General features: G+C 46.9%; 3 protein-coding genes and 1 long non-coding RNA gene across 5 annotated transcripts in view; 3 read left to right on the top strand and 1 right to left on the bottom strand.

Moving 5' to 3' along the window:
- Positions 1 to 18084: 18084 nt before the first annotated feature.
- LOC120713703 lies at positions 18085 to 18806 on the top strand. Its single transcript, XR_005691243.1, has 2 exons — positions 18085 to 18378; positions 18525 to 18806. It is a non-coding gene; the product is annotated as an uncharacterized LOC120713703 (long non-coding RNA).
- Positions 18807 to 21296: 2490 nt separating this feature from the next.
- LOC120713702 (COP9 signalosome complex subunit 6) lies at positions 21297 to 25447 on the top strand. The gene is made up of 9 exons (XM_039999653.1): positions 21297 to 21713; positions 22165 to 22253; positions 22952 to 23045; positions 23958 to 24019; positions 24100 to 24178; positions 24325 to 24417; positions 24583 to 24683; positions 24888 to 24943; positions 25058 to 25447. Exons 1-9 carry the CDS (start codon positions 21404 to 21406, stop codon positions 25140 to 25142), a joined length of 969 nt encoding a protein of 322 aa, XP_039855587.1. The 5' UTR covers positions 21297 to 21403; the 3' UTR covers positions 25143 to 25447.
- Positions 25448 to 26088: 641 nt separating this feature from the next.
- Positions 26089 to 29043, bottom strand: LOC120713701 (F-box protein At-B-like). Of its 2 annotated transcripts, none has more exons than XM_039999652.1 (4): positions 28710 to 29043; positions 28378 to 28580; positions 27955 to 28060; positions 26089 to 27635 (listed from the first exon to the last, which is right to left on the bottom strand). In XM_039999652.1, the coding sequence occupies exons 1-4, from the start codon at positions 28941 to 28943 to the stop codon at positions 26388 to 26390; spliced, it is 1791 nt and encodes a 596-aa protein (XP_039855586.1). In that variant the 5' UTR covers positions 28944 to 29043; the 3' UTR covers positions 26089 to 26387. The 2 variants fall into 2 exon arrangements, with proteins under 2 accessions (XP_039855586.1, XP_039855585.1); XM_039999651.1 differs by having other exon boundaries at positions 26089 to 27707; positions 28710 to 29042.
- Positions 29044 to 71261: 42218 nt separating this feature from the next.
- LOC120713699 overlaps positions 71262 to 71471 on the top strand; it is a 1889-nt gene continuing 1679 nt past the window's right edge. Inside the window, exon 1 of the mRNA XM_039999650.1 lies at positions 71262 to 71372. The gene's annotated coding sequence lies outside the window, so the exon portion shown is untranslated. The remainder of the gene's footprint in view (positions 71373 to 71471) is intronic.

Genomic DNA, 71471 nt, shown 5'->3' with positions numbered 1-71471 from the left:
TGACAGGTTTACATCTCGTAACATTGCCTTACGAAATGGCCGTGATCACAATCACACGGCGTGAAATCCGCACTCCATATCAGGCGGCAGATAGCGACAGGCTCGTTTGAATCGAGCCTTATCACCTCCTCGTATGCTCAACATACGGGACCCGCGCACGTATGAAACACGTGGGCTATTCTAAGGACTACCAGAATGCTTACCTTGCTTACCTCAGCGTAGGTGCGTCGTTACCGAAATAAGGTTTAACAAAAAGGAAAAGCTGGAAGTGCTGGAATAAAATAGATACTTAGTTGCCACCTAACTTATATAAAACATAATTAGGGCATACGAACTATCTATTCTATTCCTTAGCGCATCTAGCGTCAACTTTTCGAAAACCCGAAATCGTTGCAAGGTAGTCACCCCAGTGCAATTTAGAGCTCTGATGCCAGCTGTAGCAGCACCGTCCAAATTAAACCGGCTTAAATGCACTAACCATCATCTTAATACTTAATCAAGTTACTGTGCACTTAAAACGGTGTAACCTGACAGGCTGTCGGGTAAAATCCCGATTAAACTACTGTACTCCAGGATCACAATTGCACTTAGACCCGTACAAAGACGAGCACAGGTGTTACCAGCATACAGAAATCTTCAAATTAAATTTACAACACAGGTTTTACATAAAAGGTTTAAATACAAACAACAGAGTTCAAACGCACAGCGGAAGTTTAAAACTGAGTTCGAAATACAATACGATAGCTACGACGACGATAAAAGGTGAGCTCCACATCCTGCCCACCGATGTGATGCCAACCTGCCCAATCTTCACGGGGAAGACGGGGCCCACTCGACGGTCCAACCTGGAGGAAGTGGCTGTCCAATCCAGGACGCACAGATCTCCTCGAAGTCCGCAGGGACGCAACCTGCTCAGAAGGGTTACAACAACAACCCTGAGTATACTAATACTCAGCAAGGCTTACCCGACCTTGGGTATACTTAGCCCATTACCTAGACATGCAAGGCTTTTTGGCTCTGGAGTCCTTTTGCTGAAAGGCTGCTAAAAGTGAATCCTTACTTTCAGTATTTTAGCTCCGTTTAGTATACCAAGTATTACTAAGTTCGCCTATTCATCTAAAACACACATGGTGGAACAGATTATCTTTTAGAACAACAGATACACATTCCATCGCTACCTTTCAAGACTTATTTCACTTCTTACTACGATGTGACAAAGAGATCAAGGCTCTCATAACCGCGAGTCACGGCGAATCGATCCGATTTAACCTTGCAAGGTGGACCTAACTCACACGACACATGCAAGCCCCGTCGGGCCACTCGCGTCAACTGTTTCCACATTACCACGGCATCTGAACTACGCCTGCTAAAACCCAGGTGATGGGCCCCTCGCAGTGAACTCCCGGAGAACCCGGAGGCGGCATCCTATCCAACACCCGCCAACTCCCACGCCCAGCGTAGCATGGCGGAATTCAAATTACCGCTGTAAGGTGGTACACAGCTTACCGGTTTCGACTACCTCCTACTTCCGGTATGTGGTTAGTACTGTTCAATCCTCGATCAGCACTGCCAACAACGGAACGGTCCTCAATCGACACAGGCGGAGCTAACTTTCCATCCATTCCATACCAAAACCGACTCATTTCCGCCCGGTCTCTATTTCTCTTTACTCAACAAATCATTTCAAGCCAAAGCTAAGGGATCAAGATCCTAAACTCGCGAGTGACAGCAATCACTCGACTTCTACCGAAATCCTATTTAGCAAAGCATTTCTATCGACACCTGCATACTAGTATAGGCCCACGGTACCTAGGAAAAACATGCATACTATGGTTCCATTCAACTCCTAGAACATAAATGCACAATACTTAAATAAACAATGAATACTTTAAATTATGGTTATGCTCCGGGGCTTGCCTTGCAGGTCAGCGGGGTTAACTAGGTCTACTGGAGCGTGCTCAACGGCGACCTGCTGCTGCTCCTCTGCTCGTGGCTCCTGGACCGGCTCAACGATCAGCTCGTGGACAGCTTCGTTCGTGGCGTCTACACGAATAAAATATGTCATGCAACAATTAGAACACAGCGCAAAGCATAAGCACATAATGCGATGAAACGATTAACTCAAATTAGCCTGAGGCGTTTCCTGCCAAAAACGACTGACAACACTTAAATAACGAAAAGAGCAGCAAAACCCTAACTTGCAAACATGATCTAGCAACACAACTAATCAGTGTAATGTGAAGACGGTAAAGCATGCCAAAGAATTTTTCCAAAAAAATAATGTTATAGAAACACATTTCCTTTAACCCTAGAAAAGGAAAGCAAACACTAACAGATGCACAACCAAGCACAAAGGCTATGCATCTGAAAATTTTACCGTGGATTACACATGCAAGGATAAAGCTACTGCAAATTTTTCATAAATTTTAGAGTTATAGAACAAGTGGTACAAAATTAAACTAGCTTTAACACAAACTGAATTTTCATCACAACAAAAGTGACAATTCACATGAACCAGTATTTTTCCTCTGAAGATCATGATTTTAGAAACCTAACAAAATTGGGTTTGCAATTTTTGGATTTTTCTACAAATTTCTATGCAATTTTGAACTTTCAGCCGAAAAGAAATAACAAGAAAAACATAAAGGGGTAGAGGGGGGGCTGACAGCCGGGCCCCACTTGCCAGGGAGCCAGGCCCGCCCCCTCCTCTGCTTCGCTGCACGGGCGGCGCGCGGCCAAGGCGGCCAGCGGCGGCGCGGCTCCGGCTCCCGCCGGCGGAGCCCGGCCGACGGAGCGGCGCGGCTCGGCCGCGCCAAGCACAGGGCGGGGTGGCGCAGGCGGGCGGCGGCGCAGGGCGGGGCGCGCGGCGGCGCAGGGCGGGGCGCGCGGCAGCGGCCGTGTTCCGGCCTGGCCCGGGCCGGCCGGCGGCGAGGGCGAGCGGCTTGAGCTCCGGGGAGGCTCGGTGGCCCTAGGGCGCGCGGCAGCGGCGAGGGGCGGCGCCCAGGGAGAGCCGGCGGCGACGCGGGCGGCGGGCGGCGTGTTCCGCGGCGGCGCGGCAGCGATTCAAGGGCGGCGGCCGCGGATTAGGGTGGGGAGAGGGTCGGGGAGTGAGCTAGGGTTGCGGTCAGGCTCACCGTGGATCGATTTTGCGCGGAGGAAGGCCGGAAGGTGGTCGTCGACGAGAGGGGCGAAGCTCGGAGCGGAGCTTCAATGGTGGACGGTGGTCTGATGCGCGATTTCGGCCGGATAGGGCTCGGCCGCGCTCGTGGAGAGATGGACGAGCTTCGGGGCGAGGTGTAGTGGGTTGGAGCGCGATGAATCGAAGCGGGGTGGCGAGCCGTGGCCGGCGCGACGAACGGCGGCGATCCTGCTCGGTTCTGCCCGCTTGAGCTCGACCTAGCTCCGAGGAAGAAGAATGGGGAACGGAACGGGAAGCTTCGGGCGTCCACGAGGATAAGGGCGCCGACGCCGAGGTCGGGCGCGATTGCCGACGCGTGGAGGCGGCGCCGACGAGCACAGTCGCCGGTATGGCCGGCGAGCTGCACAGTGAAGACACTGTTTCTTCGTTTAAATGATTTTGCCCGAGTTTGACTAGTTGAAACTCAAATTTTCATATGGGAACATGAAATTTGGCCAAAATAAAAGTTGTAGAGAAAAAGGAGATCTACAACTTTCGTTTTGGGCGAAAGTTGATTTGGAGCTCGGATCAAGGACAAAAACGAGATCGAACACTGCTAACTAGATGTTGGCTAAGCGAACGCGATTAGCGTTAACGACGAATTTGAGTGCACGATTAGCGAGTTAACTCTTGATTAGCGAGACGATTAACACAGGGGTGTTACAATTCTATGCCACTTATCTCTCTTTTTTTCTGTGCAAATTATACCTTGATTCGGTTGGTGTCGATGACCTTATACATGACCCCACAATGCAACTCATACATATAGAAGTAGTAACTTATATTTGATATTTGTTAGTACAAATCTCTAGTTAAGTTTGATCCCGGCCTAGATATACAACATAGTTGATATATTGTGTCTACATATAAGTTGCTACAAGATCTTGTACATAAATTTGATACCAGATATATAACAAAAGTTCACACATCTTCTCTACATGATTAGTTCAAAAGTCTCCACCTAAGTTAATGCCGAACATATATTGCATAAACCTCGTATAATATTTCTAGAACATAAGTTGCTAATAAGCGGGCGACATATGTTGTTTGAACATAAACCAATTATGTTTTTTTTCACGTTGCAAACTTTTGTATTCAAGATGTTTTCGTAGCAACTTATGGTCAAATATTATGTCAACTTGTACGGTTATATTTGGTAATTTATATAGTTCAATATACCAGACACAACTTTTTTAGATATTGTGCTATCAATTTACATTCATTATGATATCAAATTGTATAGATTGTTCACTATCAATTTATGTATGCTTTGACTATCAACCTACATCCCTTCTTACTAATAATTTTACCAATCTACATATATTTATGATACTAGCTTGTGTATTCACACTGGCAAGTTGTAAGTAACAATTTTCTATGTGATTCATCTTTTATGTAAATTGATACATTATCTCTACATAAGTTGTTACTATATTTTCATGAGTGTTAAGCAATAGAAGTTGTAACACTTTCGCTATATAAGTCAATACTAATAAGTTGATACAAAATATCTATTTAATTTAAGATGCTAATAAATATAAACTATTACATTGTATAAAATATGTTGCTACCTGTCCATATAAATATATTGCACTATAGATTTGTATATAAATTGTCATTGTGCAGTCAACATAAGTAGATAATTCTATACAAATGATTTCAAAACATATCAAAATGCATCTTATATTGTAGGTATTGTTGTAAAAAGATACAGTGGTGCAAATAAAATTTGAAAACGGATCCGTAAAATATAATATAAATTGTTACACAGGTTGTATATATGTTGTGATTACATATTCAACATAAATTGATAGTTGTATAAAATAGCTTCAAAATATACCAAAGTTTTGTAGATCTCTTTGAAAAGAATACAATGGTGCAAACAGATTTAAAATATAATGTGTGATGAGAGAGTTATGCTCATTTGAAGATAATATGTCTATTTCGTAATGGTGACATCAGCGATGATGTCAGCCGAAAACTATAGTTTTTCTACACGCTTTGCATGGGCACTCGTCAGCAGAGGAGACCAACCATGCGTGGGCACTCATCAGCAGAGGAGAGGGGAGGTGCGCTTTCGTATGCTCTAGTTAGACATGGGAGCACGGGATAGGGTCGCGTGGTCACATATAGCGCGATCCATCGCGCCTTATCCTGGTCTTTTTTTTAGTACTAGAAAAAATGTCCGCGCGTTGCTGCGGGACTTCTCGATCACTTGCGTCATTCTAAATTTATTATACTTATCAATCCATCCTTTTAGTCTTTCACTTTTATTGAGCACATGAAAGTATTAAAAAGTATGAGAGGTATGTGATAGCACATGAAAATTTGATGGTTTCCATTACCCTTTCGCCTGTCCATTCTCTCCTCTCTCAGGGAAGATGGATCATTCTGCATCTCCCATAGATTGCTCAACCCCATCCAATGGCTCACATCAATTGAGTCCAGATGTCTGTTGACTAATGACACGTTAGTCTCACTTTGTAAGACGAATGAAAAATTGGTACGCTAAGTAAAAATTCCTTTTTTAAGTAAAAGTTGCTTATTAGGGATGTAGATTTGGATGAAACAATAGGCCATAGCAACAGTCCACACCGTATATCCGGCCCAAGACTTGCTCATACGAAGTCACGCAATGAGAAGTCTCGCTCGTCGTCCTCCTTGAACCAGAGCACCGAACCAGCGGCAGCAACTGCATCAAGCTCTCTTCTTTCCCAAATTAGCAGCAGCAGCACTCGAATCTCGCATCCTCCGGTGGACGGTGGTGCTCCTGTCCTCTGGCAGGTGGCGGCGTGCAGCAGCGTCAGGGTGCGGAAGTTTGCGATGGGGTTGAGGCTTGCGGCGGCAATGCCGCGCATGGCCGGCGGCGGGGACTCCATGATGCGCCGGGCCAACTCAAGCGAGGCGGTGGCCGCGAGATCGAGCTCCAGATCGGCTCCCTGCGCTCGCCGCGGGTGGGTGGTCTGTGATGGGGGCATGGGGCGGAGATCTGATCCGGGCAGCTGCGGAGGGGCCAGGGAGCTGGAGCTGTTGCGGCGTGGTGGGCAGCGGGCTGCAGTTCGCGGTTGGTTGGGAGCGGTTTGGCTGCCGGACGGATGGAAGACGCGGCACGAAACCAAGTTTGACGGGCAGACCGCGGAGTCCAGGAGACGAACGAGCAAGCAGACGAGACGACGGACGAGACGAACGACTGAACGAGCAAGCGGACGACGGACCGAAAAAACTGATGTATAAGACTAGCCACAGCGGTGGCTTCCATCGATGCTTGAATCAGGAGAGAGAGTGTTGGGGGCATCGAGTCAACCACTGCAGCACCGATGCTAGGGTAAAAGTTTTTTTTTGGCATCGAGGCTCCTTCCCTCCCCGGTGCTTACCCGTGCGTTGAGGAGAGAGGGAGAGTAAAAGGAATATTTGTGTCAATAAAAGGAGATAGAGGGAGAGTCGGCCACTGCACGATTTGAACCTCGATGCCTGAAACACGAGTCTGATTTGGAGCCGATGCCCACCACTGTGGCTAGTCTAGAGATAGAGATAAAAGATGTATCTAGACGTGAGGCTTACAAGTGGGTCCCGTAGGGAGGACGAACCAAAAAATTCCAGAAAACTTTTCCCTTTAGAGATGTAGAGATTCCTCCATATATTTGGTGGTAAAGACTCTGTTACAGCCGGCCGTAAAATTATCCAGTTATACGGCCGCTTCCATCTTCTGCCCGCGCTCCATCCAATGATCCTGTGTGCACCCATGTGCAGCTGACGGATAGTCTCACGTTCCAGAGAAAAACTTAGAAGGCCGGACAGAGAGAGCGGTGGAGACACGCGCCTGTTCATTTCATCCCCCGCTCTCTCTCTAGGGTTACTCTCTCTCTCCTCTTTCCTCGCTCGCATCGACTGGCGATTCGCATCCAGCCTCTCGCATCCACCTCGCATCGATGCCCAGCCGAATCCGGTGGTAGTCCATGGCATCCCTCCGATGAGGCGAGTGAATTTTTTTGTCGCACAACACCCCCTCCCCCACCCAAATCCTCCTACCCCCATGGTTTTTTTCATCGATTTTGGATGTGCTCTGGTTTTAGATTTCATCAGCGCGCTCATCTCCAAAGGGGGGATCCTGTTAGTGGCATCTGCATGTGGTACGCAGAAGCGTGGATCAGGTCAAGGTCCGGCCTCTCATTCTCCTCTATCCCACGCACATCCAAACCTGTGCTCCCATATTCTATAATTGAGGTTTTGATTTTAGATTTTTTTTTGTTTGGCATTTGGATTTGGAGGTGGTCGTGGAGTAGGGGACATTCGTGCTCATCCCTGGTTGATTTCAGGGTTAGCCTCTCTCGTCTCTCCTCTCTTCCTGTTCCCTCAGCGATTCGCCCTCAATACTCTCAGATCCGGCAATTTTACGCGGTGGGAACCGTAAATCGGAGGTGGAGAGGCGAGTTGCGCCTCCTATGCCTGCATGCGTCGCACTGCCGCTCGAATTGATGGACATTGGGACCAGCGTCGTCGGCGTCCTCCACCTGCCGGTAAGAGAAGCTTCTCATTGTTGTAAATCCATTCCTATTCATGCTATCGGTTGCCGGTTGTAGTTGCTGGTCGGGGTGGCCTGGAATCAGACGTAGCTCACCTAGTGTCTGGGTTGTGATTGGGATTGCCTTTGAGGGTGAGATTTAGGGGATTCGATGCGGGATCCTTGTTGGGATCAGGAATTTCACGCAGCCTATTTAAGATCCCCTCTGTCATTCAGTCTTAATTTTCCTTTGATTCAGTCTTCCTCAGGGTTTGAATCTGTAGGTTAGTTTCAACTCTTTGTTAAAGTTTCTCTGCTACATATTTGGTTTGGGCATTTGAGTTTGATCTGTTGTAGCGTTGATAATGGAGCAAGAATGTATCAGCTTTTCGTGATCTTGATCAGTGATCACTGATTCACAGTTATCTATCAGCGTGTTAACACTGAGAATTATTTTTAGCTGCATGTATGAGTTATTTTCTTTGTTCATTTTTCGGTTACATCATGATTTAGTAAATGATTTTTGATACTTTAGAGTACTGCATTCGAATGCATGTACCATTATTCGCTTTGCTCAAAAATTAGTTTGTAACAATAGCTGTTCTCCCAAGCATTTTCAGCGGAGGCAAGAGAAAGCACACAAGGTGAGTCAACTTGGTGCATGTCCCCCTCTCAAATTAAGCAGCATGTGCTCTATGATTTTCTGGATATCTCTTTTTGGCTGACCATAGCCCGATAATCATATACCAGGTTGAACAAATAGGCTGGTGTTTTTTTTTACTTAGGTTGTGTCTGACTCACTGTGTATTAGCATTTTCTGATTTAACAAAACAGATAATGTTGTAATTTTTCAGTTCATGAGAAGAATTTGCGCAAGTATATGTCTAGTTATTCTAATTGTTTTTCATGAACATGTCTAGTTATTAGTTTTTTTCTATTTAGATAATTTTGCTGAATATGTCTAATTATTTCTAAACGTGCCCACATATGCATGCACATCAACCTTGAATAAAACTTGCTTACTTTTCTAAACATAATTGCTTAAGTGCATATACTTGTTCTTCTATGAAAAAAATATTATTAGAAAGTGGTTGTTAGACTATGCAGTTTTCCTACCATTTTATATCTATGATTCCTAATTTGTACACAAAACAAATACGTGGTTGTTAGACTATGCAGTTTTTTTTTTCTACACACATCATTTGGCAGTTAGAAAGAGCAAATAAGTGTACTATGATCAAGCAGCATTATCGTAAGGTCAATGCAATACAGTGCATATCGTCGGGCAATTTTATAGCATTCCCTTTCTTCTCTAATTTCTCTTTATTTTTCTATTCTTCCATTGCAGTTCCACTGCAGGTTCACAAGTTATCCTGCAGGGGTTTAAGTACAATGCATGCATGAAGAAATATGATGTGCATATGAACCAGCTCAAGTAAGTAAGTACACATATAATGAGAGCAAGTACATCTCTTGCAATTTTTTATCTAAATATGTACTTCATTTGGCAACAATATTGTTCTAGATTAGGTAAATTATGCAATTGTTTTAGGCAATAATATAGTTCTGAATTAGGTTATATAGAACTAGTAATGTTTTGTTATCTGAGGTATCCAACCTTGCTGATATTTTAGTCCTAATGCTAATTGCACTTGCTATTCATTTTAGTCATACAAAATAGTGTTTAGAATCTTAAACCTGATGTGCCTTTTTCTGCCTGCAAGTAAAGTAGATTTTGAGACTTATCCTCATTTTAGTGTAATGTAGATTCTGAAACTTATCCTCAGTATAGAGTAATGCAGAATGTTTTATGAAGGAATGGGAGTTGCGTAGATCATTGACTTATATGTGTTTTCTGTTCTTAGATTCGAGCTAATCACCTTAGTGGCGATTGCCATTACAAGCGTGAATTGTTGCGTGGTTTCATGAAGATAAGGGGTCATGAGCAAGTGTCCTTTTCTGCCCTAGTAACTTGTTCTAAAGTTATAGATCACATGTGCTTTGGTACTTTGGCTGTTTTCGCTATGTTCAGACACGTGTACTCTTTGCATATGAACTAATGAACTATCCAATCCAGTTTATTTAGGTTGGCACCAAATAAGGTTGGCAGCAAATTTGGTTGCTATTGTCAAATATAAAGAGTGTTTAAGGATATTGAGATTTTCTTATTGAGTTCCAATGGTTCCCTAAGGGCTTATTGTAGCTTCTATTGACCAGGCCACCAACATCTAGGTGAGCGATTTGGACTTTTTTGATTTAATTGCTCTTCCTTTGTTTTGGGGGGGGGGTTAATCTGCGTGAGTGGGTGGTGTATCCATATCGCTTTTAATTTGGAGCTTCAGTTTGGTTCCTGAATATGAAATTTAGTTCGTTCTTTTCACGTCATCATGAGCATTTTATTACTTTGCAATAGGCATTTCTGTCAAATAGTAGAAGCATTTTTAGTACTTTGCTATAGAGAATTATGTAAATTATTAGAAGCATTTCATTACTTTTTGGTAGGCAAATACATCAATTATGAGATGCATTTTCAGTACTTTTCAGTAGGCAAATTGAATCTAATATTTCATGATGTAAGAATAATGTAATTTATGTCTTGTAGTGCTGATATAATGTTTTATGTAGGCAACATACTGCAAAGTTTTCAACCTCTAGTGCTTTCCTCTAATTATGTTCTTTCTTAAAACCATTGCAGGTCTAGCGTGGTTAGAAAGGGAAGCAGATAGGCATTTCCTCAGATGTTTTTTTCATGTATATTTACTCTAATTTTGCTTCAAATCAATCTGTTTTATTTGCTTGTACATTTATTCTAAATTGCTTCAGAGTTCATTATGATACTCTTTCAACTTTTAACAAAAGTGCTTTTGGAACTGTATGAAAAAATATTATCGAAACATATTGAAGTGAGATCTTGTTTTGATGTTTTTGTTGGGAGCAACTCAATGGTGCAATCAGATTTTGTTTTTGATGCTTGGTTGTAAAATTACAGCTTTTAAAACTTGAGATTGATTTTGCATGTGCTGATATCATCTTTTTTGTCCTTATTCTACTTTGGTAACGGAGTGTAAGAAAAGTGAGGTGGCTAGCAGTTTTTTTTCTAAAAATAGAAAACCCGATACGTAGGTTGCCAAAAAGGGGTAGGCCGTATGGCCGGCCTAATTTACGACCGGCCGTACGTTAGCTGGGTCCATATTTGGCATCATATTGTTCTTATGTATTTGCACCTTAAGCTGCCATCTAATTTACATAATTTCATCCTCTAGTACTTGAAATCTTTCGACAGATAACTTCGTAGCCCCGTTTAAATTCTACAGCTGCGAAACAGAATTTCTGTAAAAGCTGATGGAATAACACTTGCAGGCAATAATCCGCAAAGGTACATTATCGGTCATCCATTTTAGACATTCAGCAACGAAAACCAAACTATGGAATGTCTGACGACAAGCGCGTTTGGTTTCTTTGCTTACCATTGTGTAACCTTGCCTGGCAAGGATATGGAGTGAGCCCATCCGTTTGGATGTCAAGCAAGAGTGTCTTTTCTGTAGGCAAGCTTTGCCTTGCTAATGCGAGAGAGGAAAATTAGCTTGCTGGGCCTGGCAAGGTTCTTATTGCCCGGCTAGTGAGGCGAGGCGTGACGAGGCTAGCCCATAATCCAAACACCCATGCCTGGAGCAGCTTTGAGACGGGTGAGAATAAAAAAATACTATTATCTCTGTATTTAGATATATAACACTGTTGACTTTTAACTCAACATTTGATCACTCGTCTAATTCAAAAAAATAAAAATTATTAATATTTATTTTGATGTGGCTTACTTATTATTGAATATATTTTAAATATATCTTACATTTTAAAATAATTATATTGATTTTTGAATGGGACGAGTGGTTAAACACTTAAACGTCGTACAAAAAGTCAATATAGTCATACATTTAAATATGAAAGGAGTATCTTTCATGCACTAGCTTCATCATCAGGTAAATAGTGCAGAATTGTGCCTTGCTTTCACAGAGCGAGAGAGGAATCAAATAAAGTTGCCTTTATTGATGTGGGGTTAAGTGAATCCCCACATATAGCCTAATTTCATGGTGCTGATCAGCATGACCATCTGCATGACGAAGATGTTTACTTAGTTTATCCAGCAGCTTTCAGGATGTGCCAGACAAATTTGTACGGAGTATACAGTACTCTCCAGGGAACAGGAGAAAAACTACACATTTGCATGGTGCGGAACCTGCAAGAGCCGCTCGCTCACAATCCGTGGTTCGCGCGTGAAATTGGGGAGGACAGAGCGAGGTTTATTGATGCATGAAATCCTGGTGTCCAGCATGTACATGTGTGATTCTTTACGTTAGCGTATTCGCAGCGAGCCGAAGTGATTTCAACGGGCAGAAAATAATGGGATCGGCCGCAACCCAAGGAAGCAATTGGTCATTGGTCATGGCCTATCTATGGCTTTGTTGATAAAGAAAGAAAAAAGTTGGTTGGTGTTCCCTCAACAGTTACTAGAATCTATGTTTACCCATGGACTCAAAAATCAGATACTATACCAGCGATTCTCCAACTATGAAAACCAATTATATTTGGCCCCCAGCGGTTTTGCCAATGGTTTCGCCTAACATAGCAGTGGGGTCTATTTTTCCCCCAACAAATTACAAGCATCCGATCCACAGAATGCATATTCTCATTGATTTGCTACTTACTGTTGGCTGGCTTCCCTGTGACATCTGCCGGGGACTGGCCATGGAGCTCTGATTAGTCATCATTCGTGAATTCCATGCTCTGCATGATATAATAATTAGATATAAAATGTATCAAGTATAATTAAATGTATTAGGTACTAGTATCTGTATATCATATATAAGTGCTCCCTACTAAGTATTTCTCTTTTCATACAAAGTGTCCACATCATTCCCCACTAAGTATCGCACTAATTTGCTTTTCATGCAAGGTGTCAACATCATGCAATACTTTCACGCAATCTATCCATGTTCCTTTTAGATTAAAAAAATAGCTATGTCATCTTTACAATGTGCAATACTTTTAATCTATAATCTATTAACATAAAGTCATATACATATGCTATTTTTTCATCATCTACTCTTCTATAATATGATCAAATATTCTATGGTTTTTGTTCTATTAATTTGCTGATTTTTACCAGATTTAATAAAAAAACATGCAAGTTATATTATTACCATAGAAATGAAAAACTAGAAGTATCATAAATGCTATTTCTCTCTTCTCTCAAGCTACCACATCATCGAAATTAACATATTCGTCCCATCAACTCCGTGAACGTCTTCTTGATCTTTTTTTCCTTCTTATAGTTATTAACTAAAGAAGAGGTTAGATGTTCATGCCTGTATGCTGGATACCATTGAGATTACATCTCTAAACCAAAATTACCACATTATGTTAAGTAACATTTATCTATTTTGTATGTGAATATCAGTTCTATTTTATTAATTTTATATGTGTGTTCATTAGCTCAATGACAAGTTTCCTTTATTCATTAATATTTTCAGCAAACTTGATCTAAGGCCCCGTTTAGTTTGTGAAAATGTTTGGGTTTTGGCACTGTAGCACTTTCGTTGTTATTTAGTAATTAATGTCCAATTATAGATTAACTAGGCTTAAAAGATTCGTCTCATGCTAACCAGTTAGACTATGTAATTAGTTATTTTTTTCAACTGCATTTAATGCTCCATGCATGTGTCCGAACATTCGATGTGACAGATACTGTAGAAAATTTTTTAGGAACTAAACAGAGCCTAAGTACTATATTGTAATATTGCATAGTCTCCGTACTCTTTTACTAAAAAAAAGTTTTACATCATTTAGTCACAATTAATCAAAAAGCTCCATCAAACTCCGTAACAACGTTGGGGGGAACACTTATTATTCTTGGTTCCCATAGCTGGGCATGGGACCTCTGTATGAGTCCGGATAGTATCACTGCTAGGAGAGCACCAAATCCCTCCGTCGGCTGTACTATATGGCAACCCATACAGCAGTGGGGATGCAATTGCAAACGCTGAGCAGTCGACATCAACTGAGAAATTGCAGCATGCATTTCTTCTGGATCAACCTCTCAGTAGTGGTGTCAAATCAAAGCAAGGCAGCCAACGAAATTAAATAATCTCGCTCGCGGTTGATTTTCATTCTGCGAGTATACATATGTTTATATAAGACGCACGGCGCGGCGTGGAATTAAATAAATACTCAATCCGTACCAAATTGTTGATCATTTTGGATTTTCTGAATTCATTGATTCTGCTAAGCATTTTGACAGCCAAAACGATATACAATTTGTTAAGTTAAAACGGAGGTAGTAGAAGGCCGGGCGAGGACAGTCAGTTCGTTAATTTTGAACAAGTAACAGTGCCCCCTTTTTCTATATATATGATATGAAAAGGTGATATTATATTAACAAAAGAAGTAGGGTAGCGGATACCGTCTATGATGATCCCGCAAGAGTCGCCGTTGACACCTTCGTCCTGCAGCTATTAGCAAACGATCGAATCAAGTATATTGCACCCAATTCCACACGCCCGCACGAACGGATCGAACGGAGCAAGCAAATGCAAAGCAGATCGTCGAACACGGCCACCCACACTGAAGTCGCGGAACGGGACGAGGACGCTCCCCTTCTCCAGCTGTAAGCTGCTTGGAGACGGGGACGGAGCCGAGGCCGAGCCGCCTCGCGGCCTGCCGGAAGCCGCGGCCGATGGCGGCGAGGGCGTTCGCGGCCATGGCGGCGCCGCGCGGGGGAGCGATCGAGCGAGAAAATTAGATCGATCGAGGGCGCGCGGCGTCTGCCCATGTGTCCTCCCGCCGGCAACCGATGGATCGAGGCGACGAGCGATCGAGTGAGATTGGGAGGATCGATCGGTGGCGAGATCGAAGCGGGGATCTCGGATCGCGATCAGGAAGATAGAGGATAAGATGGCCGAGCTGGGCAAGTGCGTACCTCTTCCGTCCCAGAAAGAGTATATATTTTTAGCGTAGGATCATTTTTAATGTGAAGTTTGACCAATTATATATTTAAAAATATTAATATTTATGATATGCAATAAATATTATTAGAGTTGTTACGAGATATAGTTTTATAATAAATTGATTTGGAGCTATAAATATAAATACTATTTACTAGAAATTTAGTTAAACATAAATCACTTTAGTCGACACCAGGGGCGAAGCCACATTGGGCTTGCCGGGTGCACATGCACCAGGGAAAAAACAAAGATTCAATGGTTAACATCTAAATTTTACCAGGAAAAAGATCTTTTTTACACTTGTATACTGAGGTGTGCACCGCAACCCATAGTTAAGCTTTTTTTTTGACAGAGGGAGTAGTTGACTGCGAAGAGGAACTGATCATACTATGCATGCTCGCAATGCTGGAGCGTGACTGCAACTCGATTGCAAACCCAGCTAGCAGGCTAGAAGCACGTATAGATCGTGTCCTACTCTTTCATCCAGTTTAATTTGAGAGTTGACATGAGGAGGTCAGGAGAATCCAGCCACACGGAAAAACTGATTCTTCATCTCCCCAATGCAGCAAATCCCTGCAAAACAATAAGAACCCACTGATTCGGAAAAGGAAAAAGAAAAAACAAGAAGCAATCACTTTGACAAGAAACCTTTGTGTCAGTTTGGGCCGCTCAGCCAACGGCAGCTGAGGCCTGGGCCTTGCAGACTGACGACACTCTTAGCCCACCAGCCCAAAAGCAAAAGACCGTGGATGGTGACGCCAGCAACCATCGAGGTTTTTTTATTTTTATATTTTTTAAAAACATTTTTTACAAAAATATATTTTTGGTTTCACATTTTACAGTTTTATACCCTACTGCCCGGCAAGGGGGCGGCAGGGACCTACATGTAAATAAATATTTTTTTTGCGCGGAGGCCCTTGGCGGGAGCCTGCCGCCCCCCTGCCGGGCGGCAGGCACCTGCCGCCCGGTGGAGGGGCGGCAGGCAGCCCGCCCGCCCGGCAGGGGGGCGGCAGGCTCCCCCCAAATATAAAAGCTGCCCTTCCCTCGCACCCTCATTTCCTGCCCACGAGATCCAGAGAGGGGAGAGGGAGAGAGGAGGGGTGAGGGAGGTAATTCCACCGGCGAAGCCCTACCGGATTTTGGATCCGAACCGCAGGTAACCAATATTTCTCAACTTTCTTATTGAATTTTTTTTATGTTTAATTCTATGATTAGTATTTTTTTATTATTGCAAACACTTAGGGTTCGGATTAGTGGTTATAATTGAAGCCATACCATGTTTCTAGTTCTGTATGTGTAACAAGGAAATTAGTAGTTATTTAATTTCTTTAGCCTCTTATATTCTGATCTATTTTGATACTTTGCAGGAAATTCATGTCTCAGCTCATTTGATCAGCATGCACAAGTCAAATATAGTGCAGAACCAAATCTTCCTAGATATTAGATGGTACTTAATTCAAATTTGTAAGAATCGAACTTCATTGTAAAAATAAATACGGAGGGGTTGGACAGGACTGCAAAATTTAAACTTATTTTTTTCATCTTTCATGTTTTCTAGTGTTAATGATGATAGTGACAAATTTACCATGATCTTTATATTTTTTCTATTTTTTTATTTTCTGAAGCTTTGTAATTTTACTATGCATGCGCTTGTTTAGAAGTAAATGGCCTGAGCGTAGCAAATGACGCCAACAGTGTCAAACCAACACATGCTCGTGTTGGGTGTTTGCAGTTGGTTTTCTAGTTATTCGTCTTTGAACTGTGTCAGACCAACACTCGAGTTTCTGATTTTTCCCATACATGGTCTTGTTTAGAAGCAAATGTGCTGCAGGCAGCAAATCGAGCGTTACCTGTGTCAGACCAGCATGTTGTACGTGCTACGAGTAAATTTTCAAGATTTTTACTAAATTTCCGATGATTTTTTTTTTTTGCTGCCAAACAGCAACGGGGGAGGGGGGAATGACACCCTGGGAAATGGTGGGGATTCAATCTGCCAAAAAAAAATCCCCTCAGGGGTTGCCTTCCCTGGGTTGGTCTCCCCTTACTGCCAAACTAGCCCTAAAAGGAGAAGAAAACCCCGCGGTGAAGGTTGGCCGCACCAATTCAGTTCTTGTGTTTCCTGCTGTGCTTGCGTGTGTTCATCCAGTTCAGCTCGCGCGTGTGTGCGCGCGATCCAGTTTAAGCGCTCGCCGGCGGCAAGGGGTCGCCGGGCTCGCTGACAGCGACAACATCCTCAAGCAATACCATAAGTACGGGTGTGTTTATGTGGAAATCGAGGTCACAGACGACGAGAAGGACGAGGGCTTCGCAGCGTGAGCACCAGAGATGTTTGCTTTACTGGTAAGGGATTAAGGCAGGCTAAATAATTTACTACATGTGACCTCTGCGTGCGCGAGGCATCTAAGTTCATGTACTAGTATATATCTTGTGTGTGATCCTGCTATTGTGATCCGACATTATGTTACTAGTAGAAAACTCATATGTTGCTTTTCTCGTGTGATCTGTTATCTTGTTTTGATCTTAGATAATAATCTATGTGTTGGATGGCTTCAGTTTGGGTACTAATTAATATTCAGATTGAAATGATGGCATGTGTTATCTTTGCTGTGTATGGCTGGAAAAATGGAGTAGATCAATCTGAAGATTGTAGATATAGTTATAATGTAATTTCAAGTAATTGGTACACGCGTGTAGCTTCATTCGCATACAGAGGCCCATAGATATCTCAAAGTTTGATAGACTTATTTGTACCCAGCACTTAAGCATGTATTATCATAAAGAAAAGCGAAACAAATGCCAGTCTATATGTTAAGGTTGGTAATCTGGGGGGGCAGCAATAACATGGATTTGTTGGCTGCTGCATCAGGCATATATGTGCTTTAGTTGATGAAGCAGGAAATGCATTAAGATTCAAATTTGTAGGATGTGGCCACATGCACAATTCAAGTAGGAACATCCCAAGAACAAAACAAAGGCATACCAGGAGAGAGAGAATGTACAACAGACAGGTCAAACCATTCAAGGTATATTTTGTGAAATGAAATGCTCCTTTTGCTACAGCATCAGCTTAACTAAACATATTCAGAATACTCTAACTCATATACACCGCGGGAGGGAAGGCTTGGGAGCAATTGGATAACATGGAGCTGACACATGTCTCGGTGGACAGCCCGACGCTGGCTCTAGAATTTGTCCACGCCGGTTCACGCACGTGGCCGCTTCCTGTCCACAAGACGTCACCGCCTCCGACGCGCTGACTCCGGTCCTCGTTGGGCCCACACCACGCCGCGCACCCCCTGTCCACGAGACGTCACCGCCTCCGACGCGCTGACTCCGGTCCTCGTTGGGCCCACACCACGCCGCGCACCCCCTCGCGGCGGCGGCTCCCACCCGCTCTCTTTCGTTCGCCTTTTTCTCCACAGAGGCGCCGGAGGAGGGCGGGGAGAGCTAGGCTTCAGTGGAGTTGAGAGCTACGGTGGACGAGGAGGAGGTCCAGCGCCGGTGCGTCGGCCGGTGGGGGCGAGGCGCGGCTCCCAACTCCCGTCGGAGCACAGAGCACCGCCCCTCGCCTGCACTGCCTCCGCGGTGAGTTCCAGATATGGGCTTCGGTGGGGAAAAGAGCTAGGAGGGGAAATGAGCTGGGCCTCCCGGCGGAGCAGCGCCTGTCGCCGGCCGCGCGTCCGCCCTCTCTGCGCCCTGTGGTGAGTTCCAGATCGGGCGAGTTAAGATTTTTCTTTCTTCCTGGTGTTCCTTTCATGGATGGCTGATGTTTTCCTTCTATGTTTCCATGGATGCCTGATGTTTTCGCTTGGCTGCCTGTGCGCTGTTCGTCGGCCGGCTGGACCAGTTCTCCTGCTGTTCACTGTCTCTCTGCGTTGTTCCAGTCAAGTTCGTCCTCCTGGTTTAGCTGATATATGTTCGTCGTTTGTTAGTTTTGTTCGATGCTTGTGCTTTTGTGCCGGAATGTTCAGAGATTTTAGATAGCTGGGCTCATGTTTTTCTAGTACAGAGCAGGGCATAGGTAGGAATGGTTCATGTACATCTGAAATATCGGATTGTGCTGTGTAAAGACCAGATTTATTTTCAGTGAAATGTAATATAGACCTTCAGGTATTATTGTGTGCTGGTACAAAGCAGCCCAGCTTCGTGCTAGATGGTGCTGCTTTTTTTTTTATGTGGTGGCTAATGAGTTACTGCAGTTTGTGCTTGCTAAATATCAAAAAATTGCTAATCATTAATTCTTTCTTGCTTTTTGGGTGTGTTTCTCATGTTGCGACGCTAGCTGCTCATGAGTATGGGGCTCCCTATTTTCATCAGGTGTGTTGCGACTTTGTGGTGCTGCTTAGTTGCAGAGGCTTCGCGAAGACTGCGGGTGGCATACTGGCATACATATACTTACTATTACTCTTATGCACCGTGGAGAGGAAGAACTGAGAACAATCGGACGCTCCCGAGCGACACGTGTCCCCGGAGAGAGGAAGCCCGACGTGCTTCCCCAGAGAAAGGAAGTCCGAAATGGGGTATGCATTTGGTGTTCGCTCCTTCCGGTCCATACGCAACTTCCGGTCCATACGCAACAATCAGCTTATTGTCACGCCCTCCAACATACCTCTCTTTCTATTCTATATGCATATGTAACCATCAACGCATCAACTATTTTGCTTCATATTTTCAAGTGGACGCTATGCTCCATATTTTCAAGTGGGCGCGGCGTAGCGCGCGGTTTATCTAGTATACCTGGTATAGCTAGCATAATAAAAGCACTGCATCCAGATAACACTTGTCACTTCATATTAGGTATTTCTGTTGTCTACACTTAGCTCAAATGATAGGGTTGCATGTATTCTCATAGTAGATTTCCTTATGGACCCCTTTCCTTATCTAATTTAATGGGATCAGTTCATTCATTTTTGTATTTGAGTGTTTTTAATGGGTGATAAAATCTTTCTTTTTATTTTTTGCTGACTCAATGTTTTTATAGGAGCATCTAGTTTAATTCCATCATTTTTAGGATTTTGATCTTGTAGAGTAGCCATATTCATCATGGTTCGAAAACAGATCACTAAGACATAATGCTTAATGCAAAAACAATATGAAAGCTAATCTAGGTTGATTACATAGCATCGATAGGGAATATCCAAGTTGAATGCCAGGTTCAGATAGTATCATACTATCAAGTAGTGTTTGGCGTGTGTAGGTCCGCATGTTTTCATGATGTGTCTGTTGCAGGCCTTTCCACTGCATAGATCTACAAGACATTTGTAGCATGATTTGCCAGTGTAGTTCGTGAGATGGCTGTTAATCAATTGTGTAATGCAATGATATCTATGCTAAAATCCACATATCAACTATATCAATCTGAATTTCCTTGTGCCTGCAAATATTATAAAAAAAATGATGCTGAGCATGTCAGTGTTCTGGTGACCAGAGGAGCAAGAAGCGCAGTGTTGGTCCTGCAAAGATGTGGTGAACTGCCCTCATCAAATGGTTGTGGTGTCAACCTTTGCCAAGAAAGTCATGGTTATATATATGGTGAGAAATATACTTAGATCAGGCTATACCATGTCACAAACACATGCTGAGCTTACTGGCAAAGTAATTTAACTATACAAGGTTACAAATCATTTTCCTTTGTATATGACGGTATATTGTTTTGTCTGAAATCTAATGATGTATTGACCAGCGAGAAGTCGTGTTCAAGGTACTTTTGCCTTGCAAATAGGTTGAACAGATGGGGCCGAAGAGATGACTGGGTACCTCTTGTGACTTCGTTCACCTGCCAGCTGCCTCAAATCAGTGTAATTTCTTAGACGAAAAGCAGAGGGCAGCCACAGAAAATCCAGTGCCTTAAAAGCAATGAACGAAGAAACTTGTAGTTAGAGCAATTATTATGGGTTAGTCAGCAGGCTAAATAGCTGTTCATATCACAAAAAGCGAAAAAGCGACTGCTCGGTGTAGAGCAGCACAAAAAACGACTGCTCGGCGTAGATCAAGCAGCATAAAGAGGAAATGTAGCGCATAGAGCAACGAGGAAATGTCTCGGCTCAAAAAAGAGCATGCAAACGGGAAGCATGCATTCGATAGGCAATAGTGAATATTATATGAGCATTCTTTTGCCATAGGCGTTGAGTGACGTGGCCTGCACATGCACGTGCTGCCGTCGATTTCTATTCACTCTCTGCTGGCTGCTCCACCAGCTAGCAACAGTATTTTTCTCTCACATCAAACAGCACCAGCCACTAGCCAGCCAGTAGTAATTTTCTCTCACAATAAATTCGTCACGAGTCGCAGCCAGCAGAACAGAGTGATTATTCTTGCTCTTAGATTTGACCATTCCGGGAAACAAAATAGTTAGACTTGACCCGGAGATAGACTCATAGTCAAACTTACCCAATCATAGTGAGATTTTGGCGGTCGGAGAAAGAACGGTTCAGGCTGCGATTCAAGGGCGGTGCAACCGAAGCTCATCGGACGGCCCAAAAGGATTAGCTTATCAAGCTCCAGCCCAGCCCACATAAAGCCCAAATAACCTTCCAGCCCAACACGCGAGACGAAACCCGGCTCGGCCTCTCACGCCAGAAACCTAAGCACGCCAAAAGCCACGACTCGCAAAACCCCCAACCCCACCTTCGCATCCTGCGCGTCGCCTCGCCTCGCCGTCGAAATCCACGCCGGCGCAACCTAGGTCACGCCTCCGCGCCCCCTGCCCCCCCTCCGGCTCCGACGATGTCGGCGCCCTCTGACCCCGCCGCGGCCCCCTCCTCCAGCAGCGGCCTAACCTTCAAGCTCCACCCCCTCGTCATCGTGAACGTCTCGGACCACCACACCCGCGTCAAGGCCCAGGCCGCCTGCTCCGGGGACAGCTCCTCCTCGTCCGGGGCGGCGGCGGCGGCGGGGCAGCCCCCGAGGGTGTTCGGGTGCGTGATCGGGGTGCAGCGCGGGCGGACGGTGGAGATCTTCAACAGCTTCGAGCTCGTGCTCGACCCCGTCTCGGGCACCCTCGACCGCGCCTTCCTCGAGAAGAAGCAGGAGCTCTGTAAGCCCGTGATTGAGTCTTGGGGGTTTCTAGGGTTTGATGGCGCTCGGAATTCTAGGGAATGATAGGGGTTTTCTGGGTGGTTTGGTCCTGTTTGGTTTCCGTACTATGGTGTACTAGGAAACTTTGACCGCTAATTACAGTATTAAATAAAGCCAGTTTACAAAACCAACTCCAGAACCCCGCGCTAGGAACCCTGAAGAATCTAATGAGGCCTTTGGCGCGTGATCAGAGGATAGTACTGTAGCATCACTGTAGCCAATCATCGATTAATTACCGTTATTAGATTCATCACGAAAAATTATACCCATCCCTAAAAATGTTTTGCAAATAGACTTCATTTAGCACTCCATGCGAGATTCTTTTCTCGGCTTGCGTGCGCTAGGAACTAAAGCATGAACCAAACAAGGCCTTTGATGAGTGCTTGTAACGATTGATTGTGGCTGTGCAGATAAGAAGGTGTTCCCTGATTTCTACGTGCTGGGCTGGTACTCCACTGGAAGCGATGTGCAGGACACTGACATGCAAATCCACAAAGCCGTGAGTTTTTAGAACCTTTTCTTCAAGGGATTAATCTGAGAAACTGCGACATTGGGCTCTGGCATTAGTGTTTGCTCGTGTTATTTATGAAGAAAATGTGGGTTTTATTTAATCTTAGTATACTTATTACACCTAGGAATTTTTATACGTGGTAGGCCAATTTTCAGGTGCCTACTAAAACAAGAGAACAAACTGGCTTGATGCTTGTGGAGCCTGGGAGTTCTCTCACTGTAGTATTGTAATTGGTGCTGAAGCAGATGGTTAGTAACCACTACTGCTGATAACCTAATAATGTAACCTATTTATGCTTCTAATAAGGCGCTCTTGAAGTTTCACGTTTAAAACTAAACAGAGTGTACTGCTGCAAGATTAACAACTGAAAATGTCACATCACTTACATTTTTCAAAGCCAGGCAGAATTACCCAGATAGAAATCGGAGAATAGTTTTACCAATGGCTTGGATATTGTAGAATTTCCTTAATCCTAGGTTTCCCACTTATGCAAAAAACTATGTATTGCTTATCTCGTGCCAATACATATACTTACTACTATAGAACATGACCCGAATGAAATGGAGGATATTTGATTTAGACTTGAGAATAGTTGAGGATTTGCTTGTCAGCATAGATATTTGTTTGATTTGCGATGTATATGTTCAGTTGCCTCTGCATAACCTTCTTTTACATTTATTATCCAGTTGATGGACGTTAACGAAAGCCCTGTTTATCTACTATTAAATCCTGCAATCAACCTCTCCCAGAAGGATCTCCCTGTGACTATCTATGAGAGTGGTAAGCAAATATAATCTAAAGTTTGGAACAATTAAATGTACGGAAACTTGCTTCTCCTGATCTTTGGACCATAAATCCATTTATGCAAGGATTTTATATGCGCTTTATTGACTATTGGTGCTTGATTGGTTCACATCAGTTATAAATGCATGTAACTCCGAATATGAGCATCTTAGGTGCTGTTTGTTTCCCCAGACTTTTTTTTAGCCTCTATCACATCAAAAGAAATCTTACAACTTAGGAGTATCAAATAAAATCTGTTTATAATTTTTTTTTGACAGACGGGTGCTAATTCGCGAGATGGATCTAATGAGCCTAATCAATCCATAATTTGCTACAGTAATGCACAGTAATCATTCGCTAATTATGGATTAATATATCTCATTAGATTTGTCTTGCAGTTTAGCCCCAGGGTTCTGCAATTAGTTTTATAATTAGATTTCATTTAATACCTCTAAATGCTAAGATTCTTTTTGATGTGATGACATGGTCTAAAGTTTAGCCCCTAGAACCAAACAACCCCTTAGAACACGAAGTCACTCTGACATTCTAGTATTGCTCTTCAACTTCTTAGTTTAGAGTGACAAAGGATATTTATGAAGTTAGATGTAGATGTACATATAAAGTAAGTCTTCTTTCTGCCTTGTCGTTATGGCACATTGCTTTTTTCCTTTTTTGTAAAATGTTCATTTATTTATTTGCTATCTAGTGATCCTAAATTTCCTTTCCCATGTGCCAATATTTAGCTACATTAGTATAGGTACTACCATACTAGTATAACATGGATAACCCTTCAACTCTTCTCACTATATACTTAAAATCACTTAGAATCTTATCAATGTACAAAGTTCTTGTCTCGCTGCCTTTTTTTTTGTATGGCTCTAATCCTTTTTTATTTTCTGTAATTTTAAGAGTTGCATGTCATCGACGGGAGTCCTCAGCTCATCTTTGTCAGATCAAATTATACCATTGAGGTGTGTTTGTGTGTGTGTTCTCCCTTGTGTTTGTTTTGCTATAAATGTACCTTTTTAACACTACATATGCTTGATCAAAGACTGTGGAGGCTGAGAGGATATCTGTAGACCATGTGGCCCATCTCAAACCATCTGATGGCGGCTCAGCGGCAACTCAATGTAAGGATTCTTCTATTAAGCCCATTTCTTAAGACAAAGCCAGGGTGATGTTCTCCCCTTGGCCCTTGGTCTAGTGTTTTTTTTTTAACCATACTGCCCAAGGTAATATTTCTGGACAGAACTATACTGATGGATGCATTCTGCAGTGGCTGCTCATCTTACAGGAATACACAGTGCCATCAAGATGCTCAATAGCAGGGTCCGTGTTATCCATCAGTATCTTGTTGCCATGCAAAAAGGTCTGTACATATATGAAGTTCTATGTGTGCTTTATCTTTCACCACTGAAATAATGTTTTAGTCTTTCTCATGTTTCCTTTCGTCTTTAAACCTATCCTTCAGAACTTTAATTGCCCAAATTTACTAATGGCCCTGTTAAACTTTAATCCTTTTCTTCGGCTGCAGGTGATGTTCCAGTGGATAATTCGCTGCTTAGGCAAGTCTCAAGCCTCGTAAGAAGGCTACCAGCTATGGAATCACAGAAATTCCAAGATGACTTCTTAATGGTATGCTAAGTTTATGCGTACTCATCTTACACAAAAGTCCTTTCTCTTCTTTCTATATGGAAAGACACTTCCTCATGAATACCATTATTTAAAATAGATAATCCTTGCCAGAAAAAAATGGTTATCTTCAATTTTTTCTAGGTTTTGTCACAATATTTAACACTGTATGCCTGATTATATGATGATATAATTCGTTCTTTCCAGGAATACAACGACACTCTCCTCATGACTTACCTTGCTATGTTCACTAACTGTTCAAGGTATGCAGTCACTTCTTGGCCATATTTTTTTTGTTAATACATAAATTCTTCGATACCCTAGATCATTCTTCGCTTGAAATTTCACTCATGTTATCATCTTTTTTAAATTTGCAGCACAATGAACGAGTTAGTTGAGAAGATCAACACAAGCTATGAGAGACCTGCAACCAGGAGAGGAGGGCGAGGTGCTTTCATGTAGCTTACCTTCCAATCAGTTACTGCTGCTCTCATCTGTGAAGATTTTTGGAAATAGTTTCTTGTATCCCGAGGCAATTTTTTGCATGCAATCTATTATGCACTATCGGCTATACGGCAGCTCTAGAGTTACTTCAAACTTTCTAGGCAAAAATGATGATTTGCTCGATTCTGTGCCAAATGCCACTTTTGCTGAAGCTGGTCTGTAAAGTTCATCCTCTCCGTAGTTATTCTATTCGACTCGCAAAAGGATATTGATGCTGGTTTGCGATTTCACTATGCTTAGCAAAACTTGAAACCACTTCTTGCCGTGTTGTTAGCCTGTTGCTGTGTCAGAGCAGTTTGATGTGTTCCTATGATCGATGAGCATGGCAGAACTCAGCTTGAGGTGATCTCAATGATCTCGTGACAAACTAGAGGTTACATCTGATTGTTTATAAATAACACTTAAGAAGGCTTTGTTGTGATTGCCTAATTGGCCAGCTGCTTGTGATAGCAACTTAAGTTATAGTGCATGAGGGGGAAACAAACACAACCCAGAATTTTCCAATAAAATTTTGCAAGTACGCAATGAATGGATCTTCATCCAATGAACTTATCCGTAGGCTCTCAGTGATGTTGTGACATTTTGAAGACTACAGGGTTACATCTGAATGTTCTAAACAAGGCAAAAGGGGGAATTGTTGTAATCAACCAGCTGCTGGTGAGAACTTGAATTATTGTTCATACGGGGGGAGGGGAGGGACAGGCACAACCCAGAATTGTCCAATAAACCTTAGCAAGTACGCAATGAATTGATTTTCAGTGTAAACAATCGCTTCTTTTCAAAAAAAAAAAGTAATCAATCACTCAAACTAATCTTCATTATAAACAATCACACAAACGAAACTTATCAAGGGCATAATGAATGGTTTCTCCTTGCAAGCATTGTAAACAATCACACAAAAATCTTCATTGTAAACAATCACACAAACGAAACTTACCAAGTACATAATGAATGGTTTCTCATTGCAAGCAATAACACACCACAAATGCTCTAGTTTAGTTTTGTTAAAGAATGAACAGAACATTACAACATAAACTCAAATGACTAACGCCACATCTACTGAAGAAAACAAATATCGGGATGGCACTTGTTGCTGCAGCCCATGTCACACACGTTGCCTCAGATTGTTAATCCTAGGTTAGTTTTTGTTAAAGAATGGACAGAGCACTACAACATTGACTTGAATGGCAAATAACAACACATCTACTGAAGGAAACGAATATCAGGATGGCACTTGTTCCTGCAGCCCATGTCGCACGCGTTGCCACAGATTGTCAATCCTGGCTTCCGCTCCAGAAGCTCTGCAACCGTTGGACTGCAGCCACGACGTTGAACCACATTCTTCCCGACGCCAAGCCACCGCAGGCCTCGAAACAATGGTGGCTCAAAGAGTCTCAGGAAGTTACGAGACAGCTTACTGCAGTAGGCTAGATCAAGCATTCTCAGGGAACATTTACTGGAGTCGCGGCCCATTGAACCTAGCACCTCAAGAGATGAATCAGTTATGAGGAGGCAGTTCCGCAGACACAGGCTGTTTATCTGCTCACAGTTCTTGGCGATCACTGTCACAGCTCGACATGATATTCTTGGTACATTCCCAATGTCAAGTGAGACTAAAGTTTTGTTGATGGTGCCAGTCCCACACAACAGTGAAGCTATTCCATTACTGCCGATCCTTCTGCACCCTCTCAAGCACAAAGAAGATATCAGGCATCTCCCATTTCCGAGTGCTGATAAACCAGCATCAGTGATATCAGCTCCAGCAAGATCCAGGAGAGTTAGCTTGGGAAGCTGTGAGATGGAAACCAAGCCAGAATCTGCAATGCTCTTGCAACCCGAAAGATCAAGAACCCTTAAGTTAGTGCAGGGTGCGAGAGATATTGCTGTATCACTTGTTAGGAGAGCACAATTAAGCAACCTCACTTCTGTGATGTTTGGGGCTGCCTTATCAAGATCAAGGCACGCCAAGTCTGACAAGCACAAGCCATTACTAACCTCAAATTTCTTCAGGTCCTTGCCAGAGTGGAGAAGGGCTGCATACCCTGCATCGCTTACTTTAGAAAACCCACTCAATCTAATGGCTCTGAGTTGCTTGCATCCTTCAGCAAGCATCAGTATCCCAAAGTCGTTCACCCGTCTGAAGTCACAGTAGCGACGTGTCAGAGATAAATGTCTCAAGTTGTGGCACAAGCCAAGTGCTTGAAGCCCGACATTGGTCAAATCTTCAGGCAAATTTGGTTGGGTAACAGGTTCATCTTCCAGGCAGAGTTCAACTAAGTTATGCACGTTACTGGTGATCAGCATAACAAGTTCATCTGTCATTGTGTCAAGAACTAAGGAGAGTGATTCCAAACTGTCAGTGACGTGTTTTGTCAGAGATGTGATTCTAGGGAAGACCGTCTTTGCCCGCGAATGAGACACAGGTTGCAGCAACAGTTCCTTGAGGTTACTCTGAAGAAAAGGCAATCCAGTTTCGGAATCAGTAGTGTGTGGATCTAGCAGAGGGAACTTCACCCAAAGAGTCTGTATTAAAGATTGAAAAAGACTTCTTAGACCCAGCAGCCAAATTAAATGAACTTCTTCCAAATCAATATCATTATTCAAAGGCTGTGGTTAATCTTATCTTATGCAATTTATTCTATACTTCGTCACCAGAAGATACTGAAACCAAACAAATTTTTGAATATACTATATTGGCATATTGCTACAAAACGGCCATGTTTTTATGCGAGGAAGAGTATCATATTCTTACAGGACAAATATTTCTCACCTCCAAGTAAATGCATCCCGCATAGATAGGTGCTAGGCAAGTACTGAATCCAGAATAACGAGAATATAGTACTTCTGGAGCAACTGCCACCTCCAGCTTCAGTGATCTGAATTTAAATACAGGTTAAACCATGCTCTAACTTCTCATCATGTCTCACAACATGTATTTTTTGATGACTCTCACAACATGTATTAGCATGACATTTACTCTCTATGGCTTGAAAACAATGGACCAAAACTAAGTCATAACTTTTATGATTCCATTTCACCACAACAACCAACTAGAATAAACTGGGCAGGGCATAGCTCCTGATATTCCACCACAACAACTGACGAGAATAAACTGGGCAAGGCATAACTCCTGATGCAATCTTCTGAAGAATACATTCACTTGCATACACAAGGGCATAGACAATAACCATACCTTAAATCGCGGCATCTCTCACCAATAGCCATAAAGAAGCTCAACGTGAACGAGCACTTCAGCAGCGAGAGCTCGCGGAGGCTGCCCTTCGCGATGACAGAGGCAGAGGAGTCATCCAGGAGGCTGCAATTGACGGTGAGGCTGCGGACCGCGCCATTCCCCTCGAGAATCCTGCTCAGGATCGCGTTCGACGGAGCAAATGCCTGCGATAGCGAGCGACCAAACCCCAGCGTTCAGGGGGAACCGTTTGGGAGGGTACGGCGGGACAGGGGCGGGTTGGGGGGGGGGGGGGGGGGGGGCGGATTGCGGCGGGGAAGAGAGGGGAGTCTCCCGGATAGGTCGATGGTTGTGATGGAGGAGATGGCGGCGGCGGCGGAGCCGTGGAGCGCCCGGCAGGACGCGGCGGCCGAGCAGGCGTCGTCCACCTCCAGCCGGCCGAGCACCTCCACCAGGAGCGCCTCGGGGAGCCTCTCAACCAGACCTTCACCTTCAGAGCTTCCGGAGGCCTCGCCGCGGGTGCAGCCTGCGTCGCCGGCGGCGGCGGCGGCTCGAGGTTTTCTCTTCATGGCTTGCTCCTCAGCCCCCGTTTGCTTTCGGGCATGGAGCGTGGACTCTGGATTGGAGAATTGCGGATTTGTGTTGTGGACAGAGATTCCCACGATATGCGACCCGACACCTTTGTGATTTTTGTAATCCTCTTGTTTCTCTCCTGCAAAAAAAATATTTCTTTTTTCAAGAGATTTCTTGTAGAGTAAATGCGGAGAGGTCCAAGAGAATATCCATCAACTTCGAAAATATATTTTCAGATCATAAACTTTAAGTCGTATACATAGCAGATCCACACCCCTCTATGTGGGCAGGTATCGATGACATGGTATGCTTACTGGATATCTTTATGAAAAAATTTCCTTTTTAGCTCTTTTAAAGTTGCCACTCCCTTCCTTGTTTTTTCTTCTTCAAAACTTCCCTATGTGACCTCTTAACTTCATTCTTCTTTTTCTGACTCTTCCGTTAGTTTGAGTGCTAACGGTGTTAGCAGCAACGCTAAAAAGACCATTTTACCGCTGTAGCCGTGCCTGACCTCTGCATCAGACGAACCTGCAGGTTCCCCTCAGGCCACACTTGCATGGAGCTCCACCACAGACGGAGCAGATGGCCCGGCCTCTGCGACACTCCCGGCCGGAGCAGGGCCGACAGTTGTGCCCCCGGCCAAGCAGAGTCGACGCCGCTGCCTTGGGCTGCACTGGCGGCCACCGCCGCGCCCCTGTCCTCCGCAACATGGGCGGCCACCGCCGTGCGCCCTGCCGGAACAGGGCCCGCCGCTGCCGTAGGGCACGACGCCGTCCCTCAGCCGGAGTAGGGCCCGACGGCGCTGTGCCCCTGGCTGGCGCAGGGCCCGCCGCCGCCGCGCCTCCGACCGGAGCAAGGCCGGCCGCCGCCGCCGTGCCCCTAGCCTGAGCGGGCATTGACAAGTGCTCCTCCTCCCGATCTGTTCCAGGCAAGGCTGGCTTAGAGGGGAGGGTAGCCAGGGCGACGGCTCGGGGCCTACAGAGGGCGACGGCTCGGGGCCCCTAAAATCTAGTATGTAGTACGAAGTAATACTTAGTCCAACTCGGAGTATACGAGCAGCCAGCCAGCCACGCAGGCAGTCACGCAGATCTTCCAGACTTCCGCATGAATTACTGATATTATTAGAATTTCTATCTTCCTTTTAATTACCGTCTTAAATTAAAAATAGTTGGCCTAAGAGCATCTCCAGCAGACTCCTAACCCCCCCCCCCACAAAAAAAACTACCACTATTGGGAAAAGAATTGGTTCATCAGTCTCCCAATAGTTCTCCCTTTCCCTAATATTTTTTTGTTCATCCCAATACTTCCTCTAAATCTCCCAATATAGAGGGGAACCCAACACCATCCCAATATATTGGGCAAAGTTAATTGTGAGACTATTGGAGATGCTCTAAGACCCTTCATAATGTGAGACTTGAGTGATGCTAAAAAAAGGAGAGAGAGAGAGAGGACTTGGGCATCACTCTACACACTATTGAAGATGATGCTTATGTCAAGCGATGCCAAAAAAATGTGGAGCGGGGCAAGAACTTGCGCCGGTGCCAATTCTATTAAAAATTGTCTCATTGTCCTTGTCAGCTATCCTCGTCAACTGCCGCTCACAGCATGTCTCCGGTCTGGGAAGAAAAGCACTAAAAGCAATGCTATTTTATTTGATGTGGGTGCCAATACTACACCAAAACAGAATTACCTTGCAAGCATATTTGATAGCTTCGATGCTCATTCATCTGTAAACTACAGTTCGAAAGGTCGATGCCTACTCACTCACTTCGAGACTTTTTTTTTAGTCACTACAAAGTTGTGGAGCGCTTAAAGTATTAGAGTATATTTGGGATATCTCTATAATAGGTAGGTTAGGATTGTATCCGGACTCTACCATACCGTAGGAGGCTTGCCCTCCAAGTCATGTACCCCAATATATACCGGCCTAGGCCTCAATGCAATACAATCATCCATTACACAAATTATATTATTCTATATGGTACCATGAGTTTAGGTATCCGATCTATGCGGCGGCGCCGCAACTGTTCTTCACACACTGTCGGCCGTCTCTCGTAGTGCACGTCCAGCGCGCCTCCTCGACGGCCCTCTAGCGCGTCCTCGGGAAGATCGCTCCATGATCTCCGCCGGGGCCGCACCCCTGTTTAGGCGGCGGTTGCTATTGATCCGTCGCCACCATCTGGCTCGTGCCTTCATCCCCGACGCGCTACTAGGTCTAGCAAACCCAGTACTCGCCTAGGCCTTGGCAGTTTGATGGCGTCATCTTCGCTTCGTCCTCGACGCATCGCTGTCTTCGTCTACGGCGCCACCACTGTTTGGTGCCCCCTTGCGCACCAGCGGCTTCATGTGTGGCTACCTCTGCATCGGCTTCCTCGACAGCTACGTCGACCACGGCTACCCTACGCACGACATCCTCGACCATTGATATTCACCCTCTAGCTCGGCTACCTCGACATCGGCACAATGGGCTATCATCCGCATGAGGCTTCACCAATTTCTCTCCAGTCATAGCATTCATACTGCACCGACGTTAAGTCTGCGGGGAGATGTCAGTCCGTTGGTTTCTATCTTCGGCTTCTTCTCCAGTCTCACCGTTTGTAGTGCTCCCGCTGTGATTGGAGGGGGAGGGGAGGGTATTAGAGTATATTTGGGATATCTCTATAATAGGTAGGTTAGGATTGTATCCGGACTCTACCATATCGTAGGAGGCTTGCCCTCCAAGTCATGTACCCCAATATATATCGGCCTAGACCTCAATGCAATGCAATCGTCCATTACACTAATTATATTATTCTACATAAAGGGCCCATAATGTCTGGCTCGCCCTGAGCCATTAAAAACCATGAGCCGGCCCTGGTTCCAGGGGGCTAGTCTCATGGGAGGAAATTGATTCAGCGCAGAGAGGTCAGTTGCTCCTCAATGTCCTTGAATCAAGGGTATTTTGGTGACTTCACATAAAATCTGACAATGGGCCCTACATATTTGACGGCAATCACTAACGGAAGTGGCGAAAAGGCCAGAAAAGAGAGGAAACGAAGTTAAGGGATCATATAAGAAAGTTTTGAAAAAAAGAGGCCAAGAAAGAAAGAGACAACTTTAAATGGGACAAATAAGGAATTTTCTCTATCTTTATCTGTCATCCATCACCCTCTCTCTTTCTTTTGGTAGGGGCATTTCATCAAGCACGTTGTGGATGAGATGAGCTGCTCCACGTCACCGTCGAACTCCTGCCAGATGTCGCCAGCGACCACTGTTGATTGTCATTATTTTCCATTTTGACCGTCAACTTTTCGGAAATAACATGAGCTTTACACCATGTTCAATACACATTTTTACTTATTTCTAACAAGTGCAATAAGTTTTGGATGAGTTGTAGATGAAGGAACTAATATACCAAAAATGAGCCAAAATTGGAAAAAACCCAGACCGACCAGCCTCACCTAGGCCGGCCGGCCAGGCACCTCAACTAAGTGTGCCAAGTATTTTGTTCCAAGAGTGAATAAACACACTCACATTGCCACTAAACCGTCGACTTCAAGTTGGTTTGATCAAATAGACCGAAATGCCTAGCACATGGATTGAAGGACCAACCTACATCACTTACCTTGATCTTTTGGCCTGGAACCGCCTCTCCGCACTTCATATACATGTTGATCAAGAATTGGTGAGATGAAGGGCCGAGACGTGCCGACCCAGGCCGGCCTGCCTACAAATTTCAGCTTTAAACCGAAGCAACCATCCACCGTCATTTAGAGAAGATCAGAAGCATCCACAAGAAGGTCGGCGCCAAATGGAAAAAATCCCAGGCCGACCGGCCTATGAGAGGCCGATCGGCCCCACTTTGCAGCGCCTCATGGTCAACTTCGCATGGAAGTTACATCAACCGCCATAGTGGCTTACAACACACACGCCCGCCTCGTACTGATTTGGAGCACTATAAATAGAGAGCAACACCCTCACTCTCAACACACACCAAAGAAGTTCTCTCTTCTCACTTTTATTTTCTAGTATAGGTTAGGTAGTATGAGTTAGAATCGAGTCTGAGATTGTCTTAGGATTCTGGAGTCGTCATCGGAAATCGGGTATAAGCTCTTGTATCTTTTCCTTTGACGTTTATTAATATAAATTATCTTCTTTATCTTTTCGAGTTAGCTTTATTTTCCGCATTTATTTATCTTCCCAAGTTATCTTGCTTGAGTGCGGAAGTAATACCTCTAGCTTAGGCTTTGTTGTCTATCTTGTTTATTGAGATCTTATCTTACGGGTTTTCTCGCCCGGACTAGGGGGCTTAAGAGAAATCCTAACACCGAGTATGGATGTGGTGTCTGAGCTCAGTGTTAGATACAAAGTGTGTTCCACCCCACAGTAGCACTATGGTAGGTGGCAGATGGTGACAACCCTGTCCGTCCTTTGTAGTCCACCACGTTCGGGTGTTTTCATAGCAGTAGTTGCCGACTGCCGTTGGACTCCCTTCTCACCCCAGTCTGAGTCCTTCCCTGAGGCCACCGAAGTAAGCTCTAGGTTCTCGATAACTAGTTAGAATTAAGGTTTAGTCTCAGAGAGGCTAACTCGATAGTTTAGAAGTGTTTTAGGAATCTTTCTCGCTCGTTATTCTTCCAACTGCTTACCTCTCTAAGGATTAGAGTCTCCTGTGTCAAACGGTTATCGCTTGGCCCTTATCTTATCTATCTTATCCGGCTTACCCACTAAGTTAGTCGGTTGATATCTCTAGTAAAGTTTCTCATACGATTCTTCTATACTATTTATCTATAGTGCTTCCCTGAGAAAATTATGATACCTTGGAATACTCCAAAGTAAAGTGCTACAACGGTGATTATGTGCACTTGTAGAGTACATTTTTCTATTGGGCTTAAGAAATGCCAATAAGCATTTCTGGCGTTGTTGGCGGGGAAGCAATTGGCTAAAGATATCATCGATGAGTTTGACAAAATTTACTAATTTGTCACTGCTAATTTTAGCTGGATTACCATTGCTCTCGGTATCTTTGTGATTTCTGCAGAGCAGTGCATGACCAGTTTCGATCTACCATATCGCTTTAACTCAGATCCAGTAAGAATTAGGTGAATTGTTTGGCGCATAGTCTTCCTGCTAGAAGAAATTTTCTTAGGATCACGGTTTGACAACACCAGCTTCAATACCCATGGCTCAGAAGACACTCTGTCAATTCTCAGCCCCATTCAGCAGCCATATCCCTACTAGACTGACAAATGATCAAGGCACTGATGGCTTTGAGATAAAGACCGGGCTTGTCAACATGGTCCAAGCAAGTCCCTTCTGTGGAAAGGCATCAGAGGATGCCAACGCTCATTTGAAGAATTTTTTGAAAGTGAGCAACATAATCAACCCAAAAGGCACTACAATGGATAGTGTTCTTCTTCGACTGTTCCCATTCTCTTTGCTTGGGAAAGGTTCTACACCAACAAAGGCGCATTCAACACTTGGGATGCATGCTCCAATGCTTTTCTGGTCAAGTACTTCCCAGTGGGCAAAACCAACGCCCTTCGGAATAGGATTTTTAGTTTTCAACAACTCCAGGATGAGACAGTCTCAAAATCCTAGGAACGTCTTCAAGAATACATTGCAGCATGCCCACATCACGACATGAAAGAATGATTTATAATTCAGAACTTCTTTCATGGCCTGAACCAATGATCGCAAGATCACATGGATGCAGCAGTGGGAGGAGCATTCCTCTCTCTCGATTGTAGGAGCTAGGGCGCTCATCAACAAGGTTGCCTCCAACCAGAGTTGGAAGGGAGTTAGGCAGCCGGCCCATGCAAAAGGGATACATGAAATCGATAGTGTCGATATACTAGTATCCAAGATGGATCTTCTGATGAAAAAGTTAGAATCTTCACACTAGGAGGTTAACCATTCTATGAAGTCTTGGATGACATGTGAGAAATGTGAGAATCTGGGCACTCGGGCAAATCTTGCCCGTTTACTCAAGAGGATGTAAACATCATTGGGAACGGCAATCCCAATAACTCAGACAACCATCCTCAGCAAGATTGGAATTCCAGGCCCGACCTCCCCTTTGGCCATAAGCAAGGTAACAATGTTAATAATAGTATTCAGCCTTCGCTTAAAGACCTAGTGTACGTCCAGAAACACATTAACAACAACGTTACTAAGAAATTTCTTGCTGATAATAAATTTTTTAAGTCTTTGGCTGCACAACTAGAGAGGCTTAACCCTGTTATTGAAAATCAGCTGAGCTTCAATAAAATGATAGAAACTCAAGTGGCTCAGCTAGCCTCATCCTGCCTTAACCATAACACGGGGAAGCTACTCGGGTAACCGAAAGTGTCGAAGGAAAATGTGAATGCGGTAACTACGCAGACAACACAATCCGCACAGAAACCACCTCTTCCGCAGGATACAGGAACACGGCGGAAGACTGTAACCACCAAGAATACCGAACTTGTTGACGCAAAAATCAACACACTGGAATCCAAGGGCAAGGGTTCGCCAAGCTCCAGAAAGTCAACCAAGCGTGCCAGTCAATTTGACCTGTAATTGACAAGGGATAAAATAAAGTCAAATTCGAGAGCGTATCGGCTAGGATTCTGAATATCTCTCACACAGGCTCTACCGATACGAAGATGACAAAAGAATATTAAATGCGGGTGCGTAATAAACGAGCGCATTGGCAGGTTCAGCCGATGCAGAAAACGATAAAACCAGCTTAGAATAGCCGATTGCACGTGTAAAACAAGATCTAAGCTACAAATGTGTAACTCAGATAATATAAGCTTGAAACAGATCTAAACCGTCTTTTAAGATAACAAAGTATTACTGCAAGGCCTAAAGCCGATAGAATATGCTTCTAAGTGGATAGATGTGATAATAGCCAAAAACATAGGAAAAAACCTACAATCTAGCTAATATTGATAAATTGTGAATAAATCTAGACGAGAAAACAACGATGCGCCCGGGATTAAAGCCTAGATAAACTCGATAACTTTTGAATAGATTTGAACGAAGCCACAACGATACGCCTGGTAGCTAAAGCTCAAATATACTCGGTAAAACGAAAACTAACCAGCAAACCAAGTCGCTGGAATGTGAGGCATCTGTTGACGCTCACTAACGGTCATTTTCAGGCGTCAACTTGATCAGAAAATCATGAGAGTTTGCATTTCTTACATGCATCCTTATCTAGTAAAGTCCCTAAACCACACTTTTTTTTAGAAAATGCAAGTTGTGTTTTGGAGCTAATATGCAGGCTACAAGCACACTTTGGCCCAATATAAAATCACAAAAAATATCAGAGCGACGATTCAGGCTGAAATGGACCAAGTGTAGCCCAAGAACCAACCCAAATGCAATCAAGGCAAGGCAAGCCCCAGCATTCAACTAAGAGGAGGCCCCAGACAGCCTGCCAGAAGAAGATGGGGGCGGTTGTCACCACTGGCAGGCCGCCGACCTACCAGGTCGGCCGGCCTGGCCCGTGGGTCCCACCACCTCAACTTTGCCACGTGTCGCCTCCTCACTGGTTGCTCAAGTCAGTTCTGCAAGCTTCACCCCGTGGCTCTCTGCTATAAATACAAAGGGGGTGGAGAATAGAACACACACACACCACACTTCCTCTCCTCTCTTGCTCATCTTGCATAATCTTTAGGTCTAGTGGAGTTTAGGAGAAGTCTAGGAGTCTTCGAGTCACCGTATTTGCTTGAGAGTCTGGTATGGGTTCATCTCTAGCTCTCTCTTGTAATATTCGATTGTTTGTAATAGAATTAGACTATGGTTACCGATATCTGCTCGAAGTATGTTCTGAGTTATCGGATATATACTTCTTGATATGGTTGCGTTATTGTTCAATACTTGCATTGCATGATCACCCTATGCTTGAGATAGTTAGTATTTCGTGCTTAGAACTCTATCAACTGCTCCGGTATTCATATGTTTGCTCCAGTGTGATGTCTGTCCATCCAGAAGTTGGGGGCTCCGCGCGGGACACTAGAGTATCCCTTACTAGTGTGGACATGGTGTCTAGATTAGCTAAGAGTTGCTGGACGTCAGGTATACTCACGGTTTGTAGAGGTAGCCGGCAGGTGGTGACAGCCCTGTCCGAGCCCGAGTAATCCTCCACGTCCGGTATGGGGGGTAGGAGGTACATAAAGCCGCCGGGGTGTACGGGCTCCTCCCATTGCTTCGATAGCGGTCTCCCTGTTGTGTAGTTTAATCTCTGACGATCTAACCAATGAGATAGTATATATATAGCTAGCCTAGCAGAGTTGACTCGAGCTCTAGCTTCTGCCTTGCTCAGAACATACTTTTTTTAGATTACATAGTACAACTCAGACATTCACAATGCACGCACACTCACACCCCTGTGAACACATGTACGCAAACTCTACCCTATGAGCATCTTTGAAGACTGAGCCGGCAAATCCTCGAGATTGACGAAGTCACCACAAGTGTCTCGCTGTCGACAGGAACTTCGCCTACCACTTAATGCACAACGCCGTTAAATTTCAGAATATTCGCTCCCTTTTGGAGTCGAACCCATGACCTTAGATGCTATCGAGATTCTTGTAACCATTAGACTACATGCCGTTTCGCTACCTCCATATACTAGGATGTTCGTTAGGTAAATTCTGCACCTTCTTTACTGAGCCCTTTACTTGTTTTTTCTTTATCGTTAGGTCTTGATAGCCATTGCCATCATGAAAATAAAACTATTTGATATTTCGTCAGTCTTGGTACAACATGTTAGAAAAAAAGAGATAAAACTAATGAAGGAGCTGTGCAACTATATTTGCCGTCCTCATAATTGTTCAGAGAGTGCGCCTAATCCGTTACTGAACTATATATCCAATCAAGCGAGCTGAACTTATGTTGTCAGGATAACCCTCTCTTTTTATAAAATACTGATACGTGACACTATAAATAAGCCTAGTTTATGAAAAAATTTGGAACTCATTTTGGGAGTAGTTGATGTGGGTCATAAATCAAGTTGTCACCTGATAGTGTTGGCTTCGTTTTTCTTTTGCTACAAGTGTGGGAAGGATTTTTTCCTTCCTATTGCAACGCACGGGCATAGTTGCTATTTTATATACATATTTCTAAAGCGAGTAAGATTTCTATCTCAATTTCTAGTTTGGTCCGTCTTGTGTCATTGACATATGGGTCTTAGTTCATCTCATATGCAAGTCGAACAAGTTCTCCATCCACGACTCGATCACGTATATCCTTATACCCTAAAATACGAACAACTATACATGTTCGATACCTATACTAACTTTGTTCGTATCACGTATGAGTGCATATATGCGATCAAAATTCTAATAAAAGCCCGAACAAATTAATCTGAATCAAAATAGAAAACTGGGCAATTAATCAAGATCTCACACGACCACGATATGATTTGTACACGTAGTGAAAGAGCAAAAATTGTTGGAATTTATTCAATAATTCAATGGAAAAAAAAATTAAAACCCACTACTAATGCTAGGGAATCATGGGGAGGTAAATATTGGAATTTGAGGAGAGTGATGGCTGAGTTGTTATTGGTGATTAAAATAGAGGATTGATGACTGGTTAATGGTGCAAATTTATGGCCATTGTTGCACCTAATTAAAAAGCGTCTAGGTTCGTTGAATCTGAGTGTGCCGCGCAGCTATATAAACCAGCCCCCTCTCCTCTCATTCTCACACAACTCAAGCACTCTCTCAGATACTCGTGCTAAGGAGACCACTCCCTTCTCATCTTGTTGCTTTCTGCATTACCATCGCTAGCACTGCGCGCACAGTTCTGGTGAGAGCAAGCCTCCGAAACCTCTGCACGCTGAAGATCCTGCTCGGGATAGCGGGCAATCAGATTTTTGGGGAGCGTTTTGACGCGGTGCTCGCTCCTTGAGCGACAACGTCGTCTACATCCTGGTGGCGTGAACGACTACTTCGTCTACATTCTGGTGGTGTGAACGACTACTTCATCTACTTCGTGGTGGCCGTTCGTGGGACTGCACTGCGAACAACTTCCTACATCAATTTCGTACGGCTATATCGAACAAGGCCAGTCAAATAGTATGACTATTCCAGATGGTAACGACGCAACTAGTGCCTCCGGCACTAGTCCCATCTCGGGTACATTCTAAACCATCTGTAGTTTATTATCTTGTTCATGTTTTTAGTGAGATTAACATGAACACCAGCACATATTTTATTATCACTGGATCACTAAGTTATGTTATGGAATTTCTAATAATATTTGGAATTAAAATATACCGAAATCTCCCTATTTTTCTAACAAAAACATTGACGGTCTCATGTAGATCTGGGTAAAGTTTATATTATCCGTAGCAACTCACGGGCACTATGCTAGTATACATTCTGTCATGGTGTGGCAAACCACAGCCGGGTGGCGGAATGCACCTGCTTAAGCCCAGAGGGTGAGTACTCGGGGGTTATCTAGGACTAGTTCGATCTCGCTCAAGAACACGATGAACACAGCCGGGTTAGAGTGGTTCGGGCCGCTGGAGCGTAATACCCTACGTCCACTGTGTGATGTATTGCATGAGTCTGGATGAGCTCGGAGAGAGCTTGGTCTGTGTGTGTGCTCGAGAGAGCTTGTCCTGTGCAGCAAGCGCCTCCCTTTTATATCTCAAGGGAGGCACGTACATGGCCGTTGGGTCCCCGACAGGTGGGCCCCAAATGATGTAGTATAAGATAACGTACTGTTCATACATTATGGCGTTGCAGGTCAAGGAGATCTCATCCCCGGATTTCCCTGGTTTGTCCGTGGGAATCTTCCGACCGGCGCGCTTTGCCCTGTCTTGTCAAAACGGCCCCAGGGTGTAGCGTGAGGCGTTGCCTGCAGCGTAGCTGAACGGCCGTGTAGCTTGTGGCGTAGGCGGCATGATGGAAAAGTGTCGTGCCGTCGTATCCATTTAATACGGCAGACGGGCTCTGCGTGGATACGACGCAGGTGGCTGCACTGTGTACCTCGGTAATACACGGTCTACAGTGAGACCTGACAAAGGCTGCCCCGCGTACCGCGGCGGCAGAGCGCGCCTCAACCACCCACATTAAATGCGGTGGGTGGGCGAGCCTTCCAGTGGAAGACCCGCGCCCGCGCCCGCGCCTGCGGGACACGTGGAGCCTCCGGACCCCCCCGGCGGTATGCTGTCTCTACGCGCGTGGGAGGTCCGGACAGACGTGGGGAGGTCCCGGACCCCTATGTGGGGTCCAGGCCCTCGGCCGTTGGTTCAGAGCTTCCCCTCCTCAGGGACACGTGGCGTCACCGGACCCGTCCCAGAGCTGGGAGCGGGTCCGGGGCTGTTGGCCCGGTGAGGTAGGAGCCTGACATGTGGGGCCCGGCAGCTCCGTCCCTTATGGCGTAGGCGCGGATGACTATGCGAGTCCTGCCTTGCTGCAGTAGAAGTGGGTATCCCTGCTACAGGGTACCGACAGTGGCCCCTGGGCCCACCTCGGGAGAGGTGACGAACCCACAGGTGGGGCCACTACTGCGATTTGGCTTTGCATAACTTGAAGCCTCTTACTGCAGGAGTCTTGTCCGGCCTTGACCATCCATCGGGTTTTTCATTGCCTCATCGCATCTCGACGGCTTACTGACTCGTGGCCCCCACGCACAGTGGTTCACCTAGTCACGCGTGCGACACTCGGCATTGTTGCGGCCGGAGTAAACGGGATATTTACCACCGGCGCAGTTCCCGAAAAGCTTGGTCATGCCAGCGCTTAATGCGCGCACGTCAGCTCAGCTTCCGCCTCGCTTCGCGCACGGGCAACGGTTCAGATCCCGCCTTTTCACACCTTTTGTTTGTTACCCACTCTCCCTGACAGGCGGGCCTGGGCCCCCTGGTAGGTAGGCTGAATGTTTTGAGGCTAGCTATCACCGGTCAAGGCTTAACCTGCGTACCACTCAAAGTCACAACTTAGTAGCAGGCCCGCGGGACCTATTCTGGACCGGCCCCCAGGCTAGTACGAGGTCTGGAGCACCGGATGCACAGGTCCAGGCAGTTCAATGCTTGTTACAGAGTGGTGGAGTGTGTAGGCTTAGGGTGCGGAACTAGGCTAAGGCGCTACACAGGGCTCCGGACCACTCCAGGAAACAAACACGACTTTACCGGACCTGGCTCCAACATTCCAGACCCCTCCTAGCAGTGGGTGAGGTCACTCTGTCGTACTCGATCCTTTGAGATATGGAGCTGGACCTACCGTGTAGGACTTAGGAAGCCAACCCTTGAGCCAGAACGGGGTCCGGGCCCCTAATTTCCCAGCCCCGGGTACTAGAGCACTCGTTACAGGGTGGTGGAGTGTGTAGGCTTTGGGTACGGAACTGGCTAAGTGGCTACACAGGACTCCGGACCACCCCAGGAAACAAGCACCCTCTCTCCAGAGCAGATCCTTAGGGGTCCGGACCCCTCTCCCTGCAGCAAGGGGGTCCGGACCTGTACGGTAGTCCAGCAACTCAATACAGATCTTAGCTGTAGCGACCAGGGTGGAAGTCCGCGCGGGGGTTAGAAAAGTAAAATCTCGAGAATTGAAATGCGAAATTAAATTTTAACACAAAGACAGAACTGGGAGCAAATCTTTCCTTTGCAACTTGATATACATGGCTTGCGCGATGGATGCCAGAGGCCGGGTTTATGAGGGCGGACCTCTACCGCTCTGGACCGCGCGTTAATGCTAGCCGACGGTGCGATGGGTGCCAGAGGCCGGGTTTACGAGGGCGGACCTCCACCGCTCTGGGCCGCACGCTAATTCTATCTTATTACAAAGGAAAAATTCATTTCCCTGCTCTGCCTAAGTGTAAAACTTACGCAGATGCTCTATATACCATGGGTTGGGCAGCGACACCCCATCTTCTGTGGCAAGGCTAACGCATCCGGGCCGACATACTTCTGTAACCTTGAAGGGCCCCTCCCAGCTGGGGGAGAGTTTGTGGAGCCCTGCTCGGTTCAAGATCCGTCTCAGGATGAGGTCGCCAGCCCGGAGCTCCCTACTGTGCACGAACCATTGATGATAGCGCCTGAGCGCCAGGTTGTAGCGTGCATTTCGGATTGATGCTCGCCACCTTCGTTCATCAACAAAGTCCACATCGTCACGCCGCAGCTGTTCCTGCATGGATTTGTCAAAAACCTGGACCCATGGTGAGCCCAGGTGAATTTCCGGGGGAAGGCATGCTTCAGCCCCGTAGACCAGGAAGAATGGAGTCTCCCCGGTGGCTCGGTTGGGTGTGGTCCGGTTGCCCCATAGCACGCACGGAAGCTTATCAACCCATTTGGCACCATGCTTCTTCAAGCAGTTGTAGGTGCGGGTCTTGAGTCCCTTGAGGATTTCTGCATTCGCTCTCTCGACCTGTCCATTGCTGCTGGGATGTGCCACGGACGCAAAGCATAGCTGGATGCCGATGTCCTCGCAGTACTCTTGGAAGAGTCTGCTTTTGAATTGGGTCCCGTTGTCCGCGATGATGCGGTTTGAGACGCCAAATCTGCACACAATGGACTTGAGGAATGCGACTGCTGATTTCTTAGTGATATTCACAACAGGGGTAACCTCCGGCCACTTTGTGAACTTGTCGATGGCGACGTAGAGGAACCGGTACCCGCCGACGGCCCGGGGGAACGGCCCCAGGATATCCACGCCCCATACGGCGAATGGCCATGAGGGCGGGATCATTTGCAGAGCTTGAGCCGGTGTGTGTACTTGCTTTGCATGGAACTGGCATGCTTTGCAGGACTTTACCAGCTCAGCCGCATCCTGGAGTGCTGTCGGCCAGTAGAAGCCATGCCGAAAGGCCTTACCAACAAGCGTGCGAGATGAGGAATGACTTCCACACTCGCCTCCATGGATCTCCGCGAGCAAATCGTGGCCCTCTTCCTGGGAAATGCACCGCATGAGGATACCATTGGCACCACGGCGGTAGAGATCCCCTTCTACCACCGCGTAGCGTTTAGCCAATCGTACTATGCGCTCAGCGGACACATCGTCATCAGGAAGGATATTGTCTTTCAGGTAGTCCCGGATCTTGGAGATCCATGCATCGGGAGCTCCCTGAGCAGGTGGGAGTGGCTCTACGAGGCCTCCAGGATCCCCGACAGAGCTCACAACCCAGGGCGGGCACCACAGGTGGAATACCGTCGGGACCGCTAGCTTCGAGGTGCTAGCTTGATCCCCTTCAGCCAGTTCGGCAGGCTGGGCGGTTGGTCTCAGCAACCGTCTTTCGAAGACGCCCTCGGCACGGATGCCCAGGTAGATGCTCTCACGGAGAGATCATCTGCTGCTAAGTTGAGTTCGCGGGGAACATGTTGCAGTTCCAAGGCATCGAAGTCCTTCTCGAGCTTCCTCACGTGGATGAGGTATGCCGTGAGCTGCGGATTGTTACAGCTGCAGTCCCCTCGGACCTGCTTGATGATTAGCTGAGACTCCCCCTTCACCAGAAGCTGTCGGACCCCCAGAGACAAGGCTTGTGTCAGGCCAAAGATCAAAGCTTCATACTCCGCCATGTTGTTGGTGGCCTTGAACTCAAGGTGCACCATGTACTTCAGCTGATCTCCGTTTTGTCGATGAGGACCACACCAGCACTAGCCCACTTCTTGCAAATGGACCCATCGAAGAAGAGTGTCCAGTGGGGCTCGGTGAAGACTGGTGTCCTGATTTCCGGCTCTGGGTGTACGGCATTGAGGTCCGGTCCCCCAGAATTGCTTGGGGAAGGAGTCTATTCCGCTATGAAATCAGCCAGGATCTGGTTCTTGACTGCATGGCGAGGCTGGAAGTCCAGATGGAACTCAGCCAACTCTGCTGCCCACTTGGCAATGTTGCCCGTGGCGTTGGAGTTGTGCAGGATCGCTCTTAGCGGGTAAGAGGTCACTACGACAACTCGGTGTGCCTGAAAGTAATGGCGCAGTTTCCTGGACGCAATAAGTATGGCATAGATAAGCTTATGCGTCTCAAGATACCTGGCCTTTGCCTCGTGGAGGACTTCCCTGATGTAGTAGACTGGCTTTTGGATGGTCCGGACCCTGGTGACCGGGTCCCGCTCGCCCTTATCCACCACGTCAGGTCCTTGGGCCCCCAACGGTTCTGGGTTCCCACTGGAACGAGGCCCCTTCGGACCCCCTTGTCCGAGGTCCGGACCTTCAGGCAGAGGTGAGGCTGGCGGGCCCCCATGTCCGGGGTCCGGCTCACCATCCTTGGCCGGGGAGACCCTGGTGTCCCCCTGGCGAGCTAGCTCCGCCCTCTCTGCGACCAGCACCATGCTGACCGCCTCAGCAGAAGCAGCGAGATACAGAAACAACGTCTCACCTGGCTCTGGAGCCACCAATACTGGCATTGAGGTGAGATGCTGCTTCAGTTCCTGGAAGGCTTGTTCAGCCTCTTCAGTCCATGAGAATGGACCGGACCTCCTCAATAGTTTGAAGAAGGGAAGGGCCCTCTCAGCCAGTCTCGATATGAAGCGGCTAAGAGCGGCGAGAGATCCAGTAAGCTTCTGGATGTCCTTGATGCGGCCAGGAGGCCTCATCGCCTCGATCGCCTTGATCTTGGATGGGTTTGCCTCGATGTGAGACCAGGAAACCCAACAGCTTCCCTGCCGAGGCGCCGAAGATGCACTTCTCGGGATTCAGCTTCGTGCGCGTGGCGTGCAAATCGGTCGAAGATAAGGGACAGGTCCTCCACTAGTGTTGACCCTACCTTAGTCTTGACCACGATGTCATCAACATACACCTCAACAATATCTCTAATTAGATTACAAAAGGTTTTGTTCATAGCTCGTACAAACGTGGGTAAGGCATTCCTCAGACCATATGGCATGACAATATAGCAATAAAGCCCATCTACTGTTACAAAAGCAGTATGCTTCCTATCCTCTCTAGACATCTGAATCTGGTGGAAACCAGAGTATGCATCTAGGAAAGACAAAAGGTCACACCCGGAGGTGGAGTCCACGATCTGATCGATACGTGGAAGAGGATAGGGGTCTCTAGGACATGCCTTGTTGAGGCTGGTGTAGTCAATGCACATCCGAAGCTTCCTGTTGGCCTTTGGGACGACGACCGGGTTGGCCAACCACTCGGGGTGGTGGACCTCCTTGATGAAACTAGCATGTAGCAGCTTGTGGACCTCTTCACGGATGAAGTTCTGCCTCTCCACGGACTGCTTCCGAGGCTTCTGGCGCACCGGCGTGGCGTCGGGGTAGATCCTCAGATTGTGCTCGATCACTTCCCTGGGGATCCCGGGCATCTGTGACGGTTCCCAGGTGAACACATCGACATTTGCCAGGAGGAAAGTGATGAGCGCGTCTTCCTATTTATCCTCTAGGTTTCCCGCGATGCGGGTGGTCCTGGAGGAGTCGGCTCCGATATGCACCGTCCTCATCGGAACATTGTCCGGATCAGACGGCTGAACCTTAGGTGCCTTTGCAGGCGCCCTGGCTTGCGAGGTGGATGGGTCCTCCTCGGAACGTGCAGCCTCTGCCTCCAGAGCATGCAGTCTCTCAACTGCAGCAACGGCAGCGGTGCGGTCACCCCGCACGGTGAGGACACCGGCAGGGGAAGGCATCTTCAGGACCAAATACCCGTAATGGGCAATGACCATGAAGCGGTAGAGAGCCGGCTGGCCAATGATGGCATTGAACGGGAGGTTCACCTCCGCAACATCGAACTGGACGCTCTCTGTGCGGAAGTTCTCCTCGGTCCCGAACGTGACCGGCAAGGTGATGCTCCCCAGAGGGAACACAGGATGTGGGCCCACTCCGGAGAATGGGCGAGAGGGAGTCAGATTGGACTCCGGGATCTGCAGCTGCTTGAACGTTGCATAGCTGATGACGTTGAGGCCAGCCCCACCGTCTATCAGCACGTGATAGAGCCTGACATTGGATATGACAGGGGCGGTGACCAGAGGTAGTACACCAGCCCCGGCCATGTTCTCCGGGCAGTCGGATGGCCCGAAAGAGATGGTGGTGTTCATCCACCTTTGGTGCGGTGCCACTTTCGGGACCCCCGGCTTCACCGAAAGGTCTTCTCGGCGAAGGGTCTTCACGTCCCGCTGGGAGACAAGCTCCCAGCTTCCGCCGTACATTACGTACAACTTCTTGCGGCGGCCGTCGTTGTCGGAATCAGAGTTGTCGTCGTGGTACACGCCCTTCAGCTCCCGAGCGGGGGATTGGTACCCCAGCTCCTTCTCCCCGGCAGCGGTCCCGCTGTTGGAGGCTTTCTCCTTTCCAGACCGCTGGCGAGGAGGAGGTGAGCCGTCCTTGGAGGACTGCTCACGCCGCCCACTGACCTGCTTCGCGAGCTTCTGGATCTAGCGGCAGTTAGTGGCACTGTGGCGAGCAGTGGGATGCACTGGGCATGAACCTCTGCTGCCACCTTGCGGGCGCAGGAGTTTGCCATGCGCATTCTGGCCCCCAGCCGGCAGCTGGTGCTGCTGCTGCAGCGACTGGACCGCTGGGTTGCGGCTCCCCGTGACTCCGGCTCTTGTTCTTCTTCTTCTTGCCACCGCCATGGGTGGTAGCACCAGAGCCACCAGCTTTGGTGTCTCCGTCTTGGGGGGCTGAGTGCCATGCGCGGCCCTCAGCAGCCCTAGCACACTTGTCTGCCAGGGAGAAAAGCGTGGTAACGCTTTCCACCTCGTGTGTCGCCAGCTTCTCGAGCATCTTCTCATCACGTACCCCCTGACGGAAAGCAGTGATAATAGATGCATCAGAGATATGAGGAATGGTACCCCATACCTTGGTGAAGCGCAAGATGAATGCCCGGAGCATCTCTCCGGCTTTCTGCCTCACGGCGTGGAGGTGAGCCTCCACACCATGCTGTTGATACGCATTGGCGAAGTTCGCAGTGAACCTTGCACAGAGCTCCTCCCAGGACTGAATCGTCCCAGGAGTGAGGTTCATGAGCCAAGTCCGGGCTGGCCCAGTCAAGGCTACATGAAAGTAGCTCGCCATGATGGCGTCGTTACCACCAGCTGCTGTGATGGCGGTAACGTACACCTGCAGGAATTCCGACGGGTTAGTGGTACCATCGTACTTCTCCAGCAGGTGCGGGCGGAACTTGGACGGCCATGCCACTGTGTGGAGGTGCCCACCCCAGCCACCGGTGTGCCCGCCTGTATCCGGGCATTTACCGGAGGCTTGGGCGCCACCACGTCCAAGTCGGCGTTGAGGTTGCGGCCCTCAATGTTGAGACGGCGCTCTCGCGCCCTCTCCACGGAGATGCGGGCATCCTCCCCCGCGCGCCTGCGGTTGAACTCCGCCCGCAGGTCTTCTGTTCGTGCACCCCTCACTGTGGGGGAGTGCACGGACGCCAACGCACCACCCTGGCGCCGGTGGTAGGGTACCACCGCATTGCCAGGCGGAGGTCGTTGCCCAGTCCTTGCAGAACTGGGGGAGGCCTAAGCCAGATGGAGGAGACATTCAACGTCGTCCCGCCACTGCCTCAGGGCGTCCGGTGAGGCTGAAGTAGCCGGAGGGTTGCGAAGCAACTCCCTAGCCGCCGCCAGCGCTCCGCCGCTCGCAGCTTGTGAGGGCGCCCTCGACGGGCACCCTGACTCTTGCCGACGTGTAGCGCGCGCCGCCGCCGACGGTGGCTGCTCCACAGGCACGGTTGCCCCTGGAGCAGGAAGGCGAGAGGCGTGTGGCGCGGATGATGCCACACCCTCCGTCATCTCCACGTCGTCCACCTGAACCATGGAGACGAGCCAGAGATGAACTGAAACCAGCTACACCCCCTACCTGGCGCGCCAAATGTCGTGGTGTGGCAAACCACAGCCGGGTGGCGGAATGCACCCGCCTAAGCCCAGAGGGTGAGTACTCGGGGTTTAGGTAGGACTAGTTCGATCTTGCTCAAGAACACGATGAACACAGCCGGGTTAGAGTGGTTCGGACCGCCAGAGCGTAATACCCTACGTCCATTGTGTGCTGTATTGCATGAGTCTGGATGAGCTCGGAGAGAGCTTGGTCTGTGTGTGTGCTCGAGAGAGCTTGTCATGTGCAGTGAGCGCCTCCCTTTTATATCTCAAGGGAGGCGCGTACATGGCCGTTGGGTCCCCGACAGGTGGGCCCCAAATGATGTAGCATAAGATAATGTACTGTTCATACATTATGGCATAGCAGGTCAAGGAGATCTCATCCCCGGATTTCCCAGGTTTATCCGTGGGAATCTTCTGACCGGCGTGCTTTGCCCTGTCTTGTCAAAACGGCGCCAGGGTGTAGCGTGCGGCATTGCATGCAGCGTAGCTGAACGGCCGTGTAGCTTGCGGCGTAGGCGGCATGATGGAAAAGTGCCGTGCCGTCGTATCCATTTAATGCGGTAGACGGGCTCTGCGCGGATACGGCGCAGGCGGCTGCACTGTGTACCTCGGTAATACGCGGTCTACAGTGAGACCTGACAAAGGCTGCCCCGCGTGCCACGGCGGCAGGGCGCGCCTCAACCACCCACATTAAATGCGGTGGGTGGGCGAGCCTTCCAGTGGAAGACCCGCGCCCGCTCCCGTGCTTGCGGGACACGTGGAGCCTCCGGACCCTCCCCGGCGGTATGCTGGCTCTACACGCGTGGGATGTCCAGACAGATGCGGGGAGGTCCCAGACCACTATGGGCGGTCCAGGCCCTCGGCTGTTGGCTCGGAGCTTCCCCTCCTCAGGGACACGTGGCGTCACTGGACCCGTCCCAGAGCTGTGAGCGGGTTCGGGGCCATTGGCCCGGTGAGGTAGGAGCTTGACCCGTAGGGCCCGGCAGCTCCGCCCCTTGTGGCGTAGGCGTGGATGACTATGCGAGTCCTGCCTTGCTGCAGTAGAAGTGGGTATCCCTGCTACAGGGTACCGACACATTCTATGTGCATAGCAAAGGTTATGAATTTAGAAAAGTCTAAATAACTAATAATTAGGATGGTTGAAGTATTTGTTTATTTTGAATTGGTGATCGATATCTGGCGCAACAAATTGCTGGTGAGCCATCGAGATGCTAAACAGGTCATCGTTGTGTGATCGTCAACAGCAGCGTTAACGAGACGCTTAGCTTTCACAAAAAAACAAACGATTATCGTCGCGCGAACGGAGCTCCCTCGTGTATTGTATGCCGTGCATGGGCTACCCCTTATGTAGATGAAGTTGGGCCGTATGGGTATGACGTGGCTCGTTGTGGCAAAGGCTGGGCCAAAATCCAATAATTAACTAGGCTGAAAAAGTGAAGGGCCATGGTGTAAAAGATGGCTCAACCCAAGACTTTGGTAGAATACGACTCGGTCTCCTTCGGCTCGGAAAATTCTCGAATAGGTTCTTTTGGAGGGTCTTTTACCAATTGTCCACTCTCTTGGGTGCCCACTTGTGCACGAGTTCTCAAATCCGATCTTTTCCATGGCACTTTCCGAAATACCACTCTATTAGAGGGTGCAAAATGAAATATCCTTGTCTATATAGGCAAGAGGCGGCGTGACCTAACGGATCGAGTTCTTCACCACACGCGTACCCCCATCTCCATTCCCCACCCCAAGTTCGTATCGAGTTCTTCCCGTTGTTGGTAAGTTGCTCCTGTTGATCTGGGAGTTCGTTGTATGTCGCGCGTCACACTTCCCATCCAATCTATAAATCCATCGGCTTGTGGCGCTTTTTTACTCCCAGATATTTTGAATTTTGATCATCACCTTGTTGCTTCGCAGCTACGCCGATCCCCAGATCAGGAATAGCTGCCCGCTTGCCCTTCCAGAAGCTTGCCTCCAGGACGTGGAGGTCGACAGGCCACCTCAGGGATCCGAACTTTACCCAAGCCTCTGTACGTACAAATCCCTGTTTCTCAAGGTTGGTGTTGGGGGCACCACCTTCTGCCATCGACCGAAGGCCCGCGCGCAATTTGAATGCAACGACAAGGTCTCCTCCCAGCTCGGCAAGCTGAGCAGTCAAAGGGCTTCAAGCTTCGGGTGAAGACCGAGGCGCCTACGGCGAAGACCGGTTTGCCACAGGCGAAGACGAAGAGAAGCGAAGAGAGGCGAGGACCAGGGCGCCTAGGGAGAAGACCAGGGCGCCGACTGCGAAGTCAAAGACTATAAGGGAAGGCGTCGGAGAGTAAGTGCTTCGAAAGCCGCGAAGGGAATCTTGTAATGGGCCCAATGGGCTATAATGGGCCCAATGGGCAGAAGAGGCTCGGATGTAATTTACCAAATGATGTAAAAATACGGTTGTACCCCGGGAATATTCCAGGAATATAGTTGTTAGGGGGCATTACGGTGTAATAACGGAGGGTGATAGGTGAACCGTCACCTATAAATACCCGACCCCTGTACATTAATGGGACACATTGAATACATAGAGAGAATCCAATTTACCGTGCGAAGCCTCATTTCTGGTTTGGAGTTGTTCACTTCGACTAGTGCGCTCTTTCTTCACTGTTGTAGTGTTCGTCCATTCCAGAAGCACTCTCCACCAACAGTTTGGCGCCCACCCGTCGGTTCGACACACCACGACACACCACATGGCGGCGAAGAAGAAGGGAGATGCTACTACCACTTCGACAGACGCGACAATAACGACGACACCTCCGCAAGACGAAGCCGCCCCCGGACAAGAGCCCGCAACCGGCAACGAAGACATCACTATCGAAGACATCACAGAAGGTCAACACGAAGTCGATCTGCTGGACCTTGGCATCTCTGCCGAAGACATCGCTGCAATGCGAAGGGTTGATGCTCGCCTCGAAGAGGCGCGAAGAGCCAAGATACAAGCTCTTTAGGAAGAATCTACGGAGCCTCAAATCATCACGAGGGCGAAGGGGAAGGAAATAATGTTGACTGAAGCAGAAAGGCAAGAGCAGTACAACAAGCTGCAAGAAGAAGATCTTCGCTGCAAGGCGTTACAAGAGAAGATCATAGCACAACGACTGATGCTCAAAAAAATGCAGGCACCGTAGCCACCGCAGCCACTGCCGAAGGGCACGGTCGCAACGAACCCACCAAGAAACGCAAGGGTCCGAACAAGGACTATACCAGTCGAAGAGATCTCTGACCAATCTGAGCAAGAGGAGGAAGGGTATTATCGAAGGGGCCACCCGCGAAGAACGCCATTGTCCGAAGAGTTGGAAGAGATACAATGGCCTCATCGCCTCAACCCAGCAGTACTGCCTCAGTTTGATGGTGAGTCCGACCCCGAAGAGTTTCTCCTGAAATACGAAGCCACCATAGAGGCAGCCGGAGGAGGCACAACGTGCAAGGCGAAGGCACTTGTCCTCGCGCTGCGAGGACTGGCTCAGCGATGGTATGCAAACATACCCCCAGGAAGCATTCTATCATGAAACCAGCTTCATTTCCAGTTGCGCTCAAGTTTTCGAGCCGTCAGGCCCGATGAAGTCACATCCTGCGACTTCCATAACTTGAAGCAAGAAAGCATGACTTTACAGGAGTACCTTTCAGAGCTTGATAAAGCTTCACGCAAGAGGGCCAGACGTCACTGACCAGAGCATAATCGACTCAGTAGTCAATGGGATCAGCCTCGGCCCATGCGGGGAGTACTTAACCCGACGAAGGCCGAAGACAGTTACCAAATTGTTCAAGATAATGCAAGAATATTGCATATCAGACCGTGCGAAGAGGCAGAAGCTCGAAGAAATGAATGAGAAGAGGAAGTCAAGGAATAGCGAGAGGTAGCACCAGAAGCCATGGCATTCTGACCAGTCGAAGCAAAAAACTGTCAATAGCGTCTCCTAGGAGGAGTCACGTGAAACCAGGCACCACAAGAACAAGGGCGGCAGAGATCACAGCGAAGACAGATCTAGCTGCAAAGATAGATCTAGCCGCGAAGACATGCCCAACCACGATGACAGGTCCAACCACGAAGACAGATACAATCGCGAAGACCGCTACCAGAAAGGCCGAAAAGAAAAGGGGGGCCGAAGGAAAAAAAAACATCATTTTGCTATTTCCATGGGAAGGACCAAGTTCATTGGACCAATGAATGCCCAATCGCAATTGAAACGAAGGCAGAGCTCGAATGCAAAAATGCACAATTAGCAAAACCAGTAAATTACACTTCGCAACCACCGCATCCAGTTCCTCTTCCACAAACCACCTGGACCCCAACACCAAATTGGCCAGTATCATACCCAGTTTACAACTACAACCCATTATACACACCTCCAATGTCATTGCCTTCGCAACAATCCATGCCCCCACCTTCGCACCAGTCGATGCCAATGCTACCCGCTCCGCAGTACGCCAACACATGGTCAAGGAGCTCCACGCCTTTACCCCCACCACCGAAGCTCGAGCCAGGACAGATACCGGAAAGAGCAGGCGACGGACCCTCCGGCAGCATGGTTAACATCATCAATGTGGCAGAACCACATGAATTATCCCGGCTCAAGTGTGCAGGCCATCACCATAAAGGCAACACCGGCTCAAACGCACTTCAAACGGAACAATTCTTGGTCTGTCGGGTAACGTCCTGATACAACCACCGGTTCTTGGATCGAACAAGCATACCCCGCACGAAGGCGAGTCCAGAGATATTACAACCACATGTTTTACAACACAAGCTCAGTAGTGATTACAACCAGTTCAAGACATTATTACAAAACCAAACTTAGTAAAATAGTTATACAAACCATAACTTTAAGTTCAGAGTTTGAAAAGCAGCGGAAATAGAACACGACGGCTACAACACGTCGCAAAAGTATACCAAGCTAGCCCAAGCAAGGTATCACTCGTCAGGGTCATTGCCAGCCGAAGACGGATCCCACTCTACGGACCAGCCAGGAGGCAAAGAGCAGGGCCAAGACAAACTAGCGATCTGTTCCTCAAAACTCATACCTGAAAAAGGTTTCAACAGCAAGGCTGAGTATTCTAATACTCAGCAAGACTTAGCCGTCAACGGGTATACGTAGCCCACCTAACTAGACTATGTAGGGTTCTGTGAGGATCTGGTTTTTCTTTTGCTGAAAAGCAATAAAGAGTAGATCCTTACTTTCAAATTTTAGCTTCCAAGATTCTAGTTGATTAACCATTCTATGTAAGCAACTACTATTCAACCATGGTAGAACTTTAAGCAAACATCAAGATTGATCATAATAATGTTGCTCTTATTACTCTGTGTGGCAAAGAGATCAAGCAGTCCCAAACCGTGAGAAGCGGACGATTCGAATCGAATTTGTTAACCTGGCCAGGCAGATGTAACACACACGTTTGGAACACCGTCGGGTCGTTCCCAAACAACCGTTTGCCTTTCTTTCCCGCTTGTGTTTAGGAACACTCTTCCCGACTAAAGGGCACCAAGGTCCAACCTCGTCCCTTGTAGCCGCAGTGTTGATCAACAATAACATATAAAAACCTATCTCTAAAGAGAGAGTGTCAGTATATCCACTCCCCGGTCCGATCAGTTACTAGGCTTACCGCGTACCATATTTACCGCATGTGGCTAGTACGTTCAAAAACTTAACCAGCACTACCACACACCGCGACCTTAGCAAGTTCATCAACATAGACGGGGTCTCATACAAGGTCATGATATCGAACACGACCCCGTCCGTCGTCCTTATATTGATAGCAGAAAGTAAACAAGCAATTCCTATAGAGCTCGCGAGTGACAGGCAATCACTCGACTTTTACCGGTCCTATAAGCTTAGCAATTATTCGAACTCAGGTCTAGTGTTCAGTACATGGGTTCCTAGGATCATACATCTAGGGTTTCAATTCAAATCCTAAGAACTGTAAATGCACAAGTAAGTAATAACAATAAATGGTAATAATTTGAAATATAGGTTATGTCCGGGGCTTGCCTTCTCGGTAGTCGCTAACTATTTCAGCCTGGGGCTCTTCCGAACTTTGGTCCAGGTCTTCAGTCAGTACGGCGGCGTTCACTTGAGCTTCGTGATCACCTCTTTCGGACTCCGGGATCAGCTCGTATGTTCCGTCCGATAGAGCAGTCGTATCTATATGTAATGCAATAGATGAAATTACAAACACGCTCATTTCATGGTAAAGTTGTAGTCTACAAATGGCAACACAACTTAGTATATGGGCAATCGTTTACGGAGTAGATAACTAACTTTTCTAACTACACAAGGCATCATGATCAACAGCACAAAAGAAGCTCACTAACTTCATAAACAAGTGGTAGTTGATTCCTATAGCTTGCAATTCATGGTTTGCTAATAAATACCTAACTCAGCACACATTTAGTAGTAAATTAAAAAAAATTACATCAACCAGAAGGTATACAGAGTAATCTATCCTGCAAATTTCATACCCAATCATGCAGCCATTTAATCAGAACAAGTCATTTATTCAGACAACTCCTAAAACAAGATTGAATTATACAGGTTAGACAAGAGTAACCTAGAAGCTAGAAATTTAACATGAGGTCACAACAGAGCTAACTTAGCTACTGTAAATTTTTCAAGATTTAATATACAAATAATTTATTCTGAGAAAATAAATAAAACTGACAGTAAACTAACAAGATTCATTTGTAGCTTCTGTTCTATTCATGAACTGGTGCTCATATTTTGCAGCCAGTAAAATATGACTAAAACAAGGCTCTACAAAAATTACCAATATTTTCTAAGCAAGGAAACTATTTAACATGATTAAAGCTCACTTAACAAGTATTAAATCTAAGAAATAGCTAAACAGAAGGAATGGCCACGAAAGTTTTATAGAAAAACTAGAGTCACATGATCATTTCACCCTAAAAATTTCACAGCAAGAAATGGTTTCAATCATCAGTTAAGAAAAAGATAAAAACAACGACCATTTAAGCACTAGTAACACAAATCTATTTTTACAGCAAAAACTTTCAACTAACACCCATCATATTATAATTCTACTGCAAATATCTCTTCATGAGGATTCCAAAACATCAAGATTTGCATTTTTTTGATTTTTCTATGAATTTCTATGGAATTTCAAAGTTTACAACAAAAATAACAAAGAGGTCCCTAATGTCACTATTCACTTGAGTCTCTGACTATGCAGATAACCCCCCGGGTTTTTGTTCCTTTTAACCCGAGGTCCTTGGCCAAGGTCAGAGAAGGGGCGTGGGGTTGACCGGCCAAATCCGGCAACGGCGATCACCGGCGGCGAGGGTGGAGGGGCGTGGGAGGTTCACCAGACCCGTGCGCACCTGTAGATGCTCGGGATCGAGGTCGGGGTGGGCTGTAGTGGCGGCGCGACGCGAGCAGGCGGTCGGCGGCGGAGGGAACTCGACGGCGAGATTGCTCCGACGGGTTTTGGGCGAGGAGGAGGTGTGGGTGAGTTGCGCGAGGTCGAGGTGGAGCAGATGGAGGGGTCAGCAAGGGCGGAGGAGGGATGCAGTGGCGGGTTCACGGCGGCGTCGAGCTCGTCGGCATTCGGGCGGAGCGGCGGCGGCGTTTTGAGGCCTGGGTACGGGGAAACGGCAAAAGAATGAGGGGAACGGGTAGCGGGGCTAATTGTAGTGCTTCTGCGTGCTAGAGATAGGGCTCTGGGGCTCTGTCTTGGCCGGGCCACGGCGGCGGCGAGGTGGCGGCCGGCGGATCGATCTGGGCGCGTGGCAGAGCAAGGAGATGGCACGGCGCGAGGCAAAAGCGGCGGTGAGGGCACGGGCGCGACGCATGGAGAAGCTTAGCAGGAAGGAGATGGCTCCCTGGCCGATCCACCACGGCGGGCGGCGCGGCGCTGAACAGCGGCAGCGTGAAGCAGAGGAGCAGGCAGGAGGAAGAGAAGGTGGACTGAAATGCAATTTCAGAAATTCCAGGGACCTTACTGTAAACCAGCAATAACTTTTAATCTAGGGCTCAAATGAAAAAGTGCCCAATATAAAAGTTGTTCAACTTTTTAAGATCTACAACTTTGATGTTGTGCAAAAATCTATTTGATCAAAGGTTAAATCGTTATTTTTGAAAACATAAAGAGGATTTGAATTCAAAGGACTTTTGTCTTTTTCAATGCAAATTCACTTTAAATTTAGACTAAAATGAAAGATTTCCTGCCAAGTAATGATTACACTACATTTTTCAAATACACCCACCACAAAAGCTATAATCGCACATCCTATTCAAATAAAACTATAAAGTTGACCTTGGAACAATTCATAATTACACAAAGGTCCTTAAAATTTTAAAATAGGCCCTTGCTCAAACAATTTCACACATGAAGTATAGGAAATAAATGTAGTTTTATTGTGCAGACACCTAGGGTGTCACAATCAACGCCATCTCCGGAGGATCCAATGAACCGGTTCATGAGACCAAGAGGCAACACAAAGAATACTTCAGAACTGTCTCTCATGTGAGCGAAGGCAAATGTTTCCGAACTCCGTGGTCGCATGTCCCAATAACCTTCACACAGGCGGATCTTCGGCTACAACACTACCCTCACAATGATCCCCTTGTCATCAGAGCCAACATTGGCAAGAATTCAGTACACTTCGCTGGGAATGACGTCGGAAGGATATTGGTCGACAATGGCAGCTCCGCAGACATTCTGGTATGGCAGTGCTTCGTCAAGATGGGGTTCACAGAGCAAGCTCTGAAAAAATCACAATACCCACTCATTGGCTTCGGAGGCAAGAGAATCGATGCCCTCACAAGATAGAGCTCAACGTCACATTCGGCAAAGGGGTCACGCAAATAACCGAAGCAATAACCTTTGATGTAGTGGACATCAACTATCCATACAATGCCATCTTCGGCCGAAACACCCTGGTGAAGTTTGCAGCTGTAATCCATCAGCCGTATCTATGCATGAAGATACCTTCGGCAGGGGGAGTCGTGACCCTCTACGACAATCAAGAAGAAGTGCGCAGGTGCGAAGATAACGCGTATAGCACCAACAAAACTGTGCATACCACTGAGGCTACCGAAGAGGACACAAGAACATTTGTTGCCGAAGACATGCGAAGAGACCATAAAAATGAAGGGGTCTCACCAGCAGAACATACGTAGAAGGTACCATTATGCGAAGATGTGCCTGATCGTCTGGTGATCATCGGCAAGGAGCTCGAGGAGCACGAAGAGGTAAGACTCATACAGTTTCTGAGAAACAATCAAGACGTCTTCGTATGGTCTTCGTCCGACCTACGAGGAGTCAGTCGAGAAGTCATTGAGCATACGCTTATAGTCAACCCGAAGGCAAAACCGATAAAGCAGGGGTAGAGGTCAATGTCCGAAGAGAGGAAGAAAGCAGCACAGGGTGAGGTGCAGAAATTGCTAGACGCAGGTGTCATTCGTGAGGTGCAATACCCAGAGTGGTTGGCAAATGTGGTCATGGTACCAAATAAGAATGGTAAATGGAGAATGTGCATCGACTTCACCAACCTCAATAAGGCTTGTCCGAAGGATGAATACCCTTTGCCTCGCATCGACACATTGGTCGATGCGGCGGCCGGCTCATAAATGCTGAGCATGCTGGATTGTTTCTCCGGTTATCACCAGATTTTCATGAATAAGGGGGACGAAGAGAAAACTAGTTTCACCACTCCCTTCGGGACATACTATTACATCAGGATGCCAGAAGGCCTTCGCAACGCAGGCTGTACATTTAACAGAATTGTCAAGAAGGTGCTCGGGGATCAGCTAGACAGAAACATCCCCACATATGTGGATGACATGGTCGTTCGAAGCAATAAAAAAGAAGATGACATATAAGATCTTCGTGAAACATTTGCAAACCTTCGCCGGCACGGGCTAAAGCTAAACCCTGAAAAATGTGTCTTCGGTGTTCGAAGAGGCAAGCTGTTGGGTTGTATGATCACAAAAAGGGGTATAGAGGCGAACCCTGAGAAGATCAAGGCAATCAGGCGGATGAAGCCGCCAACCACAAAGAAAGGAGTTCAAAAATTGACAGGTTTATTGGCTTTGCTGAACAGATTCATCTCCAGGTCGGCAGAAAAGTCTCTCCCATTCTTCAAAGCACCAAAAGGAGCTGGCAACATGCAATGGGGCGAAGAGCAAGCGAAGGCGTTTGAAGCCTTGAAAACATTTATAGAAAACCTGGCAGTCATGTCCAGCCCTTCTGAGAAGGCAGAGCTCTTGCTGTACATCACCACTTCGGGTGCCGCGGTCAGTGCAGCTCTCGTCGGAGAGAGATTAATTGAAGGCGAACTTAAGCAAGTCCCTATCTATTTCGTCTCCGAAGCCTTGAGTGGCTCGAAACTACTATACTCCAAAATGGAAAAATGGCTTAAACAGTAGTCATGGCTTCGCGCAAGCTTCGCTACTATTTCCATAGTCACAAGATAAAAGTTCCAACTTCGTTCCCTCTTCGGGATATGTTTGAAAACAAGGAGGCCTCCGGTAGAATAGGCAAATGGGCTACAAAACTAGCGGAGCATACAATTGACTTCATCCCCAGAACAGCAATCAAGTCCTAGGTCTTGGCAGAGTTCATTGCAGACTGGACTCCAGCAGTGCCTTCGCAAGAAACACCGAAGTTAGAATCAATATGGCAGCTTGAATGTGATGGGGCATACCAGAGAGATGGGGCAGGGGCTTCGGCAATCCTCACTGCCCTATCGGGCACACAATTGAAATATGCAACGAGGCTAGACTTCAAAGGGTGCACAAATAATGTTGCAGAATACGAAGGCCTGCTCCTAGGTCTTCGCAAGGCAAGAGCACTGGGAGCGCGAAGGCTGTCCATCAGATCCGACTCGGAGCTAATCACCGGACACATCAATAAAACCAATAGAGCACTGAAGCCGGAGCTGTCAAAGTATCTGGCAGCTATCCGAAGCATGGAGAGGTTTTTCCTCGGATTCAGCATACGGGGCTTCCCAAGATCGCAAAACAAGCAAGCCGATATACTGGCGAAGGCCGCATCTCAATATGATCCGCTGCCACCAGATGTGTTCTTTGAAACATTGAAGTAGAGCTCTGTCAACTGTGCCGAAGAGCCTGTAAAATTCATCAACGCCATAACCAGCGAAGACTGGAGGGAAACCATAATGGCCTATCTGCGAGGGCATTTCGTCCCTGAAGATGACAAGGAAGAAAAGAGAATGGCTCTTCGTGCTCGCAACTACAAAATCATCAACGAAAACCTATATCGAGGGGGTGTCTACGCGCCCCTCCTGAAGTGCATCTCTCGTGAAGAAGGCCGACAGTTGCTCGAAGAGATTCACGCAGGCATGTGCTCTTCGCACATTGCAACAAGGGCATTGGTTGGCAAAGCCTTTCGCGAAGGCTACTATTGGCCTTAGGCGGTTGCAGACGCACACGAAGTGGTCCGAAAATGATCAAATTGCCAAAGGCATGCACCATACAGCAAATTTCCACCAGACGAAGTGCAGTTATTGCCTCCGGTGTGGCCCCTCGCTCGATAGGGCATCGACATTGTAGGGCCTTTGCCCACGGCGCCAGGAAACTACAAATATGCTGCAGTCGCAGTAGAATATTTCTTGAAGTGGGTCGAAGCCAAGGCTCTCAGAGATATCACAGCCGGAGCCTTGCAGAAGTTCTTCTGGCAAAACATTGTGTGCCGCTTCGGCATACCAAAAAAAGTCACCATAGACAATGTCAAGCAATTTGATTGCACCACATTCAGAGACTTTACCACCCAGCTTGGGATGAAGCTATGTTTCGCTTCGGTCTATCACCCGCAATCGAACGGTGCGGTGGAAAGGGCCAACGGCATCATCTTCGCAGGCATAAAGAAGAATATCACCGAGTTGCCGAAGGGGAAGTGGATAGATGAGTTATCAAGGGTAATTTGGTCACACAATACGACAGAGTCAAGGACAACGAAGTTTACTCCGTTCAAGCTCTTGTACGGCGAAGAAGCTGTCACGCTCGAAGAAATCAAGCTCAAATCTTGGAGGACGTCCGAAGGGACGGACAATATAGAGGAAGACATAAAGCCTTCAATCGACACAATCGAGGCAGCAAAGATGCAAACAGCAATCAACCTCGGCAAATACCAAGAAGAAACTTGAAGATGGAAGAACAAGAAGGTGAAGCCCAGGGAGATTCAAGAAGGGGATCTTGTGCTTCATAGAATCCCGAAGGCCAAACAGAAAGGGAAGATGCATAGCAAGTGGGATGGACCATTCATTGTCGCCTCCATGGTGAGACCAGAAGCCTGCAGACTTCGCACACTGGAAGGTGTTGAAGACCCATACTCATGGAACAAAGATATGCTGCAAAAGTACTATGTGTAGGAACAATGTAAGAGCCCGCGGAGAAAAATAACCGAAGGGGCTCAACAGTTTAGTATTTATTTCCGCAATTTTTTTTATTTTTTGTTTGCTAGAAATTCGCACAATGTATCGAAGGGACCGTACTCTTTTCCTCACGGGGGAAGCATTCGCACGTTCACTCTGGATGTTGGAGGTGTGAGGTTTTTAACGAGGCGGAACCCTGTGTAACCCCTTGTGAAATATAAGCAAGGTCCCCCGAAAAGAAAATCCTCTCAGGAACAGGAATATGGTGAAGGCACCGAAGCATCTATCCCTCTTCGCCAAGCGAAGAGGGGAGTCATCGGCGCATAAAACAAGCGATGACGCTTGAAAGAAGTAAGCACGGGACGCAATCCCGGATAGGGGCTTCGCTCCCCTTAGCTTTACTTCCAACTAAATAACAAAGTCCTTATGAGCGAAAAGCCTAAGGCAGAAAAGTCCTTGCGAGCAAAGAGCCCAAGGCAGAAATTCAAAGACATAAAAGTCCTTACGAACGATAAGCCTAAGGCAGAAAAGTCCTTGCGAGCGAAGAGCTCAAGGCAGAAATTCGAAGACATAAAAGTCCTTATGAGCGAAAAGCCTAAGGCAGAAAAGTCCTTGTGAGCGAAGAGCCCAAGGTAGAAATTCGAAGACATAAAAGTCCTTATGAGTGAAAAGCCTAAGATAGAAAAGTCCTTGCGAGCGAAGAGCCCAAGGCAGAAATTCGAAGACATGAAAGTCCTTATGAGCAAAAAGCCTAAGGCAGAAAAGTCCTTGCGAAAGAAGAGCCCAAGGCAGAAGTTCGAAGACAAAAAATCTTCATGAGCAAAGATCCCAGGGCAGGAAAGTAGATGAGCACAGAACCAAAGTCAAAATCTCACGCGTGAAAATTCATCGCCCCCCGCAAGTCGAGCAAAGGGGGGTGGCGCTTCGCAAAACGTACATACGCTCGATTGCGGCGTCGATGACTTTCATCCTCTCGCCTGTGCAAACGGGGGGGTGACGCTTCGCAAAATACAAATTTACACAGTCGAAGGATAAAACTAGGAATCATAAATATATTCATCTGTATATAAAAAGAACAGTTCGCGCTACAAGAAAAATTACACTTCGCAATAATAGCGAAGAAAACGCATGTGTACACTTCGTGCTAAGTCGAAGACTCCACAAAAACTAAATCATGAAGTTACATCTGAAATTTCTTCGTCGAAGATAAGGCGGTCCAAGTCAGATATGACTTCACGGACCGCAACATCTATTATTTCTTCGGCTGTCCGGCGAAGAAATGCTTCAAATTCAACCCCTGCAAGCGAGGGCACCCCATCATTAAGAAGAGCCTTCATCAAAAGTCCCTTGGCAACGATACATGAATTCATGCGGAGCAACCATGTCTTCAACAGGCTCCGGCTCCGGCTCCAGCTCCAGAAGGCCCATGGGCGCTTTATAAGGCCTATTGGTGTCCAAAAGACGTTTTATTTCACGGCAAAGCCGGCGCTCAGACATAACTTTTGCGTGTTCATCGGAATTGCGCTGGAATTCTGCGAAGAAATGTTTTGTATCGGCATTCCGATAGTCATATACGCGTTCTCGGTCAGACCAAAACTCATCAAATGAAAGCCAGGGGCGACGGGCACGGAACTTCTCCCAAGTTAAACCAGAAACATAAAAATTCCTGCGGTTCAAGCGCCAAGGAATAATACCTTCGATGATCCGCGCAAGGGCCAACACAGGGTCCTGCGCAGACATCGAAGGCGTTAGATACAGTGATACTTCTGTTTTCAGTACTACACTACTACAAAAATCACTCGGCCTTCAGTCATCACACCTCGCTGATCTTCGGCGCATCATCTGCTTGCCCCCCGCCATCTTCACCCTCGCCATGCCCAGGGGCTCCGTCTTCGCTGCCACCAGGAGCGCCGCTGCACAAGTTGCCGGCTTCAGCCTCGCCAAGGAAGCCTCGAGCGAAGATTTCTGCCTTCTCTTGAATCTAAGAGAAATCAAGCATGTCGATAAGCGAAGACGGTAACAAAAAGTGAACCTTGAGAAACGCGAAGTGGTACCTGATCTTTCATGCGCTCCAGCTCAACATCAACAAGTAGCCGCCCCTTTTCATGGAAGTACTTCGCGAAGTTCTTGGCGATATTCTTCGGCAGGACAGAAATGGCTTCGGGGCGCAAGGAGTCCAGCAAAGGCCATTCAAAACACGAGTCCCGAAGAAGTCGCAGCTGAGCCTTAACGATGCCCATCGAAGAGGCACTGCTCTCCGCAGGAAGCAAACGGCAGACGACAGCACTAAGAGTACGTGCCGCAACCGTAGCGAACAGCTCGCATTTGAAGCCCGCGCCAGATCTGGCCATCGCCAAGGAGGCATGGATCCAGCGGAAGAGCTCCGCCACTTCGACGTTCTCCTCTTGCGATATCTCCGGAGGGTCAATAGCAAACTTCGCGAGCAGGCCGTGAATGTCAGTTTGCACCAAATCTGTGAAGGAGCTGATAGCGGTGCGCCATCGCTGAACAACATCTTTCCCATGGGCATGTTGAGCTTCGGCAACCCTCCGGGCCTCTTCGGTTTCAGCTTTAGCTTTTTCAGCATTTTCATTGGCCTTCTCCACAGCAAGTGCGTCCCGGCGAGCAGCCTCGGCTGCCTCGGCATTGTTCTTCGCCTCAGCACGTGCAGCAAAGAGTGCCTCCTCGAGAGCAGTTTTTTCCTTTTCCAGGGCTACCACACGCTCCTCCATTCTCGCCAACTGTGAAGTTCGTTCGTTGTCAATCCTGAGTTGACGGGAGGCGCAGCACGAAGCGATGAAGGCCTTTAAGGAGAGGTCTTTGACGTGGACATCAGGCGCTTCTCCATAAGGGGAAAGCCTAAGGAGGAGCTGGCTTCGGCGAGGAATCTCCTCTCCCGATCGCTGCTCGAAAACCGAAGACTGCTGACGATGTTGTCCCCGATCAGCTTCGCCTCCGGCATCTCGAGAGCGGCAGCCACCTCAACAGGGTCAGAGGTGCTTACGTGGTAGCCGCTGCTCTCTGTCGAGGTGAACGTTGCGGGCCTTCGGCTGGAAGACCCGGCGGCAGGAACCCGGCCGCCCTCGCCGACAACGACAGTCGGGGCCGTCTCGGGGGCAGTAGCATGTCCCTGAGGACTAGGATCGGACCCCTCCACGTCCTCGCCGCTTGACAACGACGATGAATCCGAAGACATTGATGATGAATTCGGAGACGAAGGGGCTGCGGCTGAGTTTTTACCATGGGGCTCCGTGGTCGCCAGGACAGATTGGATCTCCTGGATGAGTTCGTTATCGTTGTCTGGCTCCATGGTGCTGTACTCTAAAGCTAGTGAGGGCTTCGGTGGTGGAGTGACGGCCGCGATAGGACGAGCGGCAATGGGAGACGAAGAAGCGGTGACGGGATTTCCATTTCCCCCGTTGTCTTTGAGCGTTTCGCTCCGCCAGGGCCAGAGCCCCCCTTTTTCCGTTTTTCTTCTCAAGTGTGGCAGTGACGCCACCGGTGCCTCCAGCTTTCCCCCCTGCTTTCTGAACAGCGAGAAGAGTTTCGGCAGCACGCTGAGGGGCTTCGATGCCGAAGAAGGAAAACACCCGATTGCCTCGCGCGCCGGAAAGTTTGGACAGAAGCAAATCATATTCATTGCCGGACACTGGTCCAAACATCTCGTTAGCGCGGGTCTCCACCTCTGCTACATTTATTTCTGAAAACGAAGACAAAAGTTCTTATTGTCCTCGCAAAAAAAACCTTACGTTCTTTTCGAAGTCCGAAGACTTCGCTAAAGTTGGGCATCGGAAGCCCATAAACTTCCCTCTCCGAAGGAGCCCAGGAGGAAATGGTCCAGCCCTCTCTGAGGGGGAAGCACCCGCATGCAACGAACTCTTCTGTTATGTCACGCATGCTGAGCACTTTCGACACCTCATGAAGGACGGTCATGAAGGCTTCATTCGCAGGGATGCGAGCCACGTCCACCTTCGGGGTGTCGCCCAAATTTCCAAGCTTCTGAACAACCAAAGGGTGATGCTTCATCTCCGGGTCGAGGGGAATCTTGTGGTAAAACCAGAACGAAGACCAGTCCCTCGGCTACTTATTCTTCGACGCCCTGACGGGGCTGGGAGCAGTATGTTGAAAGGCGAAGGTGTAGCACCCGTACTGGGGCGCCATCTCCGTTGAGATACCGTCAGAGCCACGAACGGAGATGCTCTTCGGCTGGTAGTGCACCCGCATCACCCGAACGAAGTTCTCCGGGGTCGGGGAGAGGTGGCAGGTCTTCGACAACCACATGAAAAGGTTGACGCGGGCGAAAGAGTTCGGGGTCATGTGGTGTAGGAAAACACCGTACCGGGTGAAGATGTCAATGATAGCGGGATCGAGGGGGAAGCGAAGCCCAGCGGGAAAGAAGTCCTTGAAGACGACCACTTCGTCTTCTCTTGGCTTCGCGTAGGTGTCCGTCTCCGGTGGAACACGTCCAAGGCCAGGAGTCAATACCCCTTGGTTCTCCATTTCTCCAAGCATCGCCAGAGTCATCTTTGTCGGACCGAAGAAGGTGGTAGGCGGGAACTTGCTCTTCTTCGGAGCCATCGTAGGACCAAGCGAGTTCGCCGTGGCGCAAACGATGGGAGAGGAGCTAAAACTGAGACGAGGAGGCACAAAAGCAGAGTGAAGCAAGAGAGTTCGGCGCCGGAAAGCAAAGAAAGCGTACCATCCCCCGCCCGAGCACCCCCACTTATATAGGAGGGGGGGACGTGAAAAATCTGTTTTACCCCTCCAGAATTTTCGCGGAGGGATCGCGCGGGGAAGGGCAATGTCAGAATTTCGCACCGGAAGCCTCGTGCGACGCATCAAAGAAAAAAATTCAAATTAATTTTGATTAACTCTTTAATGCATTTACTAATACACCTCGATGTATGGTCCGTTGCTTAGCAGGTGATATGAAAAGACTCAGGCCTCGATGAACCGCGAAGCGATCGGTCGAGGCCCGAAGGGTGGCGCTTCGGGAGAAGAAGTCGAAGTCATCGCCCCGCCAAGGATGGGCAACGACTCCGAGGGGCTACCGTTGGGGGCGCCACCTTCGGCCATCGACCGAAGGCCCGCGCGCAATTTGAATGCAACGACAAGGTCTCCTCCTGGCTCGGCAAGCCGAGCAGTCAAAGGGCTTCAAGCTTCGGGCGAAGACCGAGGCGCCACAGGCGAAGACGAAGAGAAGCGAAGAGTGACGAAGACCGAGGCGCCTACGGCGAAGACCGGTTCGCCACAGGCGAAGACGAAGAGAAGCGAAGAGAGGCGAAGACCAGGGCGCCTAGGGCGAAGACCAGGGCGCTGACTGCGAAGTCGAAGACCAGAAGGGAAGGCGTCGGAGAGTAAGCGCTTCGAAAGCCACGAAGGGAATCTTGTAATGGGCCCAATGGGTAGAAGAGGCTCGGATGTAATTTACCAAATGATGTAAAAATACGGTTGTACCCTGGGAATATTCCGGGAATATAGTTGTTAGGGGGCATTACGGTGTAATAACAGAGGGTGGTAGGTGAACCGTCACCTATAAATACACGACCCCTGTACATTGATGGGACACATTGAATTTAGAGAGAGAATCTAATTTACTGTGTGAAGCCTCGTTTCTGGCTTGGAGTTGTTCACTTCGACTGGTGCACTCTTTCTTCACTGTTGTAGTGTTCGTCCGTTCCGGAAGCACTCTCCACCAACAGTTGGCTCCTTGTAATTGATGCTTAAACGAGCGCTTTGCTGTTGAGACACACTTCGTCATGTGAGTCGATTCTGTTAGATTTAATTGATGGGAGTTGATTCTGTTAGATTTAATTGATGTGAGTTGATTCTGTTAGATTTGATTGATGTATCTGTTATGAGATCTTTTGCTAAGGGTTTCGAGGTTTCCATTCATCAATGTGTCTATAGATACATATGGACTAGGATTTCAGATTGCTACTCCATAGCATATCCTTTCGTTACTGTTAAATTCTAAGTGTATCAACTTTTCTCTTCTTAGTGACAGGAACCATAGAGTTTAAGTCTTAGATTTAATTGATGTGAGTTAATTCTGTTATTGAATTTTGTAGAATGCTTGGAATTAGAATATGTAGCAATCTAAATACTTAGAGATTATTTAGAGCTATCCGAGTTATTTTGGTCTGATCAAAATTGCCCCAGGAGTCAGTTGGTGTAGTGTAAAACGACGTACTGAGTTCATCCAGGACCTGCTTAGATCATATAGCTTCAGGCGTAAGCAATATGGATGAAGATTATCATGGTTTTGTTGCCATGTTCTTGATGCCGGTTAATATAACCTATAAAGGAGTAAAGTGGAGAACATTTTCTAGTTGATCTGTTTGTATATCGTGGATTTGGGCCCCCAGGCACTAGGATGGAGTTCTGTTCCTAGAAGAGATGAGTCTCTATACATGGCCAAGGGCACCAACCAATTGGGATAAATTTTTTGGAATAGGATCATCAACCAATCTGGTTTACTGCTTGTACACATTATTTTTACGAGGCTCCTGACTATCTTGGACTAGCATGTTACTATGTTAGGTGGGAAAGGTGGAGTTCATTTTGGTGATCTTAAGTAGTGAAGTGCTGCATATGTTTCCCCAACAACTTGAGGCTTTGTTGTCTGATAGCTTAGCATGTTTCCCATTATGGATAATTGTAGATGACTCAGGAGATCTGGACCTTTAAAAGACACATCTTATATCTTCACCACACGAGCAAGCTGCATCCATGATTGTGACTGTTTATAGGAACACTTTTGCATATCTTCACAGCATAATTTCATCTTGAAATAATGAATGGAAGTGGCTGTACCAGCTGCATGTTTATTGTATGTTATGCCTCGTAGTTAATCTTCTTTGTATTGAAGATCATTTACGACATGTCCTATGTTTTTAGTGTAAGTTATAATTAACTTATCCTATATTTTTTTTCTTCTGAAAGTTGAATCCATATTAGAGATGTTAAGATCCCTCTATAGGGATTAGATGCCCTGTTCATTCTGTCCAATTAAATGAAACCTCATTTCCTGTTATATTTCCTGCTGCATCAAATGCTTCGACAGCCTATGGTTAATATTTTGTTTGTACTCTTACTACAACCTATTTGTTTTACCCTTTTTATCATTTTTTTCCTTACTCTTTGCTGGTTTTTCATCACTATCCAATTTTATTTGCCAATTCACTAAATTTAAATATATATATCTATTTGCAGGGATACTGTTCAAAAACTCATGTAACAGTAAGTTTAATTGACTGTGATGTATATTGTATTATTGCCCTTTTACCTTTTTCTATGGTTTCTTAATATTTAAGAGGGGTTGGGGGTAGATCTTGTCTGTTCATCTAATTTGATTCATTCGACACAGGGAGCTGAGCTTGAGAAGAAACTGCATGAGCTAAGGAGGGAGCTTAAGGACATGAAATATCAGGTTGATTTTTTCCCTATGTTTCAGCACTTGTTTGTTTATTGTAGTCTAAGAGTGATATTACTAGTTGATGATTGCATATATAATGCTTGCGGCTTGTCTGTTCATCTAATTTGATTCATTCAACACAGGGAGCTGAGCTTGAAAAGAAATTGCATGAACTAAGGGTGGAGCTTAAGGACTTGAAGTATCAGGTTGATTTTTTCCCTATGTTTCAGCACTTGTTTGTTGATTATAGTCTAAGAGTGATATTACTAGTTGATGGTTGCATATATAATGCTTGCGGCATTGTTTCTTTGCTATCTCTCATATTTTCCCATTTTAATGTTATTACTATTGCTTGCAGTACGTTGTGGATTTCCTGAAAGTTCATAACGAAACAGTGGTCTTGGAGAAAGGGTTTGAAGTTCATGTCCACCAAACTCAGTAAGAATTATACCTCATCATGTTGTATGGAATCTAACGTGAATTGTTTTCAATGGAGCCACCTTCAATTGTGAACTTTGAGTCCATTCTTTATCATAAGCAGGTGCACTTTTGTGTGCTGTTGGCACCTAAGGGCTCAGCTGCGTCAGTTCTAGATGTGATGTTGTTTTGTTCTTTTGTGCTCCTTTCTTTCTGGTTGCGAGCCTAGTTGGGCTGCGTCAGTCCTAGTGTGTGACTGTTTTTATAATCCTACAGGCAACTTAACTCTTTCAATACCTTTCAAAGCGGCCCATTCGAAGACAAAGTTCAAGCTTGCAATGCAACAATTATCAGCTGTTGGTGTGCTGCTAAGATGTCTGAAGTTGTTTGGAGATTACTTCAAGATTGAGTGGAAGCCATCTATTGGTATTGTAATTTTTTTTAAATGGATTGGTATTGATTATTCTAGTGAAATTATAATTTCTTCCACTGTAGTGATGCTAGCAAAGTAGCCAGCTACACTGTCTAATTGTTGAACTTCATTGATTTTTTAGGAACTGATAAGACCGAGTGAAAATGAGTTACTGAAAATGAGTTTACTAAAGTACAGGTGAGGGAAAAAAAGTTGCCCCAGATCTTAACCTACTGTCTTGTAAAGTTCCAATTTTATCAACATGTCCTTTATTTGCATATATCTACGAAGAGACCTTCTATACTACTATGTATGGTATGCGTGCTTTAGTTTTTAGTAAAACTTGCTTAGTGATGAGCTGGTAAACATGTTCGTGTTTATTTCCTCTGCTAGCTTCACTAGCTGCTCCCTAGCCTTGCTGCTGATGACTATGGAAATACGATGTGCTAGATTGGAATAGGGTGCTAATTAGGTGGGAGAATTAACATTGGAATCAAATCTTCTATGACATGTTTGTCATTGTAGGCTTTTCCCCTGCCTAGCAAATAAAAGCTAGCTGTTTTCTTGGTATCTCTAAAATATATGCATTTTAATTTCCTAGCTCTCTTTGATTGAGGTGGTGGGGGGTTATGTAAAAGGGCTAGTTAGCTGTTTTGGTCTCTTATAATCCAATTTTTACATCCTTGCTGTAAAACCCTAATAATCATATGCATGGTGATCTGCTTCAATCTTCCATTTACTTGCATTTTCCGAGATCTGGCCTCTTTAGTAAATTGGCAACTTAAGCTGTATGTTTTTCTTCTGGTATACCATTTTAAACAGTTTGTTCTTTTGTTTTGTTCAGGATTTAGGATATCGGGAAGCAGACTATTTTACATCTTCGCGGCCCTACAATGTTTTTTTGTTCAGCACTAGGGAGATAGACAATTGAACAGTCCACTCGTATGCACGCAATCAGACGTTAAGTGTTTGAGTAACTGGAATTATGCAGCAAACATTGCGAGATAATGTTCTCTGTTCTAGGTGTATCAAACATTTCTAAATAACGTTTTGATTGGTAAACTGGATTATGCAGCAATCATGGCTGTGCTCTATTCTAGGTGCTTGGCTAAAGAAAATGTTTTGGGCTCATTGCATTTCCGAAATTTGAAAATTTGGCAGTTATCTTTCTTTTCCATTTTTTGAAGAACTGATCCATTCTTCTACTTGCTCCGTCCTAAATTATTAGTTGTTTTAATTTTTTTATACATAATTTTTTGCTATATATACATTCTATGTGCATAGCAAAGGTTATGAATTTAGAAAAATCAAAATAACTAATAATTTGGGATGGTTGAAGTATCTGTTTACTTTAAATTGGTGATCAATATCTGCCGCAACAAATTGCTGGTGAGCCATCGAGATGCTAAACAGGTCATCGTTGTGTAATCGTCAACAGCAGCGTTAACGAGACGCTTTGCTTTCACAAAAAAAGCCAAACGCTTATCGTCGTGCGAGCGGAGCTCCCGGGGCGTCTATTTGTCGCGCGAGCGATAGGGCAACGTGCTATCGCAGAAGAACCCGATGTTCATCTTCCACCCGGAGCTGCTGCTCGCCATCCTCCGCGCCCAGCGCTGCTGCCCGCGCTGCCACCCTCCTCCGCGCCATGCCGGTGCCCTCCTCCGCGCCTGGTGCTGCTGCCCGCATCATCGCCCTCCTCTGCGCCGCGCCGGCACCCTCCTCCACGCCCGGCATTGCTGCCATCCTCCCCGCGACCGCGCCCGGTGCTGCTGCCCGCGTCGCCGCCCTCCTCCGTCCACGCTGCTCCTCCTCCCTCGGGCCGCTCGATCCGTCGCCGGAGAAGGCGGAGGAGCGCCGCTGCTGGATAGAGGAGAGGGAGAGAGAGAGAATGGACAGAGGGAGTAGGGGAGAGAGAAACCGGAGACGGGGAAGAAGACCGGAGACGGGAGCGAGGGTCCTTCAGCGATGGATCAGATTCCAATAGCTTGCGCGAGGAATAGACGGCCCCGAGCTCCCTCGTGTATTGTATACCGTGCATGAGGGGCTCCTCCTATATATTTTCTGTAAGATAGATAAGATATTTATCTTTAAAGCTCATTTAGACTTAATTATTTATTATACATATATTCAACATTTTGGTAGAATTAATTCAACATGTTGTTAAACATGTTCAACATTTGGCTTCAAAATGTTAAAACTGTAAAGATAAAATGTTGAAATTGAAAATATAAGATATTAAAAATACTAAATGAAAATGTTGAAAAAAATTTCTCCGGTGAGCTGGACGTTTCTCCTCCGGCGGGGGCGTGCGCGGCGCGACGCGGGCGGCTGCAGCAGCAACACGCAACGGCTGCGGCGGCGGCGAGCAGCAAGCGCGCGACGGCGCCAAGAAGCAGCACGCAGCAACAAGCCGCGGCGGCGAGCACATCAGCACGTAGCGCGTGGCGATGAGCAGCAACAGCACACAGCGCGCGGCGACCAGTGGACAAAGCGGGCTCAGGGGCGGCCGCGGCGGCGCATGATGAGGAAAGGGACGTGAGGACAAAGAAGGTTAGGGTTGAGAGATCTAATGGATAATATTATTTGCATGAATTTCAAATACTGAAAGGTGAGGAAGAAAAAATCTTGTGGAAGATATATAGAATTTCCGGTGCATGGGGCTACCCCTTCTGTGGATGAAGTTGGGCCGTATGGGTATTACGTGGCTCGTTGTGGCAAAGGCTGGGCCAAATAATTAACTAGGCTGAAAATGTGAAGGGCCATGGTGTAAAAAGATGGGCTCAACCCAAGACTTCGGTAGGATGCGACTCGGTCTCCTTCGGCTCGGAAAAATTCTCGAATAGATCCTTTTGGTGGGTCTTTTACCGATTGCCCACTCTCTTGGGTGCACAAGAGTTCTGAAATCCAATCTTTTCCATGGCATTTTTCGAAATACCACTCTATTAGAGGGTGCAAAACGAAATAGCCTTGTGGCAAGAGGCGGCGTGACCTAACGGACCAGTTCTCGCGGCGCCTCCCCACCCCCATCTCCTTTTCCCACCCCGAGTTCGGATCGACTTCTTCCCCTTGTTAGTAAGTAGCTCGGGTTGGTCTAGGAGTTCGTTGTATGTCACGCGTTACCCTTCTCATCCAATCTATAAATCGATCGGCTTGTGGCGCTTTTTTACTCCC

This window comes from Panicum virgatum, chromosome 6K, assembly GCF_016808335.1.
Source record: "Panicum virgatum strain AP13 chromosome 6K, P.virgatum_v5, whole genome shotgun sequence".
Taxonomy (NCBI): domain Eukaryota; kingdom Viridiplantae; phylum Streptophyta; class Magnoliopsida; order Poales; family Poaceae; genus Panicum; species Panicum virgatum.
The sequence above is the reverse complement of the archived record's forward strand: the minus strand, read 5'-3'. Positions and strand labels throughout refer to the sequence as shown.

Excerpts from the sequence above, each read along its gene's own strand:
- LOC120713702 (XM_039999653.1), top strand. The coding sequence starts at position 21,404 with ATGTCGGCGCCCTCTGACCCCGCCGCGGCCCCCTCCTCCAGCAGCGGC. Across the intron at positions 23,046-23,957 it reads TGTGACTATCTATGAGAGTG|AGTTGCATGTCATCGACGGG; the intron begins GTAAGCAAATAT and ends TGTAATTTTAAG. Across the intron at positions 24,179-24,324 it reads CGGCTCAGCGGCAACTCAAT|TGGCTGCTCATCTTACAGGA; the intron begins GTAAGGATTCTT and ends TGCATTCTGCAG.
- LOC120713701 (XM_039999651.1), bottom strand. The coding sequence starts at position 28,943 with ATGAAGAGAAAACCTCGAGCCGCCGCCGCCGCCGGCGACGCAGGCTGC. Across the intron at positions 28,061-28,377 it reads GAGAGATGCCGCGATTTAAG|ATCACTGAAGCTGGAGGTGG; the intron begins GTATGGTTATTG and ends ATTTAAATTCAG. Across the intron at positions 27,708-27,954 it reads CGGGATGCATTTACTTGGAG|ACTCTTTGGGTGAAGTTCCC; the intron begins GTGAGAAATATT and ends TCTTTAATACAG.